At 24.4% G+C, this 72,089-nt stretch overlaps 7 protein-coding genes across 8 annotated transcripts in view; 4 read left to right on the forward strand and 3 right to left on the reverse strand.

Moving 5' to 3' along the window:
* Positions 1-8,045: 8,045 nt before the first annotated feature.
* Positions 8,046-15,424, reverse strand: LOC112596650 (protein penguin). The gene is made up of 12 exons (XM_025342406.1): positions 15,245-15,424; positions 13,179-13,447; positions 12,900-13,114; positions 12,607-12,837; positions 12,330-12,538; positions 11,941-12,124; positions 11,752-11,880; positions 11,504-11,658; positions 10,127-10,272; positions 8,572-8,739; positions 8,416-8,506; positions 8,046-8,351 (listed from the first exon to the last, which is right to left on the reverse strand). Exons 2-12 carry the CDS (start codon positions 13,432-13,434, stop codon positions 8,207-8,209), a joined length of 1,929 nt encoding a protein of 642 aa, XP_025198191.1. The 5' UTR covers positions 13,435-13,447; positions 15,245-15,424; the 3' UTR covers positions 8,046-8,206.
* A 176-nt stretch (positions 15,425-15,600) lies between these two features.
* LOC112596653 (small glutamine-rich tetratricopeptide repeat-containing protein alpha) lies at positions 15,601-21,678 on the forward strand. Its single transcript, XM_025342412.1, has 7 exons — positions 15,601-15,864; positions 17,881-18,093; positions 18,345-18,463; positions 19,460-19,609; positions 20,465-20,704; positions 20,806-20,871; positions 21,068-21,678. The coding sequence occupies exons 2-7, from the start codon at positions 17,881-17,883 to the stop codon at positions 21,204-21,206; spliced, it is 927 nt and encodes a 308-aa protein (XP_025198197.1). The 5' UTR covers positions 15,601-15,864; the 3' UTR covers positions 21,207-21,678.
* A 285-nt stretch (positions 21,679-21,963) lies between these two features.
* LOC112596660 (pickpocket protein 19-like) lies at positions 21,964-32,665 on the forward strand. Its single transcript, XM_025342420.1, has 10 exons — positions 21,964-22,058; positions 22,134-22,337; positions 25,666-25,825; positions 26,205-26,347; positions 27,488-27,644; positions 28,298-28,592; positions 28,923-28,976; positions 29,589-29,724; positions 31,859-31,980; positions 32,490-32,665. Exons 1-10 carry the CDS (start codon positions 21,964-21,966, stop codon positions 32,663-32,665), a joined length of 1,542 nt encoding a protein of 513 aa, XP_025198205.1.
* Positions 32,666-35,839: 3,174 nt separating this feature from the next.
* LOC112596661 (pickpocket protein 19-like) lies at positions 35,840-48,738 on the forward strand. The gene is made up of 10 exons (XM_025342422.1): positions 35,840-35,937; positions 37,620-37,823; positions 38,791-38,953; positions 39,083-39,225; positions 42,327-42,480; positions 43,487-43,781; positions 44,751-44,804; positions 47,056-47,191; positions 47,490-47,608; positions 48,228-48,738. The coding sequence occupies exons 1-10, from the start codon at positions 35,840-35,842 to the stop codon at positions 48,461-48,463; spliced, it is 1,602 nt and encodes a 533-aa protein (XP_025198207.1). The 3' UTR covers positions 48,464-48,738.
* On the reverse strand, positions 48,661-56,013 carry LOC112596651 (uncharacterized protein DDB_G0284459-like). 2 transcript variants are annotated; one of them, XM_025342407.1, is made up of 15 exons: positions 55,760-56,013; positions 52,275-52,460; positions 52,159-52,204; positions 51,624-51,829; positions 51,454-51,544; positions 51,292-51,380; positions 51,036-51,172; positions 50,788-50,971; positions 50,525-50,721; positions 50,301-50,460; positions 50,156-50,239; positions 49,991-50,083; positions 49,836-49,930; positions 49,613-49,761; positions 48,661-48,812 (listed from the first exon to the last, which is right to left on the reverse strand). In XM_025342407.1, the coding sequence occupies exons 2-15, from the start codon at positions 52,440-52,442 to the stop codon at positions 48,754-48,756; spliced, it is 1,758 nt and encodes a 585-aa protein (XP_025198192.1). In that variant the 5' UTR covers positions 52,443-52,460; positions 55,760-56,013; the 3' UTR covers positions 48,661-48,753. The 2 variants fall into 2 exon arrangements, with proteins under 2 accessions (XP_025198192.1, XP_025198193.1); XM_025342408.1 differs by lacking the exon at positions 55,760-56,013 and adding an exon at positions 55,228-55,247.
* Positions 56,014-63,123: 7,110 nt separating this feature from the next.
* Positions 63,124-65,791, forward strand: LOC112596654. The gene is made up of 2 exons (XM_025342413.1): positions 63,124-63,980; positions 65,144-65,791. Exons 1-2 carry the CDS (start codon positions 63,279-63,281, stop codon positions 65,630-65,632), a joined length of 1,191 nt encoding a protein of 396 aa, XP_025198198.1. The 5' UTR covers positions 63,124-63,278; the 3' UTR covers positions 65,633-65,791.
* A 3,199-nt stretch (positions 65,792-68,990) lies between these two features.
* LOC112596655 overlaps positions 68,991-72,089 on the reverse strand; it is an 11,799-nt gene continuing 8,700 nt past the window's right edge. The window contains exons 3-5 of the mRNA XM_025342414.1: positions 71,974-72,089; positions 70,535-70,780; positions 68,991-69,125 (exon numbers count right to left, since the gene is read on the reverse strand). The exon at positions 71,974-72,089 is cut by the window's right edge and continues 34 nt beyond it. Coding sequence (XP_025198199.1) covers positions 69,010-69,125; positions 70,535-70,780; positions 71,974-72,089 — 478 coding nt within the window. The 3' untranslated portion in view covers positions 68,991-69,009. The remainder of the gene's footprint in view (positions 69,126-70,534; positions 70,781-71,973) is intronic.

A 72,089-nucleotide genomic window follows, 5' to 3' on the forward strand; every position in this document is an offset into this window, starting at 1 on the left:
AATTATGTTATAAAATTATTGAAGTTCATTTTGATGACAAATATGACTATGTCTTGGAAAAAGTAAGTAATAGTAATACATTATCGGTCCACGAAAAAAAAATACTGATTTGAGTAGTTCATTAGATAATTCAATAATTTCATTTAATAATTTATAAAAAAAGATAATAGCTCGTTAAAATCTGAATTAAATAATTTGCGCGATAAAATGAAATATATTATTATTTTATAATATTTAAGTAATCTCTTATTTGAGTGATGTGTTATCAAAATTGTTTGAAAAACTTCTTGAACTAAATATGTCTTATATCTAGTATTTTCAAAAACGTTTTAGGTATCGAATAACCAACACAGATTTTAAAAGAAAAAACTAACTTTAATTAATTAGATAATTTTTTATAATGATTTAGTGCAATCAATAAATAATGTTGTCTAATAGCTGATGTAATATACACTGATGTTAAAAAAATATTTGATACGTTAAATATTAATTTATTAATAAATAAACTTGATACTGTTGGTGTTAGAGATCCTATCCAATTTTATTGTATGTTTTATACTTCTCACTCGTACGATCGATTTTGGAACACAGTTCAATAATCTGAACCTGAAGTCCCTTTCAAGTGTATCTTATAAACAAATTAGAATGAATCCAAAACCAACTTTTACGAATGTTGGCTTATAACAAACAATATTGATTCACCACTCCAACCATTAACTTTAAAATTTAATATTGAACATTTGAAATTCTGAAGCTAATGGGTATAATGACTTATACTGACTTTCTAACCAAACTAAATTCAAAAATCTACTACTCAGATATACTTGTTTAAGATCCATATTTATGTTTTATATTCCTACCACCTACAATCATATCTTAACTAAATGTTAACTTTAAGAGAACGCCACATCCGCCTATGTATCTCCGTCTTACATATATACAACATAGCAAATTTTTGTTCAGCAGAATTCATTTCATGTTATTAGCTTTAATATTAGAGTAAATTTACCTATTATCAAACTTAAAGATAAGAATTTTATTTAGGCCCTCACATATCTAAGCTTTTATTAATATTTTAATTTTAAACTGAGTTATAGCTATGTAAAATATTAAAACTTAAAATTGCTCATAACTCACTTTAAAATGTATGATATTAATAAAAGCCAATGTGATGGCCTAGATAAAATTCTTACGTTTAAGTTTTATAATAGGTAAATTTACTCTAATATTAAAGTTAATAACATAAATGGATTCTGCTGAATGAAATTTTGCTATATTATATGTATGTAAGACGGATATAAGTGAGAAAACACATGTGGGTGTGGCGTCCTCTAAGTAATAAACTAATTATTTTTAATTTTTTTTTTTTCATTCTCTCTCAGAGTTAAAATATTTTATGAATTATGAATTATAATTGTATGTTAAAGTCTTGAACTCTAAATATTATAATAAAAAAAATGTATTAACTAAAAACAAAGTTAGAAGCATTAAAAGAAAAACATTTTTATCCCCTAAATAGTGTTACTATTCCACCGATAGAAATCAAAAATGTTAGATCTATTACCAGATATTAATGAAGCGATTTTGGCAAGATTTTTTTTACTCAACTTTGATGGTTACCAAAATCGTATGAAAATGAACAATGATTACTGTAATGGCATTGTGAATAATTCTGATAGTTTTGTTATATTTTCAAATGAATTCAAGAATAACCCACAAAATATCCATAGGTAATAGATTAGAATTCATTAGTTTTTTTCAATAACAAAAACAGGTCTTTGTCTATGCTAAATAGTTGTCCTATTGTAGAATAATAATTTATTCACTATAACACAAGTTGTTAGTGTTCATCTATGGCAGTTGTTTGAATGAATGTTTTTTTTTTTTTTTTTGGTTTCATACATTCACCAATATGTTCTAGAATCTAGATTTATCACAGATAAAACATTTGAATATGATGTTCTCAAAATAATATTTTTTTTTGGTAATTTTATTAATTATTAATATGTAGTAGTTATAATTTGTCATTTGTCATATTTTTGATACATATTTAATTTTCATTATTAACAATATTCATTTTTTAAATGTTGATAAAATTGTTAACTGGGTTAAAAAATTTGAAAATTATATTCAAGGTTCCAGTGCCGTCGCTATATTTTGCGAGGCCCTAGGCAACAATAAGTTATTTTTTGGTGTTAAGTGTATAATTTTTCACGATTTACATTAATATTTTTGATTATACATAATGTTATAAATATTACTTACTAAAAAAAGATCAACTCAAAAATATGTGATAAATTTATTTTACTTGTAATACAAAAAATCATAAAAAAATCTTAATTTTATCAAAACTCAAAACATTCAAACATAATATTATATAGAAAACAAGAGTATAAAACTAATATACTTATACATTTTACACAACTTTTGAAATTATAATTTTATTATTTCAATATTTGTGTATTAATTAAAACGTTTTATTCTACTTTTTTTACTAGCAAATTCATCAATCAATGAATTATATTCTTCAGATACTGCTAATTTGTGTTCTATTGAGATAGTTGCCAATGAATTTAATCTGTTTTGAGACATCGTACTTCTTAAGAATGTTTTAATAAGCTTTAATTTAGAAAAGGATCTTTCTACCCCAGCGGAAGTAACGGGGATAGTCAAAAGAATTCGAAGAGCAATGGAAATGTTTTGAAAACTACCAGGTGATTTCTTTATCAACGTTAACGCTTGAAGAACTGTTGTATTATCATCAATAATATTTCGAAATATAATTAATTCTGAATACATATCAACTGAATCTAAATCTCTTGATGAACCATCAGTTAATAGAATTTGAAGATCCTTACAATGTTTCATTAGTAATTCGTCGTCCATATATTTTAATTTTCTAATATTATATAAAAAGCCAAAATTATTTTTGTACCAAGTAAATTGAGTAAATCGTTCTCTTATTGAAGAAATTGCGTGATCAATAAGTACATAAAAATAATCATATTTAAATACTAATTCAGCGTCATTAGTATTTTTGTCCTTTGTTTCTTCATATTCAAAAAAGGTCTTGGTTTTTCTTACTCTTTTTATTTTGAAAGTACACTCAATATTTATCGACAATGCAATTTCCCTAGCAGTTTTTTTCGCTTTTTCAAAACCATTTTCTCTATAATTTTCTAAAAAAGTCATTAATCCATCTAATAATTTCGTGCCTATTTCCAAATCTATATTCTCACTTTGTAAATGCTTACTAACTATGTTTACTTCCACAAGTATTTCGTACCAAATCACTAAACTCAAAATAAATTCATAACTTTCGAGTTCGTTTACAACAAGGGAATGTGCTTCATATTTAGTTTTTGGGTCATTTGTTGTTTCCGAAACTTCTTCTAATGCTTCAATTACTTCTGAAATTTGAAAACGAATAGCTTTGACGCTGTTTACTCGGCATTCCCATCTTGTTTCAGATAATGATTTTAATGTCAAATGTTTACAGTATTTTTTTAAAATGTCCCATCGGCTAGTTGATGATGAAAATACACAATAAATTTTTTGAATCACTCCAAAAAAACTGATAGCTTTTACAGAACTCTTAGCTATATCACCAAGTAATAAATTCAAATTATGAGTTGCACAAGGTGTAAAAAATGCTCTTGGATTATTTTGTTTTATACGTGATTGAACGCCTTGATATTCACCTTTCATATTTGCCCCATTGTCATATCCTTGACCTCGGCAATCTCTTAACTCAATTTTGTACTCAGCTAGTTTTGAAATAAGAATATTTGACAAATTTAGCCCAGTGGTTGATGTACAGTGTATAAAATCTAAAAAATATTCTTCTACGCATGGTTCAATAGACTGATTTTCTGTATGTAAATTTACAATTCTCAACATAATGGATACTTGTTCTTTGTGACTTATATCTGGCGTACAATCTATCAACACGGAATAATATTTTACATTCTGCACCAAACTAATAATTTTTTTTTTTATTTCATTAGCCATTAAATTAACCAATTCATTTTGTATTTCAGGTCCAAGATAGTGGTCAAAAGTCTCTTTACATTTTATTCTACGAACATGTTCAGAAATGATTGGATCGAATTTCTCCATCATTTCAATTAATCCTAAAAATTTCCCATTTTTTTTCTGTATACAATTTATCAGATGATCCTCGAAAAGAATCATTATGTTGCGCTAAAAAATGTATAGCTGCTAAAATTCTTTTAAGAACACTTCTCCAATGTAACTTTTCTTTTTCAATTAAAGCTAAATACGCTTTATCTATAACTTGATTAGTTTTTAAACGATATTTTAGGTCATTCCATTTTTTAAGGGCTTCATAATGAATCATAGAATTTTCATGATGCTTTAGACTTGTTGACAAATTTTTCCAATCTTGAATGCCATTAGAAATAAAATTACAATTTTTAACATAATGGTTAAAAAGCTTACAGCAAAAACAATACACACAATTGTGTCTTTTAGAGTAAATAAGCCACGGACGATTTACATTTTCTCCATTTGGCATTAGTCGATAATAGTATTTTTCAGTGAACCTTCTTGCTGGTTTTTCATCATTTTGGGGAAAATCGTAATTATTAATTTGAATTGGTCCTAAAGTTACAATAGTTGCTATAATATCATTAGAAATAATAGAAGGCCAATAACCAGGATCATCTAATTTACCATTCAATTCACTATTATTCATTTCTATATCTCTCACTTGGTCATTTTCATTCGTCAACATTTTCACTTTTACTTCTGTGAACATATCTACGCTTCTTATAACACTATCAGTTTGATTTTGAACGTTGTCGTTGTGATTAAAAATTTCGTCAGATGTCTGCACTACATCATTTTTAGTATTTATTTTTACTTTAATTTCTGCAGGATTTTTTATTTCACTAGATGAAACTTGTTGTAGTCGAGAGCAGTTAAAAAACCCTAATTTATCTAACGAGCCTCTTTGTTTTTTAATAAATTCTTCTCTTTTTTGTTTTTTTAATCTTTTTTGGTGACCTGAAGGGAACGATCTATACTGATCACGATCTCTACTCGCCATCTTGCAGTAAAACTATATTGAAAAAAAAGAATAGTCAAAAATCGTTTACTTGGGAAATATTATAGATTTTATTTCATAAATATTAAGCATTAACAATGCCATTGTTTTGTTTTTATGTCATTAAAAAGGCTAATAATATGGCTATAATACCTATGCCTTAAAAAATATTAAAATATGCACTATAATATGCTTAATAAACAATCACTATATGTGATTGTATAGTCGATACTCGACGTACCACGAATAAAATATACTATTTTTTTATAAATACTAAATTCACAATATTTATTAACTACGTATTCGTTAAAGAATCAATTAAGATATGAGATACAATAAACATGATATCTCCCATATTACTGGAATATTTTTATCTATAAGTAGATAATTAAATATAAAACACCTGCGAGTTGCGGGGTGGTGTTGATAAACTTGGTTTATCCGTGTGTAAAGCAGCGTTTACTTTATAAAAGCGAACGAACGAATGAAATAGTTTTAAGGTCGGATTGGCATCCGCACTGAACAGTCTTAAGAGGAAGTGATACCCGCATGTGTTGTCTCTGTCTTATACACACGTAACATAGTTTTAAGTGTTTTGCGCGGGACAACATTACTCATTTAACTCAAAAAAAAATGTTTAAATATCATTTAATATTAAAAATAAAGGCATAAATATTCCAATATTTTTTAAAATTATTGTTATATTATTATTATAAAATATATATAAAAACCACCAGTAAATAAATAAAATAAAATAAAATAAAAATATTAAAAATACTTGATAATATTATTGCTGCTAATGTTATCAACATAATATATAATTTTTATTAATAATTTAAATAATTTAATATTTACCCTTAATAAGTCAGAACATAAACAAAAATAAGTCCGCAAAGCTGTAGATATTAGTCAGGAGTCGTTAATTTGTTCGATGACAAAAGACAAATGCCTATTTAGTATTTTATGTCAAAACTTTGTTCAAAATAAATGATAAAAATAAAAACAGAGGTTCGTCAGAAACAGATAAGCGTCATTTCATTATTATCCATTTAATCAAATCTATTTTAAACGCAGACTATATAGATTTTATGATTATTGACTATGTGTATTTAGTATAAGTGTGTTACCGATTAATTTAAAATAATATTTCGTTCCATATCATATAATACTATAAGAACATTTAATTTTATAACTTTTAAATTTTTAAATTTTTTTAGAAACTTAGTGAGGCCCCTAAATATTTTTACTTTCGCGAGGCCCTAGGCAATTGCCTAAGTTGCCTATCCGTTAACGACGGCACTGCAAGGTTCTTTATTACTATGTGTCAAAAATACATTGCCGCAATTTCTTTTTATAATCATTTGAAATAATTTTATAAAATTCATCTAAATTCCAATTCATAAAAATTTTGTAAATATTTATAGTTTAAAATTCACAAGACTTTTAATTTTATCACTTAGGATTTTAAAATTTAATACAAAATTACCTAATAAGTTAATTTATTGGAAAATAAAAAAATGAAAATAAAAAACCACTCTGTTATACAATAGATGTTGAGTAAACAATGCTCAAACCTCTTCATAGAAAAATAAGTCGTAATGTATGTGATAAAATGCTAAAGCATTGCACAAAAAAAACAATTCTAACCAGAAGCGATTTAGCCTAGATTAGTACTACCAATTATATTTTAAAATATTGTTGTTAAAGTAATTATTATTAGTAATACATAAGAACACATAATAAAACAATAACACAAAATAATTTGCTACTGTATTGCACTTTAAATAATTCCCCAAAAATATTTTATACTTTAAAAAAAATTAGAACAATTTAACATTACCCAGGGGACACCACTTGGAGATGGTTCTAATTATTTTCCAGTAGTATTTTTAAATTTTAATTGCATTTATATTTATATTTCTTTATTCACATATTATAATTCAAAAACTTTTATTCGCCATCATTTTAGTTCAATCAAAAATTATAATAAATGTTCTAATAATGTAAAATTGTTTTATAAATGAAATGTAGTAACTTTATTGTATAATTATTTGATTATATTATTTATTGACAATTAAATAAAAATTAATTTATATCAGTGTAATAGTGGCAAAATATTTTTAGGGGAGTTTACTTTTTAGATTAAATTAATTTTTACTAAAAATATTGCATTTAGAAAATATAAATTTGTGTATAAAATACAAAAATATACTAAAAAGTTTTAAGTACCTATAGATAATATTTTTAATTAATAATAAAATAGTTAAAATAAAAATTGTATTTATATTTCTTGGTTACAGAATTAACTACTTTTGAAAAACCTAAAATTTTCAATCTTTAATTATAATTTATTTAAATATTGAAGGATAACATAATACTATTCTTTTGTAATATTTCTGATTTGCATTGTACTCATTGTGTGCAATGAGTGCTGCGGCGTTTCATTTTGTTTATAATTTTTTGCCATTATGTATTGTCTTCTTCTTTATATGATTATAGATTAATTAATATTTAACAAGACAGAATGCTTAAACCTTGGATACTCAAAAATTGTTTTTTACAACCAGATCTGAAACTAATAAGCATATTTAAATATACTTATATCAACATAGGTTTTTATTTGTGAGGTTTTAAATATTTTTTTTCTTTTAGTTGTGTATATTGTATTCTTAACTAAAAATCTATTAGGTAAGTAGTTATATAAAAAAATCAATCATAATATTTTTAAATATCTTTAGTCAACGTATATATTTAAAACTTGGCAATAGTTAATTGTGTCAGTGATATTTAAATTAGACACAGTCAACTAATACATTTTTATTGGCCAATTTTTTATTTTAATTAAAAACTGTAGCAAAAATAATTGTAATACTTCATGTTGAAATTTTATTATTCAAAAGTTGTTTTACATTTATACAGTATCTTTAAAAAAACATTAACAACTAAGATAAAAATGCAGCAATACACATTAAATATCAACAAAAAAGTGTTTTTAATTGCGGATACAAATTGTAGATAATAGGAAAAGAGATGATTAATTTTTTATCTATAAAAATAGATATCTTACCTCTTATAAGTATTATACACACTTTTTTAATTGTTTAATGCCTAAAATTAGAACATTTTTCAAAAAGTAAATTATTTTTTGACTGCTTTTGAGTTTAACTTAGTCACTAAAACTTTAGCCCCAGAAAATTTTTGTTTCTTTAACAAATTTATCATTGTAGTTGAAAAAAATGATTTTATATTTTCTACAGCCAACTCGACATCAGATTCAATCATTCTGAAATATTTTAATTTATAATAAATTTCTATTGCTAATGTTAATTTGGAATGTTAATACTCACGCAACAAGCAAAAAACAGGCCCGGTTACATTGAATCCATGACTTTAATGTATCAGCAGTAATTATAGATGACAATATTTCAGAAAATGTTGCTATAGAAATGAAAATATAATTATAAATCATTTAGAAAAGAATTTAACTATAAGATGTGTCATACTTTCATTATTTTTCACTAAATTCTTATCGTGACCTATTATCTTTCTTAGTACCATATGAAGACCAGAATGTTCGTACACAGGAACTTTTACATCTTTATCTTCTACTTTATTGTTAGGATCAATCAAATAGTTTGCTACAGATGTCATTGCTTCTTTTAATTTTTCTCCTAAAAAATAAACAAAAATCACATGCTAATAATTAAATTAAAAAATAATAATAATGATCTTTTATAATTGATTAATACCAAAAAATATATTCTAATGTAAATAGGCATTACACTAAGAGGATTTAAAATAGTCAAAATGCACACAATGATAGATCATATTTTGACAGAAAATGTGCACATATACAATTATTATTGTAAATTGTAGAGTAAAGTATAATCACAAATGTATATAATATCTTGCTCATACTATTATTATAGTATAAGCGATAATCATAAACAGAAAACATATAATATTTTAATAGTTGTTTTTACCATTCTGGAACTAACTTGTTTTTTACTGTAACAAGTACTTTAAAATACTCAAGAATTATTTTTATAATTAATAAAGGTTTTATATTTTATTTACTATTTTTTAATAGCTCTTAAGTTTGAAATATTTGGCAGCTATGTTCAGAACAGATAAAAGGCATTATTGAAATGAAAATGTATGATAAATGTTTTAAACAGTCAACAAATCAAAATTTATTGTCAATTAAGATACTTATTATTTAAAAATTTAAATTGTATTAGTTTTATCAGGCATCATCATATTATTATGCTATATTGATAAGATAATTCAGTAAACATTGACCTCCAGACAAATGTTGGTTAATATTAGCGTTAAATATCATGAAATAGTTGACTACTGTTTTGAAAACAACCTTTTCTGCAGATTTAATAATTGTAATATAATGAGTAAGGTTTAAAGGAAATGTTTCATTAATGAAGTTTCAGCGATTTCTTTAGTTAAGATTTGTTTTATACATTTGTTTAAAAATATAATCAGAAAAATAATATTTAATAATCAAAATCTTATGAAATATATTGATTATACTTAATATATATTTATTTCCAAAAAGCTAACTTATACAGTTAGTTGTAAACGTTTTAAAAAGTATCATAAAAATTAATTTAAAATTTTTGTTTTTAACAAAACTATTACTATTAATTAAATTTGAACATGATATGTTGAAAATTAAATAATTCATAACAGAAAACTCTGATGACTAAGTCAAGGCCTTGTTTACATATGCTGAACTTGAATTACTTTAGTAACCAGATATACAACTTACGAAATAAAACTTTAATATAATTAACTAATTATTAATCAATAAACATTTGAAAATAATGATTGTAGAAATAAAAAACATTTAACGAGTAATAATGAATTGCTGTACATTTCAGAAGTTAACAATAAACAATGGGACTAATGACAACAACGCTATAGTACACATACCATATATCATGACTATTAGTTGTATGACCTTATCTTAGTAGATACCATGATCTGTACAAATATGCAATTTACATTTATTTAATCACTATAAAAAATGAACTTAAAAATTACCACTGCCAGATTTTAGGATTCCTAATAACACCATTGCAATTGATCCGTTACTTAACCAGAAATTTGGATTATCTTGTATGTGTTGTAGAAAACGATCGGAAACTGCATTTAAGAGTTCTTTTACTCGCACATCATCATCTTTTTTGCTATTAATATTAAAAAAAAAGCAAAATTAGAATACTAGAATTGTAGACAATATCAAAAAAATTTGTTTTTTAATTTTAATTAATTAAAAACTAATTCATCAGTTAATTTTAAGATATTAAGAAATAAAATCAAAAAAAAATAAATATTTTTTAGAATAGAAGAAAAGATGAACCCTGATTGAATTATTTGTAAAAAAAAATAAACTGTAATAATTGTTACACTTATAAATAAATATTTATGATAAACACAAAAATAATTACATTGTTATAATAAGACATAAAAAAATTGTATGATTATATAATGTAGCCTATTTCTTGTATATTATAATAAATATATTATAGTCCTTATATTAAATATTATACTATAATTATAATTGTAAGGAAAATATTTTTACAAAAGAAAAAGTAGTACAATTTTAATTTAGTGAAATTAAGTTAAGAAGACGCTGACCTCACATGTGTTGACACCATCATGCGTACAACATAGCAAAATAACTTCATGGAACCAATTGTGTATTGCAAAATTTAATATAAAACTAAAATTAACCTACTATTAAAGTTAAAGGTAAAAACATTATCTGTGTTTAAGCATTAGCTTTTTTAAATATTTAAATATTTAAGTATTATAAATAATATAAGGTTAAAAATGTTTATTTCTAGCTTAAAAAATAAAAATATTGAAAAAATCTAATGCTTAAATATATATATTCTTACTTTTAACTTTGATGATAGATCAATTCACTAAAATATTAACAACACAAAATGTATTCTATAGTATGTAAATGCACTATGTTGTATGTTAATAAAACCAGAATAGTTTAACTCAGTAGTTCCCAACCTCTTCTATTCTACGCACCTTCTTATAAATTGAAAAAAATCGATCACCTTTTTTTGTGTACTTTAGAAATAAATTATGCAATATTTAGAATGACTATTTTTTTTTGATAATATATCGGTTATCCATAATTGATATCAAGTAACGAACATAGAGAAATGTTCAACTAATGTTTTTTCTCTGCGTTTTAAAATAAAAATTATATTTTTTAATAACTATTTGTGCCTCCCCAGCAATGTGTACACGCCTCCCAGTTTGGGAACCATTGGTTTAACTGAATACTGTTTATATTTTTTTCTTAAGGAAATAATACAACATATTGTAAACAAATTTGTAATCATAATTTAGTTATGTTTCATAAATTATAAATTATAATGATTATTAATTAAATATTACCAATCTTTTATTGATTCTCCTTTTTTTAATAGTTCAATATCTCGAGGATGAAAATATGAAGAGTCTCTCCAAGCTACCAATGATAATATAACCCTACGGCCATATTCATTAGTTGCAATTGTATCGATATTATTTAAAATTTCAGGAATAATTGTCTGAAACCATATATAACAATTGTGTTTAGTATAAAAGGTGTTCATTGATTCCATAAATATTATTTTAAGACTTTTAAAAATGTCAGTTTTTACCTTCTTTACTAGTACTGTATCATCAACAGAATCAAAAAGAGTCAATAAAATTAAATATCCATATTCTGATGTAGCCAAATCACGTGTAGAAGCAGTAGTCTTAATTTGTTTCAATATGGCCTTTTTTTCCTAAATATAACATTACAATTAATAATCTATAAGAATCATATTTTTTTAAATGTATTTTACCTTAGAGTTTGCAGACCATATTATGTACATAGCAAGATAACAACCACTTTTAGATGTATAAAATAATTCTATAGGAAATTCTTTAAGTGAAGTAAATAGTTCATCACAGTCCTTTCCACAAGTATATAAAATGTATTCATATATTAAATTATGAACTAATGATGTCTGCATAGAAGTCTTTTGTCTAAAATTATAAAAATAGCATTAATAAATAGTTATATTAGATCCCTTGAGTGTGTTTAGTTAAAATCAGTTAAATAATATCATAAACATAAAATAAATATTGTAGTTTAAAGATAAATATTAATTAATTGACCTTAACTATAAATTATAAATATAAGTTCCTAGAATATAGAAAAATGTATTTAATAATTATTTTTGATAATTACTTTAAAACAAATTTCTTTATGTGATCTTTTGTCTTTGCAAGTATAATATCCTTTGTATTAGGTGAATTTTTTAACACGTCAGCAAATGATAATACATTGGGCGATTCACACAAGATACTAGATGCACCATACAACTCGTGCATCATTGTATTCTGCTGCTCAGGAGTGGCATAAGTTGTATAAATCAAATCCATGATCTTAGCAGAGTTCTGACGAATCACAGTTTTTTTAAATTAAAATATTTTCAAGATCATTTATTTCTTACATGTATACTTACTGTATGTAACGTAAATGAATACACTTTTCCTTTCAAAGAATCAATTATAATTTTACGTTGTTCTGCATCACCTTGTTTCAACATATTTTTTACACATAGACAAGCATACTTAGATAGTAACATTTTTGGAACATGTTTTATTAGTTCATTTATAACTTGTGAACGAATTTCTGGTGTCCCTAATTTCAACATCCATTGAACTATACGAGCAGTGTCATGTGAATAAACCATCTACAGAATAACATAAACTTCTATTAAATCTTATACTTAAATTAAAAATACATTTATTTTACTGTTTCTAAATGAGATTTGGTGGATTTAAAAAGTTCATCCAATAGGGATTCTTTTTTTTCTTTAGGACAATCATCACGTCGCACACTTTCCCAAAGCTTTTTAGCTTTCACAACAGCTTCATAAAATGGACATTTTTGTGTTTTGCGCTTAACTCGAAGCTCTTGTTTTTCTTTCTTAAACTCTTTCCAATTAGGTTTTTCAGTAGGCTTATCATCTATAATAATAACAATAATAATAAAACATGTAAAATTAAAAAAATAACACTGAAATATACTCACTATTTACAGTATTTGATTTTCCTTTAGTTTTTTTGGATGATTTATTCTCTTTGTCAGTTTTTGGTGCTTTTTTCTTGATAGCTTGAGTTTTTATTTCTTCAACATGATCAGCATTATCTAATTCTTCAAATCCAGATTCAATTGTTTCCGCATCTTCAGATGTTAATGATTTAGTATAGTCAATCGAATCTTCAGTAACTAGTTTTTGCTTTTTTTTAGTACTATTTTTGGTAGATGAAGTTCGTTTCATAGTCATTGTATTTCAAACTCTAAAAAATAATTAATTATTAATTAAAATCTTAAAAATTAATAAAAATGTATTTTTTTGATTTTTTTTTAAATTTTTTGTCTAAACCAGTGGTCTCAAACATACAGCCAGCGGGCCACTTGTGGCCCACGAACCCCTTCTATGTGGCCCGCAATAAAAATACATTTTGAACAAAAATATGAAAATAGTACAGCTCAAAAATAAAAATTATCAAATATTCAAGCTATTTTTAAATTTTAATTATAATTTTATTTTAAGTTAACGATCATTATATTTTTTCAATGATAATTTTGTAGTAATAAAAAGTAAATAAATGGATTTTGTATGTATTTTTGTCTTCATTTTGTCTTTAGTTTCTAGTGTATAAGTATAAAAGTGACACTTAAAATTTGGCCCGCAAATTTTTTTTGAAAAAATATATGGCCCATAGGTAATTTGAGTTTGAGATCACTGGTCTAAACAAATATAAGTTAGAATCGGTCTACAATCATTTATGTAGACAGCACCAAATTATATTAAGTATTATATACTTTTGCTGAAAAACTTGTTGAAGATGCGTTTTATAGCAAAACAATTTAATATATAAAGCTCTTAATAATGCAAACTAGCAATCTTTGTAGACTTAATTTAAGAATTTAAAATGGTAAATCATAATAAGCTAATTACAACTCTATTTAATTTTTAAATTAAAATGAACAAGTAGTAATGTAAAAGATAGATACAAAATATAATTAAAATTAATGTAGTATTTGGACAAAAATCATATGACCTTGGTTCATTAATTTTCATATAGTCAAGTGTTTGAAATTTTTTAGCATGCTATGTTCCTAAAGTGAACTATCACTTTTTGCGCACTGTAAATTGTATTACTGACAAGTCAAGAACCATTTGATCATTACTAAAACTGGAAATATGGTGGGAAATGTGCAGTAATGTTAAAAAATAAAAATTGATCAACCAACTGATTATTCTTTTTTTTGGTATAAAGTATAGATAATAATTTAATAGTAAAATAAACTGAAAAATTATTTTTAGAAACTTCATGTAATCTGTTTATAAAAAACAATGATTGAATTCAAAAATGGAGATTTCTAAATTATCATTAAAGACAAAAAAATGTTTGGTTTAAAAAATTATGTGACCAATAATTCAATTATGATTTTACAATAAATACTTATTTCATAGCTATATGGTATTTTAAAATACAAAATAATTAACTATGTCACTAACTAATTTAGTTTATATAATAAATTAATGACGCCATCTTAATATATCAGTGTATTCATAGTTAATGCAAAATACAAAAAAAGTTGATACAAATAAATAAATTAAGTCAATTATCAGAAACGCTGTTGAAATATAAGTCGTTTTAATTAATTCAAACAATTTTATTTGATAAATCAAGTCTAGTAAAAAGATCTTTAACAAATACTTAATAAATAAATCAAATGAACAAACAATTACATGGATTGAAATAGTATTCAGCTGGATACTAAATAGGCAATTCACCCTGCTGTGTATATAGGTATAATATAAATGCAAGACCCAATGTAAATAAAATTATGATAAACAGCAATAAAAAAAGCATTTAAACACGGACATGAAAGTATTATAATGAGCTCGCAACAAAATACTACAGTGCCTTTTAAATACTAACAATGTTCCAATAGTTAGATCATACCTATATAGATTGTAAACATTTACAAATATCTACAAGTAGAACATTTTAAAACCTAAAGTTTATCAAAATTAAAAACTGTTGATAGAACTAATGAACGCAAATTCATTCGGTACTTACATGAAAATCGAAGCGTAGTTTGGTATGAAACCGTATAATCTAGTGATAAAACAATGTTAAGTTCAAGAAATGCAGTATTATAGCAATAAAAATTTATATTTTCTTGAATCAACAAAGTCGACCATGTGGATATGGTTAAAGAATGAGAAAAGGAGACGGGCACAAGCACGTTTTGTGACGTTTTGTCGTTTCGTTTTCGTGGTTATCATGAAAATAGCTTGATAAGAACTCGTGATAATGATTCTGTTAACAGTTAATACTACCAATCGAATTGGTCGCGGTTACGTGGTCGAACTCTGTTGATTACTACAAAAGTATTATTATTATTAACAAATACGTCACTTCGTATACCTACCAACCTCGTTATCATGTCTATCGCTCATCGCTGAAACGCACCGAGTCATTCGGAATTTGTAGACTGCCTACTGCATAGTGCCTATTGCTTAGCTATTTTTATTTTTGACAAAATGTTACACGCTAATAAACTGTTATAATAACGATACAATTCTCATATAATTGTGCAACAACGTACGAAATTCGAACGATATCCAGGCATTATATTGTTGTAATAAATTGTTCTAGTTTCAGTGAGAAAGATTGCAAGTAACCCATCGTGTAAGGTATGTTGGATTTAATTTTATACGTGTTCACATGCCGTGTAAAAGACACCTCATTATGTTAATGTATTTGTTAAGCTTGATTTCATTGCATAGGTACACATCGTTTTGTCTGTCATTTTTTAAAAGATTTCGGTTTTCCAAGTATCCTTTTTCTTAGGTTTAAAATGTGTATTTAAAATAGCAATCTGAGATCATTGGTTAGATTTAGTTCAAAAGGTAAAGCCATTTAAAGGTTTTGTCATAAGCCTAGGTATGTTGTTAAGATACTTTTAAATATACTAGATCTCGTCATGGTCTCCTATGTCATAGATTCCCAACTAGGGTGCCGCAAACTTTATTTAGGGTTCCGTAAAATTATTTGAAATATATTTATAAAGAAAAACGATTTCATGAAAATAATAATAAAATAAAATAAAATATTTGTATATACTATATACCAACGTCTTTCTACTTTTGTTTATACTTATGCACTGCTGAATAAAACCGAAGTAGTCTATAGGCCCTATAGACTACTAAACCTAACCCTATACTATGGGGTGCCTCCGGATTTTTAGAAAATAATTAAGGGTGCCGTGAGTCAAAAAAGGTTGGGAACCTCTGTCCTATGTATTAACAGAATTGGTGATGAAATATTTTTGTTTTTATATTAGTATGTCTTTGACGTGTAGGGAGACTTTAGATAAACAAGTGGCCCTTCAGTTTTTAACATTCATGCCTCAGTAGATTTTTTGAAAAATGTGCGGTATTGCTGTTAGTTAACATACTCAAGATTCTATAGATACCTTTCACTAGTTCATAGGTAGAACCATAAATTGTATAGATACAATTTACCTTAGTAATATTTTTCACTACATCTAAATTACAGTTTAAATGTTTGGAAATAAACCAATAATGGGTTACAAATAGAAGTACCTATTTAAATTACTGAAGAATAATATTGCAAAGTTGTCATTTAACTAAACTGTACAGCTGTACTGTAAAATATACAAATATTACGTGACATAACTTTTACTGAAAATTTCAATAACCTATAGCTTTCATTACATAAAATGTTTTAATACCTTTAAGTTCTTTATAGTAGGGTTTGCAAATTTATGGCACGTTTACCTAAGGTACCATGTTAAATTAATTTTAATTGTACTCTAAAAAATTTTTATTTTTATTTTTTAAATATTATATTTAATTAAATCAGTTAACAATATAAATATGATTAATATATAAAGTTTCTCGAATACAAGGTTTTTAAAATATTTTTAACAAATTTCACCTTTTCTCTCCTAGATCAACTGAAAAAAAAATTATTTTTATACATATTTACATACAGAAACTAGTGGTACAACCAGAAATATCTTAAAAAGTTAAAAAAAACTTCATAATTATAAAAAATAAAAATATTAAATTAATTTCAATTGTGATAATATCATTAAACAATATTTTTTAATAAAACCTAAAACAATTTTTTACTTTATATGAAGACTCAAAGGGGGCTGAACCTCCCCTTTAATTGCACCGCTGACTAAAATTATTATTATTTTTTTTAATTAATAACAAATGCATAACCATAATGCTAAATAATAATATATAAAAATTAATATTAAATAAATGTACATTTTATAATCAATTCATAATGTATTAATATTTTATATTTCTGTTAATTTTACCAAAAACTAGATATAATTATTTTTCATCTTTTTTGATCATATTGTAAACTTATATTAGATTCATAGTACCTACATACTACGTATGTCACAAAATATACAACTATGTACATAGATGTATGTATTCTTTAAGTCAGATTAAATTAATGTAGTATAGTATACAAAAATACTAAAATGATAAAATATTTTTATTAACCTAAATGTTAATAAACAATGAATATTTTCAATACTATAAATACTTGATTCATTAAATTTAAAAATATAACTAAATTAATTAAAAGTTTACTAAATTTAATATACTATTTAAGTACTTAACAAATATAACACCTAATATATTATTTGTATTTATTTTTACAAGATGGAAGACAAAAAAAAGTTGGCTCTGCTTATTGTAAATCATTTAAAAAGCCAACTAAGTAATGGTAGCTTCAATGATGAATCATTGGAAAGTATGGAAGTAGCAGTTCAGTGCATTGAGTCAGCGTATAATTTAAATCCTACTGAATCAAATGATGTTGACGCTAAGTTGGAAAACATTGTGAATGAATATTATAAAGTTAAAGATCAAAAAGTAAATAATTTATTATTTATTTTATATTTGAGATAAAATTAACACAATTCATTAATTGAAACATTGTCTTACATTATATTTATCATAAATACATTATTCATATAATAATATATAGCTTATGTCTATATATAATTAAAATTTATCATAGTTATATTAATTTGATATTTTTTTTACTTTTATAAACTATAATTTGTTTTATTTATATTTATTTATTGAGGAATAATTATTAAAAATGTATTATTTTGTTTTAGACAAACCTTAAGCGTGAAATAAGTCAAGCTCATAAAGATGAAGCTGAAAATTATAAGAAATATGGAAATGATTACATGAAAATTCAAGATAATGACAAGGCTATAGATGCTTACACTATGTATGTTAAAATAATAAATTATTAAACTTCATTATTAATGTTTTAAAATATTGAGTATATAGAGTATATTGTATTAATAATAGAAAGTATTTTGTAGTTTAAAAATATTGTAATTTTTCATTTTTAATAATTTTTTAGAAATTTTTTGTCTTTGGGAACATGCTTGAGTAATTATTTATTAGCGTATTTTTAATATATTATAAATTATTTTCTGAATGTTTCATACTCCATTAAGTAATGTTATACTCTATTCCATTTAATAAGTTAACTTATTTTCGCACATATATACTGAGTTGCCGAAACATTCAAACTTTTGTTGGTAACAGACATTACAACTTCTTATTGACAGTAATGTTTACGGGAAAAATGTGAAAACAACCAATTTTTATCAGTGGAGTGGGTAAACTTAAATATAATTAAATATATCACTTATTAATTATCATACTACTATATAATGTTCAAAATTATTTTTTTAATTTTTGATTTGTATATTATATTATAATTTAAAGTAAATTAATTTGTAAATGATAATTAAAATACTTAAATATAGAATAAGAAACAAATATTTTATAATTTATAGTATAAATAATACACTCTTAAGTTTAATACAATTTTATTAAAAATTATACTATCAAGAGAAAAAAATTAACCTTCCTTTATTTATGTAGACTATGTAGTCTGATATGTGGTGACACTAAAGATTAAATATTATCTTATACTTTACGATTTAAATTTTATTTTAAGTTTCATATTAGTAAATAATTAATTTTAAAATATAAAGAAAATAATAAAACATTATACATAAAAAATAAATAATTAAATATCTATAACTAATATTTTTTATGTACAAATAATAATTTAATACTTTTTAACTATTCTTCAAATAAAAGTATATAATTTTTGTGTATGATGCAAAACTTCTAAGTAACATTAAATTTATTTCATATTTTTTTTAATTACTTGCAATTATTTTATTAATATTAATTTCAATTTCAGATCGATCAAATTAAATCCATTCAATCCAATTTATTATTGCAATAGAGCTGCTGCCTTTAATGCTATCGGCAAGTACACGAATGCTATTGAGGATTGCCAAAAAGCAATTGAACTTGATCCAACATATTGCAAAGCATATTGCCGTTTGGGGTGATTATAATAATAGTTTTTAATATTTCATTTTAGCTTATTACACATAATAACATTTGTTGAACATTTATTTTAATAACTAAATAAAATGCTAAAAACCATAAATAATTTAACTTTATTATTATTAACATGTTTTATCATTAATAACACTCATATTTGTTAGATTACTAGAAAGGTAATTAAATGGAATAATTTTTAGTATGTTGTATATCAATTAGAATAATCAAGTAACTTATGTTTAAAAAAAAAAAAATAGCCAATTTTAAAATCTAAAACTTTAAAAGTTTTGGTTATAATTACATGAATTTAATTATACATCTGAATTAAAAAAAAATTGTTTGATTGTTTTATAAAAATTAAAAACGTATTCGTTTTCTTAATTTATCTTTAAAGTTTTTCTTTTCCTTTCTTTACTTATTTATGTAAAATACAGTACAATTAAATTACTATCACAGAAATAAAATGTTATTTATAACTACCTATTCTATATAGCTATCAAAACTAATATTGTTTTTCAAGTAAAATTATTAAAAAAAAAGCACTACTCTACATTAGAAAATATGATACTAGCTACTACTATAATTTTTAATACAATTTAGTCATTTTTTTTTTTCTATAAAAATTCAAAGTAATTTTAATTATTAAAAATGTATTACATATTGAATTTAAAATAATCCCTAAATTATCTATTATGTATATTTGTAGTATAGGTTTCTAATTTTTAAATTTAATTGTATTTTTGAGTTATTATTTAAATATAAAAATACTTATATCACATAATATTATAATAATTGTTATCAATATTTTTTGTCTTGCCAAGAAAAATTTTTCATGAAATTTACTTTATTTTTATAGATTAGCTTTTTCTTACATGAAAGATTATCACAAAGCAGTTTCATGTTACAAAAAAGCATGTGAATTAGATCCTGAAAATCAGGGTTATCAACGGAACTATCAACTTACCTTGAATAACTTGCAGCAAACAAATTCTGGAACACAATCACAAATGCCAAATGACCCTCCTACTATGGCAACTCCAAATTTAATGGAAACTGCTGCACGTATTATGTCTGATAATCCAGAAGTTTCTTCAGTGTATGCTATTATTTTTACAAGATTATTTTATTATTAGCCAAAAGCTGAAATTTAAGAAATGAAAATCATTAGTCATTACTATGTTTTTTTTTTTTTTTTAGAATAAACAACATTTTGGGAGATGTAACTAATTCTGGCAGTGAAGGACTAGATAGACTGATGCAAGTGTGAGTATTTTTTTAAATATTTTAAATAAATATGTATATTTATTGTTATAAGTTATGACGATATTATATTTTATATACTATAAAATATTTAGATACAAATTCTGTTTTAAAAAAATTTTAAAACTAAAAATAATTAATTTAAAATAAACTTAATTTAACTCAATTTATGTTCTTATAATTATTATTTGTTTTATAGTGGACAAAGTATAGTTACTCGTTTACAATCAGCCAATCCTAACCTGTTAGATGGATTACGAATGCAATTTCAGAATGCTCAAAATGAAGGACAACCACCACCACACAATGGATACCATGATGATGAAACTCAACCTTAAACTAACAAAATATAAGTTTTTATAACTTAAAATATTTTCTTTATTCATAAATATTGATATATAATTATTAATGATTACTTTTTTTATAAATTAAATTAATTTAATCGGTGTTATTTAATAATTGTTAGTCGGTTAGAAGTTGTCAAACATAAAAACAGTAGTTGATCTCACTCACCATTAGGCAATACTGTACAAAATAACCATATCTACTGTCAAAATATTCAAAAATTATTTGCTATTTTTTTATTTTATCATAAATCATATTTATTCATTTGATTTTTACCAGTCATTTTTAATTTACTATAAAGTAATGTTACATTTAAACACGTGCACTTTTGATGCTTAAATGGTGATGAATTTTGACGACTACACATATGTTTGACAACAACTATAGTTGTTTGAAGTACAGTATCAACTATCAATTTAATAATATTAGACATGGTTTTTATAGTAAATTAAATTTAAGTAAAACTAAAAATTATGTCTACATATTCTTTTTAAATATTTTCATTTTAATAATAATGACTATTTATTTGTTTAATAGCGCCCTTATTTGAATTATAACTGTTTTTATTCTTTATCAAATGTTATCATCTCTCCCACACCCCTCATAAATATTAAACTATTGATATTCTATATACATGTTTTGTTTGATTCTTAGTAACATTTAACACATATTCAGTGTCTAATGTTTGTAATATTTTAAAATTCAAATAAAATAATGTTAATTTAACGATATTATAATATTTTATTTATTATGACTCTAAAATCTATTTGGATTGACTTCTGTGAAAATGGCTCAATACATGGTTTGAGACACATTATTCAGAAAGATGAGAAACCATGGATGAGGTATCAAATTAATAATACTGATGTGACATATATTAGGTAACTTATATTTTTAACAGTTTTTAATTGTCTACACAGATTGCTATGGGTACTGTTATTGATTATCGCTAGCATTGCTATAGTGGTTTTGGTTTCAGCGTCTTGGGAGAAGTATTCATACTCTTCAATGGAAATCATTGTTGATGATCCTCGTTATCCACTCATCAAGATTGATTTTCCTGCAGTTACTATTTGTCCTATCAGTAAAATTGTATACTCAAAGGCTCTCAATTTAGTGCTTAAGTATATACAATTATTTTTGTTCAATTCCTTAATATTGTTCTATGCACATTTAAAATATGAATTATGTTTACCATATAAAACTGGTTAATAGTTTATTTCGGTTGATAAAATACAAATTTAGATTAAAGTCGTGGAGAAATTATGTAATTAATATAATTTCAAATGCTTAAGTTAAAATTGGAGTGTATCGATTGGTATTTTAATTATGCTTTTTATTTGTTTAGAAAAAAAGGAATTCTCTAATAGTTACATGTCTCCGCATATGTTAAAGAAAGAAATAATTTAAAAAGAAGTTTCTTTTTTTCTCAGAAGTTTTATAAAGTATAAAAAACTATAGATTGATGATTAAAAACAGCATGTTTGATACCTTTAACCAGGGGCGGATTGGGTATCGAGGGGTCCGGAGGGTTAATCAACTGTACCTATTATTATCACATTTTAATTAATAAATATTTATAGTTAATAGTGTACAATTAACTTTCATTCATTCGAAAATAAATGGTGTTTTACTATTATATTTTAACATTATATTTTATACTTAAATATGTATAATTTGTATTAATTGACACTATCAAGGGCCCGGAGGTGATTGTCCCTTTGCCTCCTTGGCCAATCCGCCCCTGCCTTTAACTCAATTCAATTCAAAATAATAATGTTGGAGAGTACTTATATGATAATTAATTGCTAATTTCAGATAAAACTCTGTTTTATATATTGGTGTTGGTTTCAAAATTATAGTAATTTGAATAATTTATTATAAGCATCATAAATTATACCAAAGTATGAATTAAATACAAGACAATTTTTTTGTTTATACATTTAAACTATTTTTGTTTATAACACATAAATTATCATGAAAGAATAATTATATTTTTAAATTTAAATTTTTCTTCTGAAATCGGAATTATAACTAACATAATTAAAACTACTTTTAAACTTTTTATTTCAATTTCCATACCTATTTACTATTAGATATTTCTTCATGCCATTTGTATATTTCTGAATTACCATGGTTACCATTTTATTATTTATATTTTATATCTACTTGAATAAACACCAGTACACTCTATTGACAAATGTCAATCACTCTATGTTATAAAAAATATTTTTAACTGTTGTTAATTTTGGTGCTAACCTTTGGCTAACACTTATTAAGAAGTGTTGATTTTAATTTATTATTATTTAAGGGTTGAATATAAATTAATACTAATTCAAACATTTTTTCTATTAGTTAAAATTATATAACAATATTTTAATATTGTTAATTATTAATTGTTGTATTTGTTTATATGGCATCATTGCAATACCTAGGTATCGCTAATAAGCAGATTTCTCACATAATTATTATTTATTTTATTACAATTTGTAAAAACTTAAGTTGTATTTAAGTTACATTTTGGAAACACATAAACAATGACAAATTATTGCACTACATATTATGCTATTTAACATTTTATAATATTCTAAAAGTAGATACCTATGTATAATGTATAAGTATATACTTCATTATAAATTTATAAATCAGAGTTCTTCTGAGATTGTTAAGTGTACTTTCATTTGTACCCTATCTATTTCATTATATCCTACAGTAAAAAAATAAATAATGTAAACATACAATATTAAATAGGTACTTACAATTTTATTATTAAACGTATCTAAGCTAACGTCTCTGCCTATCGATAAACTATACTTGGTTGCTGTGATACTAAGAGGACGCTACATTCGCATTTGTTAAGTTTGTAATCCATTTTACAAGTTCGTAACATGATAAATTTACGTTCAACAGTTTACGTTTAGGTTCGTTAATTTAAAAAAATTAGAATAAACTGACGTCTGACTTGTGCTAAACGTAAATTTACTGATACGCGCTTTCAAGTCGAGGACAACAAATTCAAGTGTAGTAACCTTTTAAGTTTCCTGTTCCCAAATAAATTAATCGAGTTCAAATAAATTATTATTCGTTTTCAAGTACGCAATTAATAATTAAAATTCTCATAACAAAATATTAATAGGCTTAATAACCTGTGAAATTCAAACTTAAAATCCTGTAGTGAAAAACGACTATCTTGGTGATAATGACATTTTTAATTTTTTTATATGTGGGTAAATAAGTATTAATATACGAGTACAGGGTTATTATTATTATTTTTTTTTTATCAGTAATATTTTACAAAGCAAAAAAAATCCATAGTGCTAAAAAATTAATGTTTAAAAAAACTATATTTTTAATGTTGCAACTATATATTATTACTTTAATTAAATTATTAGATAGTTAATTTTAATCTTATAGCCTTACCATTGTTAGAGAAACTTATCTAATATCAGTAACTCCATAAAATTAATAATATTTTTATTTCTATAAATAGATAATAGTGAAAGTCCTACAAGTCGTGGCCCGTGATTCAGTTGCCTTATTTTCAAGATGATTTTTTAATCTCCTTAATTTTTAAAAATTTCTTTCAGGAGTGGCTGTTGAAATAGGAAATATTGATAGCAATTAAAAAAGTTCATACATATTTAGGTATATTACTGGTTCACATTGTTGCAGAACTTATTTGATAACCATAAATATATAGTCGATCTTTAGATTCAACCAATTCCATTTTAATTGCTTTAATTGATACCTATTCAGCTTCTATAATGTCATTATAACCTTTTAAATAAAACCCTGATATTATATTTTTTAATAAAATAAATAATAATTTAAGACTTCCTGAAATTTGACCCCTAAGCCCTCTTGGATACACCATTGCTTATTATTCTGAACATTTTTTTCTTACAAATTTTTCAATAGAATAAAATAATATTTTTTTAAATAAAAACATACATTTTTAATTTCTATTCCAGAGAAAGATATTTTTTTAATTATTTCAATACATAAAAATTGAAAAATTGTAATTTGGACGACTGATTTATGAGTTATAACTCATAAGTATTTACGCAGAGTATTCATTAGCACTTCGCAGAGTTTTAAGTACCTACGCGGATACCTCGAAAATTATTGATCTACTACTCCGCTTACCAATTAATGCTTTAAATAAATAAATTTTAAATGTTTATTTATATGTAGGTACAAAATATAGTTAGATGTGCTATGAAATATTAATATAGTGTGTAGATAGATATTTGAATATTTTCTGATGTACTTATTATAAAAATAATGTAAGCAAATAAATGTTATTAATGCATGAACACCTATCACTTTTCTGCCTATAAACTATAAAGTGGACTGTTAGTTAAAATTATCAATTAAGTAAGTTAGATAGGTACTATACAAGGATAAACACGTACACTTATAGTGCCTATTTATATTTTTTATTTATTTTAGTAAATATTCCAACGATTCCGACTTGAGAACCAAGTGGACAAATTCATTGCAGGCACTTGCAAGGATAGAGTTCCCACACAACACGAATCTATATTATTTTCTACAGAATAAATCTACAATAAAAATACCCCTGGACGATATATCTGATATCATGTTAAAAGTAAGTTGCGTTGGGTTAAACACTTAAAAGAATACTCCAACATACCTATAAACTGTGTACTAAAATAAATATAAGTTTAGGTGATCCTTATCATTTGATTTAAAAAAATGTTAATTTATAGTTTTATAGATATTAAATACATTTATGAAATTAATTCAGTTATAAAAACTGGACGAGTTTATCCTATATCATAAAATAATTGAAATTAAACTATCTTGTACAGTTGTACCTACGTATGGACTTGTACGATAATACATTCTTAAATTCTGACCTTAGCAATGAATGATATATTTATTTTATAATAAAATGTGTATTCATAATGTTTTGGTTCTTTTTTTTATCTTTTTAACACATTGCAAATAAATCATGATATATATAGTTGGCACCGTCCATCGAAGATATATTTCAAAAATGTTATTGGAGAGGCGTAACGTACAAATGCAAGGATATTCTGCGGTTTCAACGTACTGAAGAAGGGTTTTGTTATTCGTTCAATAGCCAAACGGCCGAGAGCAGTATAAAGTACGTATCTATACCATTTCTACAGACTACAACTAGAGATCATTATTTACTATAGTATATTTTAGCTTTAATTATCCAGAATTTCTAGTTAAAACAACATAATGTTATTATAAACTAAATAAAATATATCGTAATTGTATGGGTGGGAAAAATTGCCATATTCTATTATGGGACATGTAATGATTGCATATTGTAGTGTACCTATTCAAAATATTACCGAAAAGCAAACGAGTTATCAAAGCAGCTATGAGCAATAATTAAGGTAGTGCACAATGGCCACAATGGTACCTTTCATTACTACTGATACATTTAAATTATAATGCCGGGTTTAAAGTTACATCGTTTATCGTGTCGTGTCCAACATTTGAGCTTGGCCCAATTCACGCTCAATCATGGTCAATGATACTACGATATTAATGACCAATTAGAATATTATATTATATGATACAAGAAACTAAACTCGACAGACGACGTAGCTGTGAACCATTTTAAAAACATAATATGACAAATATCATTATAGTTATATAGTTAATATAATAATAATAAAAATTATTTTGAAATTTATTGAACTTAAAATTTGGTAAAAACAGATTAATGGTTTTCTTTTTCATAAGCTGTACCCCAACTATATACATATATAACTAATATGGTACCTACTATGGTAGTAAACTCTTTAACCACAGTATACAATGTTTTAAAAAGTATTCGTACTATAAATTTAAATGTTTTTCGTAAAACCATTAAAAACTTCATTTTCATGGAAGAAAACACTTTTCGTTGAAATGTACAAGAACAAATATACGCACAAAGAAATCTACATATTTTCAATCATTTATTTTTTAACTTTATGATAATGTTTTAACTATTGTCGCCTATCTGTTCTAACTACGTGAAAAAAGTGTAGTTACACACGATTATTTTTAGCAATATATCACTTTAAGTACATAGATATATATATTTAAGCGTATAAGAATATTTTTAATGATAATATGACATTTATATATTGTATAATACCAGTACACAATAATTATTTTATTTTATCAATAGTTTATTTCTTTTAAGTTTATGACTATCATTCTTATATATATATATATATATATGTGTGTGTGTGTGTGTGTATAACATAATATATTATTATAGTGACGAAAACAAAATTAACCCTCTGTTTATCGAATCGGATGGAATGCTTGTTCCCCTTCGAAACAACGCCGCGGGCAAAGATACTGGACTCAAATTAATAATGAGCAATATGAGCAACAAATTTTTCCCAGATGACAGTCGTAGAAGAGGCTTTAACGTAAGTAAATACGTATATACTTACAATAGATTTTGGTGATTTTTAGATGTATATTGGCATATTGCTGATATTAGATCCCAACGTATATTTAAACATTGTTCACTTCATAAAGGAATAACTATTTGATAGTATTTGGATCAGTTACCGGTACAATCAACTTATCAATATTACTTATATTCATTAATCATAACGCTTCAATAAAATTTGGTTTTAATTTTGCTCCACCTTTTAACCGTTTAACTTTTTCTAATACTTCGTTGTATTTTACTTTACTTAAAAATATATTATTCGAATTTTTTTTTACTCGAAAGAATATTAAATTTTTCATAAAACTTTAAATCAACCATTTTAAATATTTAAAAAAATAAAAGTTTTAAGAAAATTCAAAAATCAAAATAATGATATGTCTAAAAATACAACCAATTTGTTAAATGGTGTAATTTCAATTGATCTGAAATTCTATATATCTTCAGTCTTAAATGTCTACCTACCCTCTGATAAAATTATCACTTAAAAATATTTTTGGTAACATAAACGCCTATATTTGCGTACGCAATCATAATAATAAATTGATATTCACAAGTCTATTTAAAAAAACGTACATAGAAGTAGTCACTTTATAGATGTAAACAACTGTAATTTATTCCGTTCAGGTGATGGTACACACCCCCGACTCCTTTCCGGACGTGGCGACCGCCTACAAAGTGCACGCCATACGCGATCGCATTTCACGGATATCAGTGAGCGTGGCTCAAGTGGAGGCTGATGATTCACTCGACCGTATCGGAAATCAAAACAGCCAATGTCACTTGTACAGAGCAAAAGCAAAGAACCTCAGCTCACTGTTACACAAGAGTAGCAACGAAGACACGTGTTACATCAAATGTAGGATGAGAGCTATCTACAAGGCGTGCAACTGTACGCAGTACTTTTTCAAATTGTATAAAGGTACGGTAGGTTGTTACATTTTTTTAAATAATGTATACATCGTAAAAAAAATATCTATAAATAATAATATACAAACACTGGTATAGAAGCCTTTATTGGGTACAGATATGATTCATGGGTTATGATACATTTGTAATGGTCAGCTACGAGGGATATATATGATTGATAACAACCATATAAAAATATATGTATAGTCTTATAATAATATATGTGTAATATATATTATCACAACTCGTTACAATAAAAATAGATTATTATTAAAGATATTTTTTTTATAGTTGCATGTTATACAAAATAATTGTTCATAATTGTATGAATATTGTTTTATAGGCCTCGGAAGTCACTGTGGAATAGAACACATACCTTGTTTGATCGCAAACGATAGTAAGGCAGTGCATTTTACGATATTATATACTAATAATATATACTGTTATCTATTATAACTATGTTGTGTGGATTTTACCATGTTACAAGTCAAACCCAAACTACTTTAATCGAATGATTAAAACATCAATTATTATAATGTGCTAAATCCATACCCATATATAAAAAAGTCATGAGTTTTAATTATATATTAATGAAAGAATTTGTTAAAAAATTAAGTCAATTTTAAGTATAACTGATTTAAATGTTACATTGTTAATCCATCTATTACAATTTCATAAATTAAAGTAAACATTTAATTGGTGCGTTTAAAAATATGTCTATAAATTATAAATTATAATACCTATATTTTTTCATTTAGAATTTTTAAATAAGAATATAGCATTAATTTTAATTATACCAGACTTAAAAAAAAAACATTGAATCTATTAGTCAATTATATTTAATTTTTTTGTTTCATTGGAAATATTTAAGTACGATCTAACATTATGTACCTATAGGTATAATATCACAAACCGATAATTAATAAAAAATTAATATCTATAGTATAGATTCTATATAAATACAATATAACTTATAATGGCGTACAGTAGTATATTGTTCGTTATTTAGTACTTCAACGTAACCCCAAAGTTCCGGAAGACGAACCAGGCTTTCCTAATTGGAGCATGCCATTTTCTATGAACTGCAATTGTCGACCGCCTTGTTCGTTTATGGCGTATACGACCGAGCTCCGGAATGAATTTAGGTAAGCAAATCAGTGTGAAATACGTTGATACTTCATTATTATTGACGGTTGATATGTTATAGAAATACACACGTTAGAAACGTATATTTACGAACGGTTGAATATTTTACAAATTATTATTTACTATATGAATATTATAAATAATAAATAAAGTATCTAAATATTTCAATACGAATTCAATTGTTCAAGAGTCCTGATCTCTAGTACTCTACAAAACTGTTGTACAATCTACGTACAATTTGCGTAGGTACATCTATATTTTTTCAAGATTAACAAAATAATTATCAGTAAGCTCAAATACGAGTAAACATTGTTCAGAACAGTAATTAATATAGTAGGTATAGTGAAAAAAACATAATCTATTTACAAAAAATACACTTTTTAATACTTATAATGCTCTAATAAAAAGGTCATTAGTGTAAAAAAAAAAATCATTTTTGTAAGATAAAAATTCCTAAGTTCAAAGACTTAATAATCACTTTTAGCTATATTTATACATTTATACTTTATTATAGTAACAAAACATTTATCTAAGTATATTGGAACAAAATATTGAACACACATATTAGTCATAACATATATTACGTATATTTTAAAATATTATGACAGAAACGTTCATATTATTTTCCTCACAATGAAAGTTTTGTTCAACGATATTAATTATCTCAATCAGTGGCGCCAAACCCTATGTTAATGTTGGACAATTGTCTTACATATAAAATTGGTGATGGGTGAGTAAATCTATTTTGGTAGCTTAAACAACCGAATGTGTGGTGGATGAAAGTTTGTTTTAAATGTTTGTCCTACATATTTTTTTTTACTTCGGCGCCACTGATCTCAATAATTACGACTATGTATTACATTTCACTAAATTTATAGTGACTTATTAGAGTATTAATTATTAGTATTAGTTATACTAAAAATCAATGTCGTGTGTAGCTGTTATGTATTATATTGTGATGAAATAAATACTTTTTAGATTTTAAGCGAAACGATGAATTGCAGATTTACAATGAAGTAGAAAAAATACTTCAACTTTGATAATAGTTTTTGATATCAAACTGGATCTAGAATTTCTAGTGTTTTTCAAAAATAACTGGGAAAAAACTTCAAGAAATTAATGCATTTTTACACAAAACTCGTTTTAGTCAATTTTTCTTTGTTTTAATATAACATAAAAACAAATTATTTTAGTTATTTGAAATTTTCACCAAATTTTTATGTTAACATTTTTTAAACATGATATAATTTTTAAAATAATTTGACTTTTTATATTTTTAATTTTTTTTATTTCTTTTTTTTTGTTAATAATGATAAAAAAATTATTCTTTGTGCAATATAAAAATTCTTAAAAATTTAATGCTGATCCCAGCAATCCCACATAAGTTGTTCTTACATCTGTATAAAAATATTAAGAATATATAGACATAATTATTTTTATATGAATATTAAATTTTTATAGCTAAGATATTTGAAAATTTAATACTAAAATGAATAAAAATTATTCATGTAGATTTGAAGTTAAAAACAATAATATACATTCTTTATATGGTAAATATGTGTTATTTTAATTAAATACTAATAATATAATTAATGCAATTTTTTCCTAAAAAATAAAATGAACTTATTGTATTGCTTAAAGCAAAATAAATACTTAATAATATTATAATGATCGGTTGACAGACCATCTCCGATCAGAATAGTTTTTCATGTGCAATGAATTCAAATTAATACTCTCACAATCATTTTCACTCGAAACTTAATATATAGTAGAGCGGTACCTGCTTGCTCACTTTTTTATAAATATGTGTAATATTAGAATACATAATATTATAATTTGAATAGTGATTTTTCATAAAATAACTATTTCATAACATTTTTATAGAAAAAAGTGTCATGGGTGATTTAACTAATAACTCCTCTTGTAAAGGTATCTCTGAATTAATAAAATTAGTTAAAAAATTAAAACAAAACATTTTAATGTTTCAAAAAAATAATTTTGATTAAGTTTCATCTGTAATAGTAAATTTAAATTTTTGTTTTATTAGTATTTTACTAAGTGTGGAGCTGGCATAAAATTAAAATATTTATTAATGTAAGCACCATCTAACCAATATAACTTATTTTTTTTTAGGCAATTTGTTAACTATGAACAGTTATCTTCGAGATACAATGTATACTTGGAAGTCAATTATAGAGAACTTTATGCTACAAGCTATCGACGATCCATGAGATATACTACTCAAGATTTGTTGGGTAGGTTTCCTATACTTATTAGTTATTACTTATTACTATTTTTTTTTCGTAATATGACATTACATTATATAACTTTACAATTGTTTGACGCTTTTCCGTTGGTACGGAAAGTAAGTAGTAAGGTACGCTTATAGAAAACCAGTTGAAAATTAAAAAAAATACTTTCTTTATTAGAATTTATAGCAGTAGTATATTTATATATTTAAACCTTATACATTATATTTAACCAATCCAACCTCCTATCTTTGAAGTTTGAGGGTTCTAAATTAAATTGTCTAAGTAATTCTTCTATAAATTATTTGATTTGTATAAAATTTGGAATGCATAATTTAGGCGCAGAAATGGTCTGTTCAATAATATTATAGGAATTCCCCGTCATATAATAATTCATGTTTTTAAAAATTAAATTCAGCACTTAAACGCTTTAACATATTACGTAAGACGTATATGTTTTGAAATCGGTGGGTCCATTATGATTTAATAATATTGAATAATTTTACGTCTAACAGTGTCGTTCGGTGGACTAGCCAGTCTGTTTCTTGGTTGCAGTTTGGTAAGTATAGTGGAAATCCTTTACATAATCTACAAGTCATTCTTGATACTTGTGCAAAACCTCTACAACAACTACAACTGCAACAACGACCCAGCACGACGGGATACAACTGATAGTGAGCGTTTTTATTAAGAAATAAAGTTTATATATTACGCAGTAAAAATCACTAAAATATATTCTTAAAAATAAGCGTTATGCACTAACAATTTTAAAATATGCTTTTAAAACCGCGTTTAAAAAAAAAAAATTGTTTTGCTCTTAGTTAATATAAAAAAAGTTATAGCAAAGTTTATTTATTTTGGTATAACTAATAATAATTAAATATACTAAATTATACTATTGTTATTAAAATTGATGATATTATAGTTTATGAAAAAATTAAAGGAAACGCAGAAAAAAATTCTATTGAATTGGTTGTTTTAATTTTCTATAGTTCTAAGTTGAACTTAAGGTTCAAAGTAGTGCAGTATGTTATAAAAAGATCAAATATGAAATAAAAATTGTAAAAACTATAAAGTCATGAAACATTCTCATATTTATTATGTTTTATAAAATGTTTGTAAAAATATTATTTTTTGTTTGAATAATAAATATGATATAATAATACATTTAACTTAAAAATATTTTTTGGTAAATACATAAATCAATTAATAGGTAAATAATTATTAATATATTTTTATTCTATTATGAATCTATTTTTATTTTCAATAAAAATACAATATTACGTTTTATCATAACTATAATTTAATAAGCTATTATTTTTTTCACCTTTTATAACAATAGTACCAAAAATTTTTGAGGTATTTATAATTTAATATTTTTTACTTATAGGATAATAATATATAGTGTGGAACAGATAGTATTTAATAACAGATTATTAGCAAACGGTTTGATTAAAATATTCAATTAGGTATGCGAATAATACAAAATAAACTTATACTCTTTTATAAAAGTATTTATTTTACTATTTAAAATTATTTTAATCGATTTCGGTATCAAGGGCGCCCATAAAAAAATTCTCAGGGGGGGGGAGGCAAAATTTTAATTATGTCCATGAGATAGGAAGGGGTTTACAATTTAACATAATACTATTATATTTTATATATCAAACGGGAAGATTATGAAATAATAATTATTTAACCAATTAACCATAAAAGTAATTTATTGAATTTACATTTGATAAATAACATAAATTTATTAAAATATTAATTTACAAATAAAAATCGTAAATTTCTCTTTTTAACACCAAATATATTTATTACTTGTTCTATGTATTCATTCGTTTTATCATCAATTTTTCCCTGTGTACGCTTATTATACATAATCCATCAAGTCTATCTTCACTCATTATAGATCTTGTGTAAACAATTTTTTAACATTTTCAACATTTTCCAGGGAGGGGACATGTCCTTCCCTTTACCCCTCCATATGGGCGTCTTTGTTCGGCATCAAAAATATTAAACTATAATTTACCACCATAAATTGTGCATTTTTGAGTTTTTTTTTTTTGACAGTGAGTATATTTTTGATTACGAATGTAAGCTAGAAAGTGCTTTAATCTAATATTTACTAATAATGGTTTTAATTCCTCAAATTACACGTGAAAAAAATCGATAAAATTATATTATCTAATATTTTTTTTTTTTTTTTTTATTATAGCTTCAAGTTACAACTAATTTAGCTCAACAATTAAATAATAATTATCTAATATTATAATTCATTTTTATTCTGAAAAAAATAATTTTTGATTTATAAACTGTTTAATTAGGCAGTAATCTGTAGCTACTTATGTATAATGCAGTTTTATTTTTTTCATCTTGTTTTTTGAATTACCACGAGAATAAATACACCTAATCTAATGTTATAATATTCTTAAAATATATAATATATACCAGATTTATTTAGATTAATATTTTAATTTTTTTTGTAAATTACATAAAAAAAAATGTCAACTATTTTTATTTTTACCACTACGATTAGCATATAATTATTAGAATATGAAAGTTTTTCCTAAGAAGAAAATTTTTATACAAAAAACATGTCACCTTCGACACTTTTAATTATTAAATACAACCTTACTTCATAGTCTTACAACAGTACAATGGGTTGCAACAATATTAATACTTCAATAATATGATAGGTACTACCCAATACCCATTGGTGCAAATAGGGGCCAATCAAAAAATTGTGCCTAACAAAAATCATATAAATATTTGTTTGGTAAAAAGTACCTATTGTATAATTCTGCAACCATTTTTTTAAAGATATAAGAATTGTTTTTTTCTTCGAAGAAAATATGCTAAAGAGTTAAGTCTTCAAGAGAACAATAATATTTTGACTCAACTATATAATATTTTACCACATACTTGAGCATCAACTACTCCGTTCGCTTAATATGTATAAAAAGATATGTATTGAATGTAAATCGTGCAATTTATGTGAATAATAACTTATAATTGATAAATTTCGATGATAAGACGAAAAATATCTATATAGTTGAATGATTGACAAGTGTGTAAACAATAAAACTATATAAATAAATGAGCGTATATTGACAAATGAAAAATGTTTAAACCTCTTGTAGGTTATATAACTATGTTAACATATTATATTACACTAGCTACAAGGTATTCATTACTTTTTATTAATAAAATATAAAATAGAACAAATATTGATGTAATAAAAGTACCTAATAAATTATTAATTCGATATTTATTGAAAAATTGTCTTTTTCCATTTAGAGTTTAACAACATTAAAAATATACAGATACTATGATTGTAAACAAAATGTCAAACAAATGCAAATCTGATCCATAAAAACGATTTATTGTACTGAAAGGAATAGTTATATCAGATTCGAACGTAAAAACACCTACATGTAGGATTGCGAAATTATTTGTATAATATAAGGGTACGCCTCCATTTCATTAGATTAAAATCGACCATCATTGAAAAAATCGGTACAAGTAATAATAATTTAATACAATAGTCATATATCTACTCATGTTTGATTTTGATATCATAAATTATATTTCTTTTTAAAATGTCTAACATAGTTTGTAAATAAAAATATAAACTAATAATAAATTTAGTATACTACGGATTTGACCTGTGAGTGATATATTGAACGCCATTATTTCATTTTTGATATAGTGGTCCGCGTCCAGTGGTGATATTTTTATTCACTAGTAGTTACACACTTACACCTATCCATAATTAATAATGTATAGATTCGAATTATTATAAAATATACAGTTTATCGATACATCGTTTCATACCAACGATTTATTATTTCATTTTATCGCCATGAAGTCTGTAAAAACGTTCTGGACCGACTATTGCGAAAAGAGTTCTTTGCATGGCCTCCGGTACGTCGTCCACAAGGAAGCAACTTCCTGGGAAAGGTAAGAACTAAGAACTACGATTTTCGTCCGAACTATTATTTCAGTCAATTCACATAATTAAACGACTATACGAGGTGTAGTATATTATATACATACACATTTATTATAATATTATAATATGTATTGAGTTTAACATACCTATATCATAGTCGATTAATACATATCTAGATATTTTAACTGTGTATGAAAATAAAAAAGAACTGTCAGGGTGGTTATTTTGTAGTCTATGTCATAGACACTATGATATTCATAATCGGTGATCGGCATACTTCATTGAGTATTTTTTTACTTAATGACATTCTTACTCCGTTTAATGAGGATATATATTTTTTACTCAAAATAAATTACATCTGCTAAAATCGTGTGATACGTAATTTTAAGGTAGAATTTTTGAAATCAATCGCTATCGATTATATATATTTAATATTTAACTTGGTTATTTATTTATTTAAATTTAATATGTTTCTTTTATTATTATTATTATTTAAATTTTATTACCAAGCCAATAATATACATAATACTAACCTTAAAAGCTACTCGTATATATTCTGATACATTTTAAGAATTAAGAATTGATGCAGGACCACAAGAGGGTAGAGGGGTTAAAGTACTAAAATTAAACTTTATATATCAGCGTTCCCAAGTAGGCAATATTGCCTTCTTGAGGTCGATAGAACTATCAAAGTTACAATCTCAATTTAGAGGACATTGTAGTATTATGAACGCAGGCATTGACTGTTTCTATGTGAATTTTTTTAATCTGAATTTTTCTTCAGCAGCCGCTTCATTGTAACGTAGTTGTACGTAGTTATATTATATTTTTAAACTAATTATTATTGCAAATTAGTAATTACTATCAATGCAGGCACGTTGATCTCATTAGGATAACATCAATTTTATTTACGATTTATATACTAATATTACACACATACAATAAATTAATTTGTCATTGCATATTTTAAAAATGTGTTCTTTTTTTGAACAAATGATTAGCAATTAAAATAACGTTGTCATACATTTCAAAAAAAATCATTTTCATATTAAAGGGCTGGTAAAAAATTTTTTATCATCAAAAGACGCGTTGAGTAAAAAAATTTCAGGAAAAACTTATATATTATAATTGTACTACAAAGTAGAGCTATGAACGGTTTAGCAAACTAATGAATTTCATACAAATTCAAATTAATCAAGTCATTACCATTTTAAATATGATATTTTATTTTGCATATAATTTGGACGTTATATAGTATCTACTATCTATAACCAATAGTCCAATAATATCTAAGTTAATAGGTAAGATGTATGGTGTATATATACTTATGCCAAATATAACAATTTTCAGAAGTATGATTTAATAACTATTATTATATTTAAACTATTATAAAATTGTGTTAACCAGTAAAATTAAAATGATATTATGGATCACAACCCATAACATTTATGTTACTTGTGTTTTTTCTTATATGAAACAGATTCTACATATCATAATGAGATAAGTATCCAATAGTGTCATCATCCTATTAAAATATATTTATTTATACAAGGAAGTCTAAAAACGTTAAGAAAATTAATTTTAGTAAAAAATTATTGATCTGAGTTATAAATTAATAACGAAAATTTTTTTTTATTAATTTAAACATTATTAACAATTTTTTTGTTTTATTTATAATATTTTTTAATAGATTATTGTGGGCAGTGTTAATGGCAGTCGCTAGTGTCACTATACTTGTGCATCTGTACGCTTCATGGAAAAGTTTCTCGTATTCGTCCATGCAAATCGTAGTGGACAATCCTCGATTTCCGCTAAGCAAAATCGATTTTCCGGCAGTAACAATTTGTTCCATAAACAAAATCCTTTATTCGAAGGCTAAAAGATTATTTTTAAGGTATGAATTAAATTTATTATCGATATAGTAACCAAGAGGCTTACAGGTATCTCACTACTTTAACACACGTTACTGACATAAACTAATTATAAATTTCAAAATAAAATTTGTTTTATAAGTATGTATAAATTATTTTATGATGTTTGTTCTATTCATGTAATTTATTTATTTTAGTATCAACGTACATATATAATATATATTCTGCTAAAAATATTAATTAATAAATACTATGGTTACTGATTTATGAGCATATAAATATACAAAGCAGGAATGTTAAATTCTTACACGAAACACGAACCTAAAAGGATTACTTTATTTATGCTCGTATATTATACGATTTGTAAGTTAAGGCTAGGCGTTAATAAACTAAAAAATCAAATAACACTTAACTAAGTTACATAATTTAAAAAGAAAAAATTTTAAAGTATATTCTAACGTAACGATTTTAAAACTTATTCCATTTAATATCTTAATATGTACTTATTAAAAAATGATTAAGTTTATAGTCAGCATGACTTAGACAAAATCAATTTATATTGTATTTTGATTTCTACTATTAATATTTTTATTGATTAAACATTTTTTTTTTTTTTTAATGTCCAAACAACTTCGTCCATTTGCACCTATTCGACTGTTTCTAATAGAAAAATGTTCTGATCAACTATGAAGGAATCTAGTTATTATTTCTACATACCTACTAAAAAGTCAAAATTAAAATTGTTCAGTACTTTTTAAAATAATAAGGAAAAACTATAAACAAAAATGAAAAATATGTTAAGGCATATGATCAGCTATAACTTTTAAACGCAATATTCTGTAAATACAATTCTGCAAATAATAATTAATACATTTATATTTCTATAAGAACATAGATTTAATTATACACCATGTCTATAATATAAACTTTATATATACTATTAAAATATAGTAATTACTACACTGTATCACTTGCGTGGTTTGTTTTTAGTAAATACGAAAATGAACCAGAATTGAAAAAAAAATACGAAAACTCGCTGTACATTATGGAAATTTTACAATATCCACACTATAAAGATCTTAAAAACTTCGTTAAAACTAACCCTGTTCTGACCGATTTCCCATCAGAAAATATCTCCGATCTCATGTTGAAAGTAATACTTATACGTAGTTATATTAATATTATATTATAATATAGTTCGCAATTATAAATTTAATACCATTATCTACTATTATTAATTATTATAGTTAAGTTATATCAACCATGTCGCAATGCGTTTTAGCTTATGCCCACCATTGACGAGGTATTTGATGCGTGTTACTGGAGAGGCACCGGTTTCAATTGTTCAGATATATTACGACTGCAAAGAACTGAAGAAGGATTTTGTTATTCATTCAACAGCAAAACGTCGGAAAGGACGACAAAGTAAATATTAAATAATAACGTCATAATTTATCGGACTTATTATTCTGTCTTATTTATTCACCTGTTATTCCTTTGATACGAGTGATTTGTCAATATATTAATGAGATAATACTATATTACTATGTGTATATATAGGTAGTAGTACTCTTAGTTCAATATGTTATTTATATTTCTAGTATAATTAATATGTAATGCAACACAATCATGAAATATTTGTAAAAATAAAATGTCCGTAAAGAATTTAAAAAAAATTATTCAGTTTAGAAATTTTTCATTAAACTGGGTGATTAATTTAGCATCAAGTCTGTAATATATAGTACTATTTTTAGTACTAATTATCATATTATATGTCTATTCGTATTTATTAAGGTCACTACCTTAATAAATACGAATAGAATATTCAGTAGGTAATATAAGTATGCATTGATAAATATAAGTACAGATGTAGAATATTTTACATGTAATGTTGGTATTATACGTAAATAATATATTTATTAAGTATTTAAACTACATATTACATAAAATTCTACAGGTAAAAAAGCTGTTTTTTATTTACGAGTATTCAAATAATCCTGCGGCAACAGTGGCCATTAAATTATATTAAAAAGATTAAATTACAAATGGATAACATTAACATATAAAATAAAAGTAGGTAAAATAATACACAAATTAAAATATATGTGACAACAAATTTTAATGAGGCAGAGATAGAGTTGAGTTTCTGTTTAAATTACACAGATAAGTGATTTTAGAAGAATAAAAGTTTCTCTGTTCTAGACATATATACCTACGGCATTCAGTGAAAATATAAATAAATAATTTTTCATAAACAATTTAGTCATATTATAATATTCATTAGTTATTATCATGACTGTTATTAGTGCATAATAATACAAAATTAATATATGTGTGATGATTATTTTATAACTGTTTATATAGGATTCTGGACTTTTATTCTCTTACTTAAGTTCGAAGTTTGGAAAGTTTTATTTTCGTTAATTCGGTTTAATTTCATTTTTTTTACTTAACTTCCAAAAGCTTAAATTAAATTAAAAAATTAGTTAAAATTTATTGATACCAATAGTTCTTTTAAAAGACAATGGGTACAAATGATATAACACTGTTGTTCTTTATTGTGGCTAAGCTAAACAATATACATATTCACAATGCACGTGTATTCAATAAATTAAAACTATATTAACAGTAAGTACTTTAACACGATTATTATATAAATAGAAAATTAACACAAAAGTAAAAAAAAAAAAGTCTTTAGAAACTGATAAAAACAACTTAACAAGTAGGTAATTAATATTAATTTTATTATAATATTAGCCTCTAGGCAAAGTTGAATTCATATTTTTTTTTACATGATATTATTGGCTGACTATTAATGTTTCCGAATTTCCATTTGACATAATTCTAAATGTATATTGTATAATAATTTGCCAACATCCAGCCGCCATAAATAGTATAGGCATACTTTTTTTTTGGCATCAACAACTAATGAGCATTTTAGAATGAAAATACTAAAATTATACCTACTGTATATAATCAATTTATATTAGAATTTAGCACAGAAATCGACAAATAAAATACTATGAAAAATGTTGATAAAAATTTGATTACCTACTATAGTTGTAAGTACTTAGAATACACGGTGACTGGTAAGTATTTTCAATGGATGGAAATATAAAAAGTAGATACGTATGATAACTTGTAATTTATAATTAATTATAAATTAAAATACATCTATATAGCTTATAATTTTATTGAACATTACTATAGGTATACTACTATTACACGGGGACTTTAAGGTATATTTATTTATAAGAGTAACTTTTTTTTAAAGTCATTCATAAAATACATACGTAACTTACAAACATTAAAGCTGTACATGTAACCGTAGAATCAGTTACTCCTACTAGTTCTACTAATATTAATTTTTTAATTAAGGCGGCTTCAGCGTCACCAACACCATATAATAATGAAATTTCCAATATATGAGCCACTAGCGAAAAAGGTTAATAAGTAATAATATAATATAATACTACTATCTATGTTTAAAAAAATTTTACTAGAGTTATTTGAATATCGTCAAATATAAGTTATTTATACAATCAATTTATTCATCATCACCAATAACCATTTGTACTTTACTTTTATTTATACAGACGAATTTATCTAAATTAGTAATTTATTTTTATTTTATATAATTATTTAGAGAACTTACAACTATTTATCAAGATAAGTCTCAACACTGTTCATATTAATAAGTACTTAAATAAATTTAAATGTTTTTTATGTGTTATAAATTATATATACATTATTTCATGTGTTATTGAAGTTAACCAGCACTAGTTTTAAATTTTAATATGACTAATCTATATTATAGAAAATACATTTTTATTATTTATTTTGCTCAAATATTCCATACATTATATATAATGACCAACTTTTTAACTTGGATCGTAACATGTATATTCCCATTATCATATCATCACCAACGACACCAACTAACCCTCTCCTTCACACCAAAAAAAAAAAGCTGATCAGATACGTGACGTAAAGGTACATATGTGTATGTATACCATAAAAAGTATTTTTCGAATTTCGTCAAAATAACCTAGCCTTTTCGTTATAAAAAAAAATATATACATATCTAAATAAACAAGTTCGCTTCTACAATTTGGAAATGTAAAAGATGCTAAAATTATATAAAAATTAAATCAACTTAAACAATTTTTTATGTTTAAATACTTAAAGACATAAGTACATTATATCATATAAAAAGCCCAAAATATTTTTATTTTGAAAAATACTCATGAGTTATTCAAGAAATACAATGTTAAGTAGACAATATTTCAGACATATTTGTTTTATTTTTATTTAATTAAATTATTTTGATCATTTTTTAGTTAATAGTACCGACCTATGTAATATGATGTATACCTACGCTATACTTGAAATCTATTTTTAATTCAGATTTTCATAAAAAATAATAGTTAAATTGATGTGTATTTTTTAAATATTTATTTTAAGAACTAAATTTATTACTGTATATAAAATGTCTATAGTATTTATGATCGTTTTGTTGTTTTCAGTGACAGCGAAATCAACCCACCAATCGCCAAACCAAACGGCAAGTTGATACCTCTCAAAAACAACGTTGCGGGCATGATGACCGGTCTCGAGTTGATTATGAAAAGTTTGATCACTGAATACTTTCCGAACGACAAGCGATTCAAAGGATACAACGTACGGCATCGTTGTTTTATCGAAACTCGGGGTCATGACAATAGGCAAAATATTATATTCTTTTATGCATATAATGACACCAATTCCCTCCAAAGTTAAACTTTCTCTTTAAATGGAAGTTTGAAGTATAAACTTTTGAAGAAATGTATGATAATATCCTCCACACATGGTTATACAATTGATTTATAATAATTATAATTTATAAGTGATACTAAAATAATACAACCGTTAAATATTTCTTCGCTCTTTAAATTATAAGTTATTAGTAAAAATTAATTGAGATGGATAATAATTAGCAGCTTCGCATGTAAAATCAAAAACATGATTAAAAAGTTCCGTACTTGTAATTTTATTCAAATAATATTAGACTGGAACAAAATTGTTTTTTGTAATGCCTTTCTATCTATTATACAAAAACTAACACTGTCGGCTACATTCGACACTCGATTTTACGATACTCGACTTATAAAATATATTAATTTAAACACATAAAATCGGGTTTCCTCCAAAAATGTGTACAGAATTTTAAATTCTTTAACTGGTTATACAATTAAATTATTTAGTTTAGTGTAGCCAACATATTATAATATAGCTCCTATTGCAAGAATAAAAAAATTCTATACTTTGACGTGTGCATTTGTACGTTGTAGACATCCAGTTTATTACCAAATAGTGCTATTGTACGATTAAAGTGAAAAAAAAATAGACAAATATTTTAAATTTTAAATTTTTACGCATAAGTACGTGAATTGCATCAATAATCGACGAGTGATATTTTTTGCTAAAAACTAAAAAGCGTGTACTTATACTTTTTGTTTGCATCAAATAAGTAGTAAAGTTAGAAGTACGAAAAGAAAACATATTTAATATTTTATGAACTTCACCCGAGATTAATTGACCCCCTTTATGTTTGATTTTTTTTTTTTTTTTGTAAATTTTATAAATTGTTTTTTTAAAAGTTTTTTAATTTTAATGGCAATTGACTTAGATATCGATTTATATGTAGATAATGATACACACGCCCGAGGACTTCCCAGACATTTCAAGCAGCTACAAGGTGTACAGCGAATTGAATCAATCGTCAAGGATATCGGTGAGCGTAAGTCACATACGGGCAGACGAATCGTTACATCGTCTCAGCGAAAAAGACCGTAAATGTTTCTTTTACGAGACGAAAACAACAAAAACGAAGAACTTCCCGTCGTCAAGGAGCAACGCCGAGGACAACTGTTACAGCGAATGCCGGCTAATGAGTACTTATAAAATGTGCAATTGCACTCCGTACTACTTTAATATGGATGGTATGCGTTGATTGAATACCTAAAGTAATAGATTTGGTTTATTATGACGTAATATTATATTTTACTGGATAAACATATAATATGCATAATCATAGGCGTCCCCGGGGAGGGGGCAAGACGGGGCACTTGCCCTCCCCCAGAAATTTAATTTTGTTATCTTTATTATACCTAATAATTTAATGTAATAATGATGAAACATAATAATGTATTATAAATGAAATTTATAAAAAAAATCTTCATTTATTTTTTAAATTATTTTGCCCCCTAGAAAAATGTCTGGGGACGCCTATGTGTATAATATAATAATTTGGACATTTCAAACAAGTCTAAACGTTAATTTTAAGCTTTTATCGAACGTCTGTTTATCTTTTCGCTTTCACCCAAATGACAATATATCTTGTAAGTTGTATTATCGTAAATTATTTCCCTCCAAAATATACGATGTGCCTACTTACTTCAATATATTTTATAATTTTGTTACCCAAACTACACTTTATAAGCCATCTAAAATACATCATATCCTTTACCCCTAGGGATTTTTTAAATTTTAAATCAAGATAGAAGGTAATATTTCTAGTGTCTCTAACTAACGATCCATAGCTAAATTTCTAAAATATTTCTTATCAATCACATCAAAATAATTTATTTAACTCAGATTTTTCCGTAAAATGTATTTTTTCATACGAGTATCTATGTGCAAAACTAGGTAGGTTATGCACTTTTTTTTTTTGTTTTAAAATGTATTACAACTCTAAATATATTATTGCTATCTTAACTGTCAATTTCTTGGATTATTAAATACAAATAAGTATACAATTAAAAACTCCTAGCCTTAAATATAAATATATACTAACTAAACTATTGTGATTTGATTATGATTTTAAAATGGCCAGTAAATATTTTGATACCGACAATTAAAAAACTGAAGTAATGTGACTGGACTAAACATTTTTATTTCTGTGGTTATAGAGAGCCAGCAACAATGTGGAATTAAAGACATACAATGTCTCAGCAAAGTCAAAGGTATCTACATACTTTATACTTATAAGTTATATTATCTAATGATTTATGATTAACGAATAACGAGTTAGGTAAACACAAATTATATTGTTTATAAATAAGAATTTAAAAACTTATTATTAATAAGTACCTACAGAATAAAAACCATAGCTGGGTGCCTGGAGTAGATACGTTAAAACAATAAAATTAAAAAAAAAATTAATTAAATTAATATTTACTTAAACAAAAAATAGTAGGCAATTGGGTACTGTTCAGTTGTACATTAGATGTCGAGTAGGTCACTGTGATTGAATTTTTAAATTTGAATTCAGTAATACATTATAAGATACGAAAAATATTTCTGAGCGGAGACGATCTGTTAGTCTATATCACTAAGTAAATTTCATAATATATTTTTTGATAAAGCTATTAAAGTAATTTATTTTACTAATGATATTATGGTAGGTTGATTTCATTTTTGCAAAAATATTGCATTTGTTATATTATTAGTATTTAATAATTAAAATAATTTATATTATATTTATAACATAATATATTATTTTTATTAACTTTTTTGTGGATAACACTTTATCATAAAATAATATAAAATATAGGTTCATAGCATAAATAAACAATATCTTAAAATAATTGATCTACATATTTTTAAAATACCTATAATTTTATAATATAGGTACGTAAAAGTTTTGCGTCCCAACAAATATTAAATTTATTTTTGAATTATAAAATAATCGTTATTCATCGTTAAAATATGTAATTTTATTTCGTCAACATTTAAACTTGAAATATCTTAAAAAAAATAAATAATTTACATGTATAATTTTTAGGCCTTTTAGTTTCAGCATGAACTAATTAAGAGAAATATTTGATCTTCAAATTTTAGCCTTAAAGAATCTATTAATCACGAGTAATTCAATAAAATACTTGTAGTTTGAAAATTGTCACAATTTTAACGATTTTGTAAAAATGTGAATATAAAATATTGTGCCTATTAAAACAAATTATGTGAGATCTTAAATTCAATTTTCAATAATTTTATTTATCGTTGGACTAAAATTATCGTTAATTATGAAAAAAATCTATTTTATTCTCAAGCCTTTAGATAGCCCAAAAAGAGTCAACATATATTGAAAATTAAACTGTGTAATAAAAATGATAATATAAACGTTTGGTGAAAATTTTAAGTGCCTATCTACAGTTATTCGCTTTAAATAACAACAAAAAACAAAATCCATTTGAGAAAAAATGATTACCTATTATACGGATGAATATTCAATGTCATAAAAATGTCATTTTTAAATAACCATAAAAAATGAATGTGACTCGAGAAAGGAATTTTATGTACGAAAAAATAATCAAATATGTATTTAAAAATATGCACATTTGCATCAAATATTAAATTATGTAATTAAATATGTTCTAAAAAAAATTACACACTCATATTACATTTTTTCTTTAGATATTTTATCTACTTATTTTAGTTCATTTTAATAATCTCACTTTAATTAATTAAATATACTTATTCAATATCATTTTTGACCTTGATTTGTGAAAAATATTTACAGAAATGCTTAATTTTCGATAAACTATCGAAGTATGCAAGAAAAACTTAAAATATGCATTAAAAACTTATAGTATTTTATCATAAATGTTGTGAAGTATGTACTAAATAAACTAAGTATACAATAAAATTAACAAGAAAAATATGCAAGTGCATAAAAGTCTTTGCTCTACTTATAATAGATCACTGGATTTAACTTAGATGAGTACTTAAAAAAGTTGCTAACAAAAATGATTTTTTCAAAAATGATAGGTATTACGTTAATATTCCAGTTTTTCTATATATTTTTTTTAGTTTTTTCATATTGTTTACTATTTACGAATAGTAATGTACTAATAATATTTTACTTTTTACTCCCAAAGTACCAACTCCATCTAATCTGTTGCCAGAAACCATTAAAACAATTGTAATGCTTAAAAAAGCGATGACAGACATAAATCATTGAAAAACCTTTAGATAAGTATATTTATTGCTTAAGTGAACGTCAAATATAAAACTTAATATAACATTAAAAATAAATATTTTATATTAACAAAGTTTAAATAACGTCATACACGACATTTCTATATTGTTCAAATAAACAATTACTTGAAACCGTAAAAACAATCATTTTTTTATTAGTAGGTAACTTACTAATTTACACCATAATTCATAAATCATTAAACAAACTTAACAGCTGTTGATCGCATTTTACAGTGCTTCAATACAATGCTCGAATATCAGAAGAAGAATTTGGATTTCTTAAACAGAGTGCACAGGATTTTATGAACTGTAGTTGCCCACACCCGTGTTCGTTCATAGGATACACGACAGAAATTCGTAACTATGCAAAGTAAGTTTATACCTAAATCGGTAGCCATGTGCCAAGGTAAGCAATATATATGAGTAAGTTGTTGCAACGTAGACTCTGTGTTTATAATTTGAAGGCAACACTATCTACCATGTATCAATTTCAAATTTAAATCAAATCCACCATTGATATTGGCAGATTTACTGTTTGGTCTTGGTGATAAGGAATAGTAGATTTATTTCAATTTGTTTGACACAAAAAAATACAGGAAAAAATATTAATATCTATATGAATATATTTTTATAATACTACTGCGTATAAATCATAATTTTTCTTTTAGGGACTTCATGGCTTATACAAAATTTCCACCGGCTTATACACACATAGAGGTACACTACAAAGAAAGATTTGCCATCAGTTACCTGAGATCCATGAAGTACACTACACAGGATTTATTAGGTAAGCTTAACCAATTTCATAATTCTATAAAATTGTAGTTTATACTTTATAGTAAATTATTTTAACATAGCCATGCAGTGTGTAAACCAGTGGTTCCCAACCTTATTTATTCTATGCCCCCTTTGTAGATTTTCAAAAATCTCGCCCCCTCTACCTATAAATTGAAAAAATTATAATTTTTTTGTTTACTTTACAATTTACAAATAAACTATATAATATTCGGAAAGACTACTTTTTTATTGATGATAGTAATTATTATAAAATATAAATAATTGTAAATAATATAGTATTATAGTGGAATTTTAAACATAATAAAATTTGATAAATAAACATTTTTCTTTGTGATGACTGATTGCGCCTCCCCAGCGATGTGTATACGCCCCCTAGGTTGGAGACCACTGGTGTAAACCATGTATTATTAAATCTAAGGCTTAAATCAATTAAGTAATTTAAATTTAGTTTATTAATTTACAATCTCTAATTATTGCTGTTTGATCTATAAGTATTATTATACAATTATATATAGTAGTGAGTAACCTATATTGCAAAATTCTATGCGCTAACATTAAGATATTTTGTCCAAAAATTAATATTAAATTCATGTTTTGCATTTTATTAGTGACATTTGGCGGGATGGCAAGTCTATTTCTTGGTTGCAGTTTAGTCAGTGTGGTGGAGCTCATTTACGTTATCTATAAATCATTATTTATACTTAAACATAGACATACCAAAGTCGATACACCTTCAAAACACGAACGGCAAATTATCTTATATCGCCACCATCGTAATATATACCATTTTTGCAAACCTCTGTATAAGCCATCAAATATCACATTACCAGAAATCAAATATTAAGCAACACAATAGGTGACATACTTACTTTGTATATTTATATACTTAAAAATACAAAAGAAACATCGCCGGTTTTTGCATGTATACATAGCATTATAATACTGATGATTTAAATTTTTAATATAAGTATTGTTTAACACATAAATTAAAACTAATATCAATTATTTTAAAATATAATATAACACTATTGTATTTTATCACACGGTAAATTTGGCATTGCAGTTATATAACATCATAATGTAAAAAAAAAAAAAACAAAAACAATAACTTAACTTTAACAATATATTTGGAGATTAGTTGTCTGAATTATTTTCTTTGCTATCATTGTCTCTGAATAAAACATTTTCAAGTACTAAAAATCAAATAATAAAAGAAAAAAGTTATAATAGTAAAAATTAGATGATTTTATTCAACAATATTTTATTATATATTAAAAATAAATCTCTAAAACTGATCCTCTTAATTATTTCATCATTAAAATAATTTCTAAATCGAGTATATCAATTGATTTATAAAGTTATTAAAATTTAAGAAACTTATTTTCATGTAATATTATAATATTTTATCATTTTAATCACATTCAATTAGTTTATACTACTTATATTTCACACATAAATTGAATACTACATATCTATGGATGTATTTTGTTTTTTTTTTTTAATAGAACAAAAATTGAATAAATATGTTACATTTGAGAATTTTAGCATTGTTTATTTTAATCTACACTCTAACCTAATACTTAATTTGTTTTCATAATAATGTATACTTTTTCATTTAAATTTGAAATAAAATAATAAAATAGTTTATTAACTTGATATTAATAATTATTAACACAAAATTTGATGAATTTATAAAGATGTAATTTGTTAAATGGATCATGTAATAAAATGAATAGAATCATGCATATTGTCCTATGCCAGAATATAAAAAATAACATAGATATGAAAATATCTATGTTAAAATATCTATGGATAAAATATTTTTGTCTGTCTTCACTCAGCGATAGTCACTAGTTCATGTGTGCACAACTATTATTCGTAGTACTCAAGTATTACCAATAAGAATGCTTAAATAACATAAAAAGTCTACTACTTGCTAATACTCTTATTCTAGCTTAGATATATATTTTTATTTAACTTGATTAATTCTTACTTCTGAATATATTATCGACACAGTTAATATTAGTTGCCGAGACTGACATACCCCATGATTTCATTGGAATATGTAACGAATCGTTCATTATATCTATACTTGCAATACCCCTGGTAAGTATTATATCATCATATTCTGGTAACTCTTGTCTAAAAAAAATAATCGACGCTAATATTATTTTAAATGTTTTAACCATAATATTATTGATCTATGCATTACAAACCTTATTCTCTTCATAAGTTCAATACCACGTTTTTTGGCTTTATACGATAATTGAACCATATCCAACGCATCTTTATCATCAAATAAAGCATCTGGCTGAAAATTTAAATACAATGTAAACACCAATATTTATATAAATGTTGAGTTATTTTTTACCATTGAACTGACATCAAGAGAAGAGCTTGTAGAACTATTAAATGCAGACAATGATTTATGCAAAAACGTAGGTGAACCATTATGTGCCGACATCTTATATTAACATAAAATACAATAAAATATTTTAATACTTTTAAAAATGTTTACAAAATATTATTAACTAACCAGAGTAGGCAACATGGCCAGCGATGAATTTGCTGATGAAGAAAGATTTTCATTCTTGGATGGTGGTGAATGATCTCTGGATGTCTACATAAAAATTAACCATCACATATAAAGTTGAATAAAAAATCAAATAAAATATACTTACAGCAGGTGGCTGTGGTAATTTATGCCAATCATCAATATGATCATAGAAATGTAAACTCTTTTGTTCCCAACCATCACTATCATCCTCTTGAGAAAATCCATCTCGGCCGTGAAAAGATGCTGACCTCAATACCGGATTACCAGAATTTTCAACACTTTTTCTATATTTGAAATTAATTATGAGAAAAATGTCAACACAAATTACTAAATAAATATATAACTAACTCTTTGGAAGATGATAAAGGTTTTTGATGATCTTTTTTCTTTCCTTGTGCGGCTGCTTTTAATGGGTCATAATTTTTACGTCGCTTCCAATTTTCCAATTCAGTTTCTTTATTTGGAGTTTGAACTTTGTTGCAAAGTATACTCGAGTTCCATTTTTTTTTTGATGATAAATTTTTACGAGCAGATAACAATGGTGACTAAAATAATAAAAAATGTTTTTTTTTTTAATTCTATGTTTTCTAAATAAATATAATTCTGCATACTGAATTTGGTTGAGGTACTCTCGATGTTCTTAAACTATAACGTCCACAGTCGACTCTTGACAAAGATGAACTTAAATTTTGGCTGGAAGGCTTGTATAAGTTAGATTTATCATTGGCAGTCTTGGAGTCAACACTTTTTTTATTTGTATCTTGTTGCAACTTTGTAAATCTATCACGACGCAAGCTAAAATAATTTAATGCTTTGTTAAAAATTGAAAATTTACATAAAAGAAAATAATGGATCATACTTAAAAGTTCGATTATATTGAATAGCAGTGTGACTAGTTTTTTCAACTTTAGCTTCTAGCATAGATACACAATTCTCAGCATCTTTTAAAAGTAATCTGGTGTCGTCATCACTGCCAATACTTTTAGTACTATTTTCCTACAATAATTAGATATTATGAAATACTTGTCATTGTTTAATAACATATTATATATTGACACGAAAGTATAAATTATAAGTTTAAATATATTCATTCCAATTATTCTAACAAACCATACACTTAAGTCTTTTATACTAGATGCATTTGGCAACGGAATATTTGATTTCCTTGTATGTTTCATTAAACTTGATGAATTAGGTTTAATGTCTAAGAAAAAAAAAAAATATTTTTATAAATTATTATTTAGACCAATTTAATTAAATTTAAACAGCCCTCTTACCTGATTTTAATAAAGGCATTGGGCTTGAAAGAGTTGATTTGTTTTGATTCAATTTTGAATGCCATTCATTGACCCAACTAGACCGTAGTTTCTAAAAAATGAATTATAAATTTAATTAAACTTAATTTATAAATCAAAAGTTATATTTATATTAAAAATAATTAAATTACCTTAACCATTGAATTTGATTTCTTAAAATCATCAACAATATCGTCACAATCTGATGATTGTTTAGATTTATTATCTTTAGATGTATCATTTCTCTCAATAATGTAGGTACCTGTACTACCAGTATCGCTATTGGAAGAGGAATCATCACAGTCATTGGATTCTAGGTAATTTTTATGGTCTGGACTAGAATAAGATATTCCATTGTCTATAGAAACAAAAAAAAATAAAAAATAAAATTATATTCTATTAATTGTTTAAAGTCCTTAAATGTTTTAATGATAAAAACAAATAAATATTAATCAAATTTTTATATTAAAATTACATTTAAATATCTGAGTTCACAGATAATTATCAACTTTTTAGTAATTTTATATTTTTAATAAACAAAATATTCTATAGTCTTAACATTTTTTTTTCATCTGAATTTCAATACATTTAAAAAAATACAATTTTAAATGTCATCAAATAAATATGTATACAGAATAAAAATGTATCTTTATAGTTTAACTAACACATTTATTGATATAAACTCACCTTTAGAATTAGACATTGTAGTTATAGACACAGTATCACCTTTTGTCTAAAATTAAAATTTTGAATCAATTTAAAGTATATATTTTAGTAGTTTATAAAATACAATAATACATTACCGTTGTTGACTGAAAAACACTGTTGACGGGTAATGATAGATTACGTTGATGTTTACGAACAAAGTTATTAATATTAGATTCATTTTCACCAGAATCTCTTGCGTTTTGCCCATTCAGTCTTGATGATGCTTGTATTGTTTGCTCTCTCCACTTATAATCAGAATTCATATTTTTTGTTTATAAAATCTATAAAAGGTATTATTAACTTCAATAATATGACTTAACATTGATATTATATATTTCTTTCTAATAACACTGTTATGTTTAAAATTAAAATATATAATTATTTAATTAGAATGTATGGAAAAATAAATGATCTAAAATATTATCGCCAATATTATACTTATTATTTTTACATGTCACAAGTTAAAAATCTAGTAAGTGTTTTTTAGTTAAATTAGATCTAGGTAAACAATAATGAATTCATAGTGGTATGCCACTATGTGCAATATACTCCTCAACTACTTTTCAAAATATTTATATTTCTAAATATATTCCTATCATTAATCTATTTGTATAAATTCTAAATCAAAACTGTTTGAACATTAGGCAAAGAATTATTATGATTATGGTAATAATTAGTAAACAATTAATAATAATTATAGAAAAATGTACTTGAGTCCGTCTAGTTCAATTATTATTATACATTAAAAATTATAATAATAATGAAAATACCTAGTATAAAGGTAGACAGTAATAAATTACTAACAATCTTAGTAAAATGTTTGTACAAAATGTGTAAATAGTTATTAATCTATTAAATTTTTTGAATCAACAAGTTTATTTTGATAAATGTATAATTTGTTTAAACTATTAAATAGTTATTTCCTTTAACTTTCTTAATATCCAATACCTACTTTTCTATATATTTTATAATTATTTACTGTTTAATTTCTATTAATTTAACAAATAAATAAAACTAGGTACACTTATTATGGAAAGGCTACCAAAATTTCTAAATATGTTTTCATTTGACAAAAAAATTAAAAATGTGATGCTGTTATAATTCCATGTGTTTTATGATATTAATTAAGTCATAACATTTGAATAGCAGCCCTTAAAAAAATGTATAACTATGCAAACTTAAATATTTTTTAAGTATATCTAGAGTCCAGTTACTTCATTAAATGTGTTTCAGTTTTTAGAGCATTTACATAATTAATAAAATCTACTTATATATTTTATATTAAGAGAAAATTAAAAATAAATAATAGTATGCAATTTAAACATAGAAAAAATAACCCATACAATTTATTTGTGAGTGATTTATGGTTAAACTGTTAGTTATTAAATTACATTATTAATATTTTCTTATTTATTTTGAACTAAAACAAAGTTAATTGACGTGAAACAGGAAACCTTGGAATGGTATAACTAACACATTTAGTAACTCATTATTATTATTTCTGTTACACTAAACACAGAAAAAACAAATAAATAATCCTATTAACTAAATATTTCATTAAAAAAAATATTATTAATTAGTATTATTTACTTTAAAATGTAACTTTTACTTCCTATTCCTCTATATTAATTTTTATGGGTGTATTTTTTACTGAATTACATGTTCTCTAATGTATGCTTCTTCAAAATATGAATAAATTAATTATGAATTCAACCTAAATATTGCAATAAATTTAATTAACATGACAATTACATTTATATGAACATATATACTACATATATAGCATAGTTGTAATGTTCAACCAAATACTATATTGTCTATATCTATAACTAATTTAATTACCTACTTTACTCAATTATTTTTTAGAAAATAAAATAATGTGTAAAATGTAAATTATGTATGTCAAATAAACATAAACCAAGTGAGTATAACTCAATTGAAAACAATTTAATATTTTTACACTTAACAACTAAATCAATAATATCTATCATTTGCTTAAAAAAAATTTCAGTAACTAAAAACTACCTATACATAATTAACTACAAATTAGAAAAATTAGAATTTAAATATGATAATTGGTAGTAAAAACTTTACAGGTTTGGAAGTTTTTTCTTAGTGGTCAAAAAGGAATATACATCTATATAAACTACAAATTTCAATCATTGCCCAATAATTGAAAAAATCTACATATAAAATATTATTTTAGTACATGGAATAAAAAAAAAATTTTTATTATTTATAAGTTAATACATTATCATATTACAACTGGAGTCTTACTAAGTACATAATCTTTCATTCATAATAATTCATATATCTAATATTTATTTTTTTATTTTAATTTAAAACTTAATAACTTCTAATCAAAATAAATGTTCTTGTTACTTATGGAAAACTAAATACTCATTAGTTAGAAAGAAATTTTAGATAAAATTATTTAAAAATGTTATTACTATGAGGAAAAAGTAAAGAATATTAGTAAAATTTAAATAGAACAATTATTAACTGAAAGTTAGTTAGGTATTTAATAAAAAAATTTTATATTATATTCTAAAATTAATTATTATCAATATTCATAAAAATTTAAAATGTTTAAACAAACTAAGATTTTTTAACTATGGAAAAAATGTATAAATAATTTAGATATAATATAAGTATCACAAATCATATAACAATATAAAATTGAAATACCTAGATAATAAATTATGAATAATTATTAGTACATTTTAAAATGTGTACTTATAGGAAAGTATTACTAAATGGTGTCCATAACATACAAAAATTAGCTTATCAAACATGTTAAGTGCATGAGTAGATAATACATTTTATATATATTAAATATACTTATAATTAAGTAAACACAATATTACCTATTATGGTTTCAATAAAAATAAATCTATTATGTATTGAATTGATGAATGATTAAACCTATTATCTAAAAAATAACTATTAAGTTAACGGAAAAACTATTCATTCCAATCTAATTGATGGAGATTGTTTATATTTTTTTTAAACGCAAGAAAGAATTTTCAAATAATATACTACACTTACTTTATTGCTTTATACACATCTGAAGTTTCCTTTTAAAAGTTTAGAACAATAATAAATGTTCTATTCTTTGCATAGATAAATATGAGTTGTTTAGATTAATAGAAATTTAAACAAATAGCATTATCAAAAAAAAAATTGTGGAGTAGATAAAAGTATTTAACAGGTAATAATACACAGAATGACGCTCTGCCAGTGTTTGTTGGAAAACAACACGGTACCGTCCTGGCAACAAAAACTATAAAGTTTATCAAATCTGGACAAATGTCAATGCAATAGGGTCAAGTTCAACTGGGTCTAACAACGCCTGCAGGTACATTTTATTTTAAATTTAAACGCGATTTGAAATTTCGCGAATGCGACATCAGCGTGTGTGAAATTTTTCGTGCGTGGGACCAAAGGGCGGGGAGCAGCGAATGGCAAAAATAGTACAAAAATAGTCTCGACCGCCACCGCTTCGGACGTTACCGATTGTTGTCGTCGGCCAAAAATCTTCGGTCTAACGAAAGACGTGATACGCTTAAGACCAACTCACCGGAATCACAGGCAACTCGTCTGCACGGTTCTGGGCCGCGTCATCGTCTTGGAACGCAGTTCGTAACAAGCACACGCGACTGAGGTTCTTGACGACTATGATATTTTATGAGAACAGCGAAAGACGGAGACGGTTCAAAAACGAACCGACGCTCGATAATGACAATATTGATAATAAATACTCTAGTGGTCCTTTAACATTAACGCTTACGCCTAGGAAACTGACAGCTCGCGTAGTGTCATAGTAGTCGTCGTTTTATCAGCAAATGACCACCAACTCTGGCGAAGATCGCTTATCACATCGAGAGCGCGCTAGCGCTCGAACGACAAGAAGTAGTCGGCCGCCGACGAGCTGATTATTGCTTGTTTATTATTTGTGTTATCATAGCCGACGTCGACGTGGTACCTTTACATTCCCGTGGCGGTATTCCGTGGTTGATTAGGTACGGCTAACGAGTGACGACAGATGCACTCATAGATCTTATACTTAGATTATGATGGGCAATGTAGGCAAAATTATACATTGCCCAGGCTTGTAACGAACTCAAAAACATTATATTTTAAATAAGTTCATAAACATAAATTTTTATTAATATACAATATATTATAATATAATAAAATTATTTACACATTAACGTATAGTGGAATATAAGATAAATTAAATACAATTTTTTTTGGTACCTCGTGTCTCTTACTAATATAGGTATTTGAAATACTAACAGACAATGGTTTCATAATATTATAGTTGATAGTTACAATGTCTAATTTACTACAGGCAAAGTATACTTGAACCGATGAAAGTATAACCCTGCACGGTCAAAATAATATTTTAATGTATTGTCCAAAAACAGTGGGCTAAGTATACATAGACTGGTCAATGTTCACATTGCCCAAAAGTCTACTTTGCCAGTAACATATGTATTCATCGTTAATTTTAATCAGTATTTTTATTTGTCTTAGGTTCATTTCAAAAATTTTGTTCGTATCATTATGTATTTTGATAAAAGTTTTTAAATAGGTATAAAATTAAATTTGTTTTTTTTTTTTTTTTTTGTTGAATTTAAAATCATAATATGAATAAAATATTTATTAAGTCTTATCAAATATATATATATATATATATATATATATATATTATTTTTAATATAATAATTATAATAATAAAAAACTTTATAACATTTAGAAAAATCAGTTAATATAATAAGAACTATTTACTATAATAATTATGAATATGCTAAATTCTAATTTTTTAAATAGCTTATTGCTCCGTCTAACCATCTATTATAGTCAAAAGAAGTACACAAAAAGAAATTGAATTCAAATAAATTTTTTTTTCTCAGCTTTTAATTTTTCTATTTCTTTTAAATTAAAATATTTTTTTCTAAATATGTTCCTAATTTTACGATTAATTAATTTAATTTTTTCTAATGTAAGCATTTCTCCCTTGTATTCTAATTTCTTGTTTTCTTCTAATTGAAATTCTAGTTTATCTATTGTACATTCGCGGATACTTTTTTGTTTCATTTTATTCTGAAATTAGAGATTTTTTTTTTTATTATTAAAATACGAGAATAAAAAATCAAACATTAAATAAATTATAAGTATGTGTGAATACTAGCATAATATATAAATATATATTAAAAAAATAATATAATTTAGATATATACATATATATCAAAAAACCTCTAATCTGTTTAAATATATTTATTTATTTTTAACTCTGTTTACTATCATGTAATAAATAATCGACTGTAACTTATATTATTTCCATTTCAAATAATATGGGAGAATTTGAAGTTCAAAATGAAACGGTGCAAACAACTGTAAGTGACTGCCAGCCAATGGAAACTAAGAAAACAAAAAAACCAACTAGAAAGTGTACTAGAAATTCACATTTGTGGAAAAGAAATGTGAAAGCACTAGCCAAAAATAAAGGTGAACAATATGTTAATGCATCTGGGATCATTGACCATTGTAAGTCCAAAAGTATTAAAACCTCCATGTAAAAATTATCGCTTTGGTTGTAATTCAAAATTAATTGTAGAACAAAGAGAAAATATTAAAAAATAGTTTTGGGCAATGGATGACAAAAATAGGCAAAGAGAATTTAGTCAGGCATACTAAAGTGGTTACTACCTTATATTCAATGAAGACAGCTAATTCTAAAAGGATAAAAAACAATTTGGCCTACTCTTTAAATATTTGTGATAGTACTATACAAGAAAGAGTATGTAAAAAAATGTTTGAGGCTACACTTATTATTAGTGATAAAATGATCAGAAACAATATTAGTGGTTTAACCAGTGAAGGGATACTTAAGACTCCAAGCCAAGGAAAACATTATAATCAAAAAAAAATTTCAGATGAATTAAAACTTGATGTATTAATAAATACATATTGATTCTTTTTCTAGAATCTCATCACACTACTTAAGAGCACAAACTCAGAGAGTACATTGATGGTCATTTATCAGTGAGTACTATGTAAAAATTGTATGTGATAAATAAAAAACAAAATAGGAAAGAATATGTACTTCAACATATTTATTATGATGTATTTAATCATCAGCGCAACATTGGATTTTTTTTAACCAATAAAAGATCAATGCACAATATGTGTGGGTTGGGAAAATAAGACCACAGAAGAAAAAGAGACAAGTCGTGTAAATTATAATGCACACATCTTGGCTAAAGAACAATGTAGAGAAGAAAAGTATAAAGATTCTGCTAAAGGAAGAGAAGGAATGTTTAAAGTATGTTGTTATGATTTACAAGCGGTATTACAGACCCCATGTGGAGATGTTAACATGTTTTACTATAAAAGAAAATTAGGTATATACAATTTTACTATTTATGAGATTTCTTCAAGAGATGGTTATTGTTTTGTTTGAAATGAGGAACAAGCAAATAAAGGTGCAATTGAAATAGGTTCTTGTTTGTGGAAATACTTGAATGAACTGGACTCAATAGACATTCCAATAATATTTTATTCTGACAAATTGAAAAAAAATTTACACAAATTTGTGTAAATAAAAAAACTTTTGAAGAGGTCTGGGGAGGCCTCTGGGGCCCCTCCTGTATTTGCCACTGATTGATAACATATAAATAGTATCATTCAATCTTCACTTCATAATTTTATTAATTAATAAAATGTTCCATCTCTTCTTAGTTTTTTTCGCCATATTATTGATACTTAACTCTATAATGTATCAAACTTAGATTAATTTAAATAAACTATTCAGATTTACAAAAATGCATAACATATATCTTTTTATACAATTAAATAATACAAATATTTATAAGAAGTAAATATCTACTAGTTGTATTTAGTAGTTTGTATAGGTATTTCTTAAAATTCATTTTATAATTAAAAATATATATATTACGTTTTGTAAATAAAAAAAAAAAAACAGCGAAGAAAATTATTTATTATTTCTAAAAATTATGATCATCAATTTTAAAAACAATTTAGAACTCACTAGCTGTTTCCAGACATGAATTTTTTTACTTTGAAAAAAATATTTTTTTATAAATGAACTAAATTTTTGCATCAACACAGTGAAAGCTTATTTTCTATAGTGAAGTACCTATTTTAATCAAAATGGAGAAAAATATATTACTAGATGAAACTAATAATGCTGCTTGTTTTTCATTAAAATATTGAAGACAAATAAATTACCAAAATTATTTTAAAAAAATTTGCTGTTTAAATTAGGTATCTATGAACATATATAATTGGCATATGAATAATTTTTAAGACTAATTAGATACAACTTATTGGATGTCTTTTTTAAATTACCGTTCCTTCTATAGGACTTAAACAATTTAAATAATAATTAATTGTCAATTTGTTATAATAGCTCTTTCCTCTTTTACTTTAAATGGTCTTTGTATAAATATTTCTTCTATCTCTTAATGTTGGGTGATTTTAAATTTTGTTTCTTTGAAGATTACTTCTATAAATAACAATAATGATAAATATTTTTAAACAATGATCTGCTTTAATTATATAAAATTATTCTAGTACATTATAATATGTATACCATTGTTTATTAGCGTAACAATATACATACTTATATCATAATAAATTAATTATGAGTTCACAGAGATAAATCATTTTAAAGCTCAGTAGATATATTTTATTTATTATTATTATCTCCATGAATCCATATTATGTAATAGAATTAACATTTATAATATGTAAATACATATTGTGCAATAGGTAATCCAGGGCACTTTATATTACTCAGTGTGACATAGTAAATATTTAACATAGTTGCTAACTATAGTTAGAACCTATCTATTAAAAAAAAATTTAAAAAAAATACAATATAGAAAAAAACTAAACTTTGATTAATTACTTATTATTATTTTAAAATTAAGCATAGAATTAGTATAAATTTTCACAAAATTAAAAAATTGTTTGTGTATTCCTGGATGCCTATTTGGGGGGGGGGGAGAAAAATAATTAAATAAATATTACTATGATATCATTTTCTAATAACTTGGACTTCATAAAATAAATTGTTTAACTACATTAGAATATAAAATTAAAAAAAAAACACAATATATAAAGATAAAACCTGATTGTTAATATTTATCATATTAACAATTCCTGTAGATACCTATGTAAGATTATTGACATTTGATTTTTTTTTTTTACCTCCTTTAAAATATTACCTATAAGCGCCAATGTTTTTATTTGATTTCTAACTATGCATACAAAAACAATTTTCAATGATCATAATTTTGAATAATTTAATAAATAATAATAGTATACCTATACATAATACAGGACAATTTAAAATTAATGTTACAGCCATTTTACAGAATAAATATTCAAAATAGAGAAAAATGTAAAATAAAAAAATGTTTATAATTAGAAACATTTAATATAATTTGTAATTTTTACATATTTTTTTGTAATATTTTAGGGGTAGGGGTTTTGGAGGAAATCAACTTTAAAAATTCAAATGAGAACCTATAAATTGTTTGCAAAAAATATGTTTTACATTATTTACATAAATTTTACTGATAAACAACATTAATTAATGTAAATCCCTATGGAGAACAAATTACATTATAAAACATCAAACTTAAAATCATAATTTTTTTCAAATTAAACTAAAATTCTTTAATTTTTCAAAAAATGTACTGTGTAAGATTTCATTTAATTGTGATTAATGTTATTTTTATTTGATTTTTTTAGATTAACCAGTTCAACTATGACCTTCAATTAGTGGAATTAATTGGTCTAGATCCATTACATTTTTCTAATATGATCCAGCTTTTCGAAAGTGTTGTTTTTGATTCAGTAGTTAATAAATCCATACACTAATAGCCAAAAATATATTAGTATATTATATCATTACCTAAAATTTATGTTTACTTTTACCCACTTTATTTAATAGATAGATAAATAATGCAATATATTTAATGTTTAATAAACTATGAAGCAATTTTCCTGTAATTGACTACAAAATTTAAAAAACACAAGTTTTATATTATGTATGCATATGCATACAATGTATATGCTTGTTAGATACTATGTTGGCTTTGTAATCTATATTCTTATGAAATGTAGTATGTGTATTGTATTCCATTACTCATGTCAAAAAAAATAAATAAATAAATAACTAGCTACCTACAAAGATTTTTTATTTCATAACAATTTACATAATTTAAAGTTCTCATTTTCTAATTTTTATATTCTCCATGACACCACCAGACCAATATTTTACATAACTTTACTGATTATTGTTCTTAGTTCTTACCCATATGTAAAGATTTTTTTTTAGTTAAAAATTAAACATATATTTAAACTTCAATGTTATAATAATAACCTAAATTTCTAAACGTAAATAATAATAAATACATAACATTTGAGTATAAAATATTGATTTAGTACATTAAAATATATACCTATTAATGATAACAATTTAACATTATTACATAGTTGAATAATCAACAATAATTCAAAGGTTAATTTTCTTAAAAGCAAACAGTAATTTACTATAGGTATGTATATTATTATAGCAATAATATTTAATCAAACTAATAATTTTTTGATGTTTTACAAAATAACTAGATTTACAAAAATTTAGTAAACATTAAAAATATTATAAATGTTATTGTCATTAAATTATTATTTATTTAAAGTTCACCTACTTGATTAGACTATGAAAGTACGGAGTAGGTACCTATATTGCAATGCTCTAATTCAATACTGATTATTGAAATAAATTATATAAATAGTGTGTAAACAAAACATTTCAGTTTAAGATTTATATTTTTTATATGCTAATTATAAAACATCTATCAAAAATAATTAATAATTTCAACATTTTATTTTATAAGTGATTAAGTTTTGAATTTTAAATTTTAATGAAATTCGTAAAATCTCTAAAGTTTTCATATTATTTTCTGGTTAGAAATACAATTATCATAAAATGTTCTTTATATATCTTAGAAGATTGAAAATTTCATATCACAACCCACTAAAGTTGTTATTACAGATGCATAAAAAACTTCAAAATATATAGGTATATATAATTTTTTTATATATTTTTGAAGTTCAAATGTTAACAAAATTTCTCAATAATGACGAAATTTTATGTTTTTGAAGTTGAAATAATATTCAACTTTTATATTTAAGTGTTAAAAATTTAATGCAAAGTCCTTCATAAGTAATTTATACTTTAAGTTCAAATTTGGTCTAAATCACAATATAGTTTAACTACCTATGTGGTAAAACGATATTCCTTATTTCGTTCAAAAAAATTATTTGTAACCTATGAGAACATAAAACATTTAGGTAGTATTAAATTGTATCTATTATAATATTTTATAGTTTATACACACAATGATACTTTCAAATGTATTTTTTTTTAGCATAGATTATACCAACCTACTGTATTACTTAAATTAAAAATAAATTACTTTAATAATTGATAGTTAATAGGTAATAATATCAAAAAACATAGCACAGAATATACTTCTAATGATCAATACCGTCTCTGTTCAGAATCATATTCCGTATACAATGATATATTGATATACAATCGAATTCAAATTTAATACATTCATTAGAGTGATCCCCTCAATACCTAAGACTCTACCGTACAACAAGGCGATACCCAAGACATTTATTCATATTTTTCAAATTGTAATGTTATTCGATACATATTTATTATTTTACCTCCATAAGTGCATCGTTGTAAACATTATTCGTGGAGGAGTAAAAACAAAAGACTAACAAAACTCGATCAGCTGATTCAGCACTGCTTCCAATTTTTCATATACTTATCACTAAGATGATAGTCTTATCTTTGTTCGTAATACTTTTTTTGCCGCGTAATGCTATAGTACCATTACCGATAACTGAAATAATAATAATAATTGAAGTGTTCATTTTACAGTTTATGTAGTATGACCGTTGCGGATTTAATTTATGCTCTTCGATAGGTATTCTTCGGTTTTTATCAATTGTGGAAGACGTTTGTGTTGTTTTCAATAATAACGATGTTAATCAAATGTTCGCTTACCATCCAAGATTTAAACCACCCACATTTGAACTCACGACCGCTCAAATCGTGTGTGATGACCAGAAAATCAAATAACAACTACTATGTGTCTGTTAAAAATTCAATGTATCCGAATATTAAAAACTACAACTTAGCCATGGTGAAAAATATATTCCGCAGATTCATTACAGAAGGAAAGTTGGGATTGGAGTTCACAGAGCCCAAACACGTATTGTTGATAGATTCTGAACAAAAATCAGAAGTTATCATGTTCCACGCTCAAATTAAGGCCATACTTGACGGTAAAAAAGTGAACATCGGTTCACGTCTAATGCCTAAGGCGGTATCGACTAAAAAAGCCGTTATTAATCGTTTTGATCCAAAGGCTCTCAAGTTTGTAGCTGAAAATCGTTTTGATAATCGTGTTTTAAACATGAGACATTTGACTACACTCGTGTTGGAAAAATGTGATTTGCCTACAATTCCTGTAGAAATTGGTCATTTACCCATTACATATCTTAGCATATCGGGTAGTAAACTAGCTACTAATCAAGATACCTTCTGGAATTGGACGTCTATAACCACAATTTGTGATACATTATTAGTCTTAAAAATGGATTCCCTCGGTCTGAAAAGATTGCCATTTGAAATAATGTTCCTGAGAAATCTACAAGAGTTATCAATATCCCACAATTATTTGGTAATTAATAGTGAATTCCTTATTACTTGTAGCTACCAACTTTATTTTTTTATTGCATTTTTATCTGTTCTATTATTTCTTTCTCTAAGATTAACTATGGATAATTAGGCCATTGTTTCATATTATTTTCTGAATCTATTGTGCTATTCTTGTATATTTTTACTGTTGAATTTATCTATTTGATACCCAATAAGTCTTATTACTTAAGTATTAAACTCGGTTATTCTAGTTTTTTATGCTTTGAGCTTAAAAAGATTAATAAAAAAAAAAAAAATTGATTTTGAAAATTAAGCTAAAAGTCTAAAAATTTATTATTTTCATTATTAATCTAGAACTCAGAATTATATACATTTATAAATTAATAAATATGATGTAAAAAAAATTTACTATATCTAAATATGCAATTATATAAATAATATTTATACTTAATACAAGTATTTAAAAAATGTTTTCATTACTTTTATCAGAAATCAGTTGTTAGCTTTATTTAATTTACAATAATAAATATTGAAATATCTATTTAAAATCAAAACCTTTTAACAGATTCAAATAATTAACTGCAATATTCTATGATAACATTATTAATAACAGCAATAAAAATGTTAACTGTTTTTTTTTTTTCAGTAAAATTTATTTATTTATTTTATTTATACTTATTCAATCATTGTGTTGGTGCACTATTAATTTTTTTTCCCTAATCTAAGGACAGCAAATTTTTTGTCAACAAAACCAATCTAGTATTGTTAGCTTAAGTTAGAAGTTTGTAAAATATTAGAATTTAAAAATGCTGGTTTAAGTAATGTGCAAAAAATTGAAACATAAATATCCAAAGTAAGAACAGATGTTTTCGACTTTAATTTTGATAATAGGTTAATTTGCTTTAATATTAAAGCTATTATGACAAAATTAGTTCTGCTAGATGCAAATTTGGCATTTACATTATGTATGGGTCAGAGAAGGAAAACAAATAGTATACAGAGATCCAATTTAAAAAGTGAATTATTGATTTATCTTATGGTAAATACATTTCCTCCAAATATGCAAAATTAAACTTTGTATTTAAAATTAGTATTATATGAACATTTCAAACCATATGCAAAATAAATTTAAATACCTAATTTCAAACTGATGAATAATTTGAAAAATTTTAATTTTTTTTACAGTCATATTTACCTCAGTTTATCGGCGAACTCAAGAAACTCAAAAGTATATTTGTTAATGACAATTCGTTAGTATACTTACCTCATTGTTTATCTTCTAGAGTCTTTAATTCCATCGATATATCAGATAACTTATTTAATACCCCGAGAACTCAACCATATGATCATTTACTTCAATATTTATCAGTATTTGAAATTGAGATAGAAGATTTTGACCATGTAAAACCATTAAGTCATTTTGCATTGTTTAGTTTGATGGATAATTGTGTACCATTCAAGAGACAAGATCTACCTCGTACACTATGGATATATTTTAATTTATTGGGTCGTTGTGTTTTCTGTATGAGATGGATATTACCAGATTACTCTCAAATAAGTCTTACACATTTCTTACCTAGAGCAATAGAATTAATTAAAGATCAGGGAACCACCAGTATACCATGGCAATCAATGCTATGTAGTATTCCAAATATTTGTACAAGACAGATTTAGTATAAGCTATAATTATATATAGCAATATGAAATTATAAGTATAACAATTAATTAATTAAGTGGTCATAAACAATTCATTTTCGATCATCAATCATTGTTTTATTGTTAAACTAATAATTTTCTCATTGCACTATAAATGAAAACCGTGAAATAATAAATCTATTTTCATAAATGTTTTTTTTTTTTTTTTTTTTGTTAATTTGAATTAATTGCAACTGTTTAAAATAAAAATTTGATCAGTGTACCTTTGTTTATTTTATATTGTATTTTTTTTATTAATCAAAGTAGGTTATTTGATTATATATGTATATACTGTGATATTAAATTAGTCCATTTTAATTATATAAAAGTATGGACCTCTTATAATAGGTTTTTTTTTACATTTTTATACAAAAATATTTCACAAATTGTTTTTTTACCATTAGTTAAGACGATAAAAACTGATAGTTATATTATTTAAAATGTTAAAAGTACAATACATATCATTAAACAGCACTAATTTGATCAAAGGAAAAGAAATTTGTGTGGATATCCAAACAATAGCTTAAAATGTACTATATATTTATTATTTAAATGTCATGTTATACATAATGTTATAATTAAGCATAAATTTAATTTTAAATAATTAAGTATTTTTATAAAATAAGTAAAATTATATTACGTTTATTTTTATATCTACTATTTTGTTGTATAGACTGAACTATGTATAATGTACAAATATATGTCAATTGTATTATTATTATTTTTTAATATATAACTATTAAATAATATATTTGTATCAATAATTATTGAAAATATTCATGGCGTAAATGAAGATATTAAAAAAATATTTATTGGAGTATTAGTATTGTACTACAGTGAAATAAAATAAAGATAATTTCTTGCATAAATATACATGGGAGGTTATAATTATAAATTTAGAAAACATTTTTGTTGAGAACATATAGCTTTGGTCAAATCTATTGAAAACTTTTTTAACTCAGATGAAGGTAATATTTTCTGTTTGAATAGGAATATATTTGATAAAAATAACTTATTATTTAAAATATTTATTACATGCTCATAACAGTCATAACTTTTGAAATACTAAATTCTTCATTGTTTGATATATCAGGATATTTTTAAAATTTTAATATCTAATATCTCAGTAGAAATATTGGTGTTAAAGAATAGTCTCCCAGCTGAATTTTAATTTGAAAAATCAATGTAACCTAAGTTTGTTTCCAATTGTCTGTAAATCAGATCAAGTAGGAATTACAATTTCTTCTTCGATGTGTGAAAACTCTTTTTCAATAATATTATGTAGACTGAAAAACTGGTTATACACTTGTTTGGGTCAAGAAAAATTCACTAAGCTACCTACTCTTGGCATTCAGAAACATTTAACAAATAAAATAGACGATGAAAGTTATATTGTAAAAATTTGCTGTATTAAATGGAAAATAATTAAATTTTATTTAATATTATAATCTTAAATACATAATATATATTGCATATATACTATAGTTTCTACTAATTATTCATTTTTCCATTGCGACTAGTACGACTAATTTAAGTTTTTATTGTGGATAATAATATATAATAAAATTTAAAATAATTATAATTTTTAATATTTTTATATATAATTTATAATTCAATTAAATGTTGTCTTTGGAATGTGTACCATACCTATATTTTACTTAAATTATTATAAATGTTATAAAATATATTGTCACAAGTTAAAACCCTGGCTATATTATAGTTAGATTTTCTACAAGGTATAAAAACTTAAATGTAGTGATTAGTGGCAATTATCATTAATTGTCTTGCTTATTTCAAATAATCCAAATCAACCAATTAATTGGTGTTTATTTGACAATAAGTGTTATAGACTATTAAGTACAGTTATATTTATTATTCAGTTTGCCAAATATTTTCAACCATTCGCTATACCCATTTTTTTATATTAATCATAATAATACAAAATAAATAATAAAATTTCAATAAAATGCATATTTGCATGTTTATTATTATTTTTTTAAAATTTTTTCATATTTACACAATAAAATTGATCGTTTTTTTTGTATTTTTACCTTATACAAGATAACACACTGCATTTCTTTATACATTTCTATCACAGATCACTGTTATTTCTAATTCCTATGTGTAATACTGTAATACAGGTGTTAATAAAAATAAATCATTAACTACTCTATATGGAATTATTTGAGAAATTAAAATATACAAAACTTTTATTCTTGATATTGTAAATGAGATCATGCTTAATTACTGTTGATTTACTTAGTTAAAAAATTTAACTTCAATTTATTAATAACCTATTAGATTTCTATGGCTTATTTACAATATTGTCTGAATTATCCCTCCTAAGTTTTGAATCAAATGATAAATTTAAATCTTGTAGGTATCAATAGATGTAAGTCAAAATGTTATTATTTTTTGTGGGTTATAACTCCACCTGTATTTGATTCATATACACATTCATTTCTAAATTTTGTATTTGATGGTTCAAAGTCGGGAGTGGTCTACTCAAAAATTATAAATACCAATTAATTGCACATTATTATGACAAAAAAAAAAAAAATGTAAGATTAATACATTTAACTACATAAGCCCGTAGCCTCATAGTTAATAACATGTTTCAAACTATTAAAATACTTGGATTTGTATTAATATATTAAGTAATAATATTGTTTTAACTAAATGTAATTAAAATAAATTCTTAGATTGTATTTATAACATAAATAAATATGTATTGACCATATATCTTCAATGGACAGTAAATTATAATTACAAATTTTTGAATTATCTGTTGATATTTAAATGTTCATAATGTATATTATATATAGGTATTATCATTTTCTATGCATGGTATAATTTTCAAAATATTCTTGAGCTCTTTTTAGGCATAAAAATATTTTGATATTTATTTTATGTTTTTTTTTTTTTTTACATAAATGTCAATAAAAAAAAACTATGTTTGGGTAAAAAATTTTGAAAATGGTAAATAAGAATTTATTCTAATAGTTGTTTATTTTCTAATTAAAAATATTGAAAATTTATAGCCACAATATTTTTTTTTATAATCATTCAAATTAGTAATTTTGACAAAATCTTAAAAATTATAAATTATGTGTATATTGTGATTTTAAATTCATAAAAGATTTTGTATACATAGGTATTTAAGAAATTTAGAATTTTATATCAATTTTAATTTAGATTAATCAAATGTATTAATTTTTATATGCATTATGATTTATTACATAAATAATAAAAAAAATTAAAATTAAATCAAACATTTTCAATTAATATTATAATCAACTTTATTATATTAAGTACAATTGTATCTAATTAATTTCGATCTATAGGTTTCACAATAACTAATTAATAAGTTTCTGTTGTTTCCAAAATTCTTCTCGGCCATTCAAAAAACTAATGCCATCTTTCGCTTCGGAGAGTATATAGTTATCGTTTTCTTGAATTGCACTCATAATATCTGTACGAAAAATTTTTAAAAAATACGACTTATTATCATGCTAGCCCGATTTGGTGTAGATAATTATTAAAATTATAATATTCAGTGGGAAAAATTTGATGTATAGAACACAGAAATAAACTGCACTTATATATTAATAAAATCATACAATACAATATTATGTTTGGGTTTATGTGAAAAAGTATATAATATGATAATTTCTTGGTAAAAATCTCATTCACATAATAAACTCAGTATTTTTTTTTTTTACATTCATTTTGAGTTTTTGTATCCAAATCTCATGTAAAATCATTACCATAAAATACTTGTTATTGGTATTCTATTTTGTAAGGAATAACATTTATAATTTTTATTCAAATCTATAAGAAGATAAGTTATCGTATTGTGCCTACTCATTAAAATATATTTTTGGTGTACATTACAACTGGCGCATTAGGTAGGTATCGCGAGTTTATTAATATATCAGGGTACTTATAAACAAATATAAACATTGTACCATAAAAATTATAAAATATAAATATAGTGCATTAAGAAAGTTTGTAAACCATTTGTATTTATAATTATTATTTAAGTTTATACTATTTTAAAACGTTTAATTGTTACATATGAAAACCTCTTAAGTTTTTAAAAATACATTAATCATTTTAAAAAATGATCCTAAAAAAGTGAATAGATTGTCGTATTATACATTTATGATTATTGTCATAAAGTTTCCTGTTTAACATTCTTAACTGTTAACAAATATGATATTATATTAACCGATAATTAACGAAAGTCAATAGGTAATTAAAAATAGTTGGATTTGAAGGCAAATGTCTTTTTGTTTTGATAATAATAGAAAAATAGTTCATATAAAAATGTGTTCCATTTAATTTTTAAGATAATGGGTAAAAATTATTTTACTTTTTTCTCTTTTTTAAATTTTTTGTGTTTAGTATTAATTGATGATAATAATTTTATACTTTTAACGTTGGTACAAATCGATATAAGCTTGCGAAGACTACGCGTGTTAAATGGTCATGTTTAAAATTATCTTTAATGTGTATGTTTTATTATTGCTGTTAGACGTATCGATAGAGCTTATTTAACGTTTATAAAAGTACCTATATTACCTAAAATATGTTTTTGATGGGTACATTTAGGATTTAAGTGCTTTTTTTCATAATTTATTGCCTTCAAATATAAAATTAAAATCCTAGTAATTAGTCATTTTTATGATGGCTAAATATTTTGATCAAATATATGGTATCATATTTAAATCAATTAGAGCTCTGATCTTAATACCCTAAAAAATATGAAAATAATCAGAATAATCTAAAGACTAAAACAAACACATTTTCCACTACTAATGCAATGTTTTAAATACGAAAAAAAATGTCTATTGTATCGTCTAGATATAATAATAGTACTTGGATCTATTGTCAAGTGTTCCAGATATTCTTTGTCTACGCATAATTCCCTGAGCAGCATTTTCGATTGGCTTTTAGCGGTGACTGTTTGCTTGCGTCTCGTTGTCGATCCTGTTACAGTCGGTGTCGATCCTCTGCTACCACCTATGCCACCATCGCCTCCGTTTACTGTTCTGGCTACGGTCGCTTGACGTTTGTCTTCCCAACCAACTTGCTGTATCACGATAGCGGTATTCTTCATTTTTCCTGCGCAGTGATATCTTATATATTTAGGCGTATGAAATATGTAGGGTGAATCATTTATCAAATAACAGTCATTATTTCAAAATCTTTTGATGATAATAATAATGATTTTATTAGATATCTTATGGTATATTTAAATAGAATTACAACTAATATAACATATATAATATCCTTACTCACCGCAGAGAATAAATTCTTATTGGATATTGGAGTACTAATAGAAATAATTATTTTAATTTAAACAACAACAAAGACAATACATGAAAAAACTGGGAAGTTGTTGTGTAAATAAGACATAAAAGTCTTTGGATAATTGTATTGAAAAATACATTTTGGGCTTGTTTGATTTTATTTTAAATATGTTTTTTTATGCTATCAGTATTTTATAACTTATTACAAAACTTAGACCAACCCAAGCAGTTATACTATATTGCATAATTAACTGAATCATAGAAAATTATATCATGTGTAGTATTTGTATATTTAATTTTTTTCTTGCATTAATATACATGTAATGCCATTTTCATGATTTTATGCATATGTTACATATGTTTGAGTCTCAGTTTAAGTGCTGGTCAATAGTTAATACTAAGTATTTTTTATATTATATTTAATTAATAAAATCTCATGAACAAGTATTAATATACCGAAAAAATATTCTGTTTCAAAACAAAATTAAAAATGTATGCGATCATTCAAAAAAGTAAAATCTTAAAAAAATTATAACAACAAAAATTTAAAGGATATTGTTTTATTTCAACTGGAAATTATGTAATAATTTCAAAAACATTAATAGATTTTAAAATGATGAGTGATGGTTGATAAAAAAATGTCTCAGTTTAGTACCACAAAAAAAAAAATAAAATAAAATTAATATACTATAAATAACCAACAAATACTAATAACGCACTATCTCAAAACATTATTTCATTATTTTGAAATTATTTTTTATTTTTTTTAATTGGTTAAAAATTTAATAAGTTACATTAGACGTATTTATTTATACAAGGATTTAAAAAAAAACATGTTAAGTTATTATATGATGTTAATGTTTAATTAATGGACGGGTTTAAATATTATAGGAACATAGTCCATAATGAAGTTTTGTGCAGTCCTTCACCCTCTCCATAATTGAGCATTGTATCGTTACACTCAAACTGTAATACACATACGACGTGGATGACTTTTGGACTTACCAATAGCGTTTTCAATGGCTTCTCTAGCTTTTTGCACGCCCAGCCTAAATTTTTCGAGTTCCGGTCGAACGTGGAGTCCTCTGTGATAAAATACGAGACTGTGTTCAAAATCGCCA

Source organism: Melanaphis sacchari, unplaced genomic scaffold (assembly GCF_002803265.2).
Source record: "Melanaphis sacchari strain LSU unplaced genomic scaffold, SCAv2.0 Contig330_pilon_pilon, whole genome shotgun sequence".
NCBI classification, from domain to species: Eukaryota; Metazoa; Arthropoda; class Insecta; order Hemiptera; family Aphididae; genus Melanaphis; species Melanaphis sacchari.

What these genes read in the sequence shown, in the direction of transcription:
- LOC112596650 (XM_025342406.1), bottom strand. Translation starts at nt 13,434, where the DNA reads ATGACTATGAAACGAACTTCATCTACCAAAAATAGTACTAAAAAAAAG. An exon ending in AAAATCAAATACTGTAAATA is followed by an intron (nt 13,115 to 13,178) that starts GTGAGTATATTT and finishes TTATTATTATAG; the next exon opens with ATGATAAGCCTACTGAAAAA. An exon ending in GGAGAATCAATAAAAGATTG is followed by an intron (nt 10,273 to 11,503) that starts GTAATATTTAAT and finishes TAATATTAATAG; the next exon opens with CAAAAAAGATGATGATGTGC.
- LOC112596653 (XM_025342412.1), top strand. Translation starts at nt 17,881, where the DNA reads ATGGAAGACAAAAAAAAGTTGGCTCTGCTTATTGTAAATCATTTAAAA. An exon ending in ATAAAGTTAAAGATCAAAAA is followed by an intron (nt 18,094 to 18,344) that starts GTAAATAATTTA and finishes ATTTTGTTTTAG; the next exon opens with ACAAACCTTAAGCGTGAAAT. An exon ending in GCTATAGATGCTTACACTAT is followed by an intron (nt 18,464 to 19,459) that starts GTATGTTAAAAT and finishes TTTCAATTTCAG; the next exon opens with ATCGATCAAATTAAATCCAT.
- LOC112596660 (XM_025342420.1), top strand. Translation starts at nt 21,964, where the DNA reads ATGACTCTAAAATCTATTTGGATTGACTTCTGTGAAAATGGCTCAATA. An exon ending in GCTCTCAATTTAGTGCTTAA is followed by an intron (nt 22,338 to 25,665) that starts GTATATACAATT and finishes TATTTATTTTAG; the next exon opens with TAAATATTCCAACGATTCCG. An exon ending in TACTACTCAAGATTTGTTGG is followed by an intron (nt 31,981 to 32,489) that starts GTAGGTTTCCTA and finishes TACGTCTAACAG; the next exon opens with TGTCGTTCGGTGGACTAGCC.
- LOC112596661 (XM_025342422.1), top strand. Translation starts at nt 35,840, where the DNA reads ATGAAGTCTGTAAAAACGTTCTGGACCGACTATTGCGAAAAGAGTTCT. An exon ending in ACGTCGGAAAGGACGACAAA is followed by an intron (nt 39,226 to 42,326) that starts GTAAATATTAAA and finishes TGTTGTTTTCAG; the next exon opens with TGACAGCGAAATCAACCCAC. An exon ending in GAAATTCGTAACTATGCAAA is followed by an intron (nt 47,192 to 47,489) that starts GTAAGTTTATAC and finishes TTTTTCTTTTAG; the next exon opens with GGACTTCATGGCTTATACAA.
- LOC112596651 (XM_025342407.1), bottom strand. Translation starts at nt 52,442, where the DNA reads ATGAATTCTGATTATAAGTGGAGAGAGCAAACAATACAAGCATCATCA. An exon ending in AATCAAATTCAATGGTTAAG is followed by an intron (nt 51,545 to 51,623) that starts GTAATTTAATTA and finishes TTCATTTTTTAG; the next exon opens with AAACTACGGTCTAGTTGGGT. An exon ending in CTAGTATAAAAGACTTAAGT is followed by an intron (nt 51,173 to 51,291) that starts GTATGGTTTGTT and finishes TAATTATTGTAG; the next exon opens with GAAAATAGTACTAAAAGTAT.
- LOC112596654 (XM_025342413.1), top strand. Translation starts at nt 63,279, where the DNA reads ATGTTAATCAAATGTTCGCTTACCATCCAAGATTTAAACCACCCACAT. An exon ending in CAATATCCCACAATTATTTG is followed by an intron (nt 63,981 to 65,143) that starts GTAATTAATAGT and finishes TTTTTTTTACAG; the next exon opens with TCATATTTACCTCAGTTTAT.